A 72089-nucleotide genomic window follows, 5' to 3' on the forward strand; every position below is an offset into this window, starting at 1 on the left:
GTTGGTGGTGTCTCTAGCTGGAGGTGGAAGAGAGAGCATGGCAAACGTCTCTTCCTTTTATCACGTCCTTTCTTCCCTGTTGGCTTTGCCACCCAACCCCTTCAGAGTCAGGTAAGCATTACCTCATCGTAGTCCCTGACTGACCAAGGGAGTCCTACAGATCCTTTGTTGCTGCCTAGGCCAGTGACCTTTGTTCCTGTGAGGCTGGGCTGGGTTTGTCCCATACATGCCCTGATGGTGTGTGAATTGCCTCTTTGCTCCAGAGAGTTTCCTGGGCTTGTTTGAAGCCATGAGGACACATTTTCAGCCTCATAACTATATATATGAAATTACAACCTATAACATTACTATAACCACAACAATGCTCAGTGCATCATGAGCCTTCTGAAGACACCCGACATGACAAACTTTGCATTGGATACCACACAATCCCATGATATGGATGAACATGGGGGTTCTCCTGAAGTACAGAGCATCACAGAAGGCCTATGAGATTGTGGAGCCCTTTATTGTACCCAGAAGAAGAAGAGGTATCAGTTACCCAGTAGGTAAGGGAGTTACCGATAGAACTTAAGAAAATGGAATTTAAACTGACTGATGCCACTGAAAAAGGAAGAGACTGTGGATTCTTGTGTGGCTCAGGACAGTAAGTTATGGAAAATTGGAGATAGAGTAATGTATTTGAAATTAACATTGAGAAAATCATGTCCTGGAGTCTAAATGGGTTGGATCATTTTCCATCATGAATAAAATTTCATCTACTGCAGTGCAGAACAACAAGGGGGAAAAGGGAAAGTATGTCCACACATCGCAATTAGTTATGGCCTAAAGATTAAATGATGTTCCTTTCAGTTTATCTTACAGAGAGAAAGGAATGATCAATTGCACTGGAGATTTTCCTATACGGACCTTGGATTTGGAGTGTGGATGTGGTGCTACAATTTTTGTAATTGGTTTATTTCTTATGCTTGCTTTGCTTTGCATTTTGTGCTTGGTAGAAGAATTGTGTTGTGTGTGTTGTATTTTAGGAAGAAAAAAAAATACCGGAACTTGAGTGAAAATAGAAGAGGTTAGTCTAAGTATTTTGAATAATACGACCGGAAGCATCGGGCATTATTCCTATGGAATAATGGCCATGGCTTCAATATTGAGGATCCTCATAATTCAAAAAGGGTGGAGATGTGTTTTTTGGGTTTTATGTTTTTTGAATATTTGGGGAAATTTAGGGGTACATGGATATACATATGGGAGCACCTCTAGGATGGAGGTATGGATCAAAGGGAATAATACATTCAACTATTTGTGGGACATAATGGGAAAAACAGGACCAAACAAAACAAGATGTAAAAAAAAAAAAAACCTTTTGAGCTAAAATTTGAAATAAGGCGGGAAGATGGCAAAAATGTGACATGGGAATACCTAAAGCCAAAAGATTTGGAAGAGTAATGGAGATATTTGTACATACTAAGGCAGGGGAACCCCCACATAATGTTTAGATTTAGTTACGATGAGAAAAATCTGAATAGGAGTACTCTGAACTGTACTTTTTGGAGTTTGGGATTTGATGTAGTCACCCTAGATGTGACTAAAGAACAAGAATTGGATAATACTCATGGGGGATGGAATGAGTCAATGCCCTTAAATTATGGGAATATGGTGTAATGGCAAATCCTTCCATAATGAGAAGATTGAGTTGCTTTAGGAAAATGAATGGGGAATATATTTTCAGGGATATGGGTTTTTTTTGTGTGTTTATTAATCAGACACCAGTAAACAAGATTGCACCAAGAATTATGGCAGACGACCATCCATATAGGAGGGGAGAAGATGTCAGAGCCCCAACTATTGTGGATCAAACAATCTGGTTGGAAGGAGAGAAAGTAAACATAAGTGCACAACATCCAGAGCGTATTCCATATGCCTTGCCTCTATTACAAGCGTGGCAACAACAATGGGGAGACAGGACTATAGGAAATAAGAGAGGTATAGGAATATATCATAGGTAGTATTGGTTCTGGAGCTTTAAACTCATTTAATATTAAGACGTTACAAGGGAAAACATCAGCTTTGGGTAAGGTTTCAGGGGCTATACAGACACATGTGACACGATTTTGGTGCATTATTGGAACAAAGAATAAGAAGTGTGGAACTCTAACTGAAACAAGCCCAAGCCTTGAAAACTTCTCTAAATGTCAATCTCAGACACACCAGATAGATTTAAAATGAAACTGTACTAGCAATACGATGCATACAGATGCAGACTTATGGGATACAATACATAGAGAGAATGGTTAATCTGTTAAGTAATGGGCAATGGCCTTTTGAATGGTTCAAAGATCCTCCTATATGGAATCAATGAATTGCAGGATGGAAGAAATATATAGAGTTTAATTGGAATCAAGCCACTCTGAGGGAAGAGTGGAAAGGCAGAATGCTGTTACATAACACAGGGAAGCAAAGAAAAGCAGCAATGGCCTGGGTGTTGCCAAAAATTATTAATGGAGAAGGATGGCAAATAGAATTGGCAATTTCTCATTAGAATATTTTTAAAGGATGGTCTCCCAATGTCACAGCTCTTCTAAATTTAAGGCTACATCCTATTGTCATATTATTTGCATTAATGATTTTGTTAACCTTTATTATACTACGTTTATACTGCCGAATAAGAAAGCAACAAGTTTTGGAGTAAGTGATATATAAAATGGAATTGCTTGTAAAATTATAAAGTGATACAATAATTAATGGCATTAATCATATATCAAGAGGGGGAAATGTTGGAAGATATATATTGAGATTCATATATTCACGTAATATGTTGTAGGTCACTGAGGCCTGGTATGAATGACAAGTGCTTGACATGAATACGTGCATTACAAATTGGAACCGAAGCAAGAACTATTTGTGTAAAAACAATCTTAATTTTCTGAATAATATACGGAAAGTCAGCAGAAAAGGACACCACGCCAGCTGGACTCATATACAATTGTATAAGAATTGGAGGAAATGGCATGCCTTGGATCATGGCAGCCCGCCCAGGATTGTCTCTTTGGAATTGTGTGGGTAGAAGGCCTAGTAAAATCAGGCAAAGAATCAATGACACAACAGAATGGACTATAAATGGTTGCCTATGATTTCTGCAAATCTGAGTTGTTTATTGATCCAGAGTCCCATGTGGATATAGATGTGGTTTTCGCCGTCTCCCCGCATCTTATGATTGGAAGGAATCTCGACTGGCCATCCGGACCATTGTGACCTTTGGACTCTGGTATAGTATGTTTGGGGTGTGAATGTGGAGTGAGTAAGGTTTCTTTCTTAAATCACTAAAGAGTATTTAGAGTATTATAGACCAACACAGTGTCCAGTATCTGTCTGCTCCCCATCCTGTAGGGAGACCTCTATTGCAGGTCTAACACTGTCCCCATGGTTTTTTATTCACAGTCACACTGTGACTAGGTCTACATTCTTTAGCAGCAGTCAGTCTGCTTATCTTCAGAATGGAGACTAGCTTAGGGTTGAATTTATATGTACCTACTCGCTACAAAAGTTTTAGTTAAGAGATAACATCCCTCAGTGCAGGAAAGTGTAAAGACTTAACTGAGGAGACTGAACACGTTAAGTTATTGTACTGAGCAGGAGTTCTTATGTCTTCCATAAGTTTCTGAGAGCTACTGGCTGACCTTGAGATCGAATGCCTGGGAACAACAGGAGCCCTCAAGACCATCTCATTCCACAGTTCAGAGTCCTGTGGCCAAAGGAAGACATTAGGGCTACCAGCTGTGCATTTAAGTAGCATTCTATAGGTGTAATATTCTTTTATTTTTAAGTCTGCCTTTCAAATCCTACTGAGAAACTTAGTTTTATCTATTAGAAAGGTAATAGGCACCTTAGTATCTAATTTATTTTCAGTCAAGCAGGAACTGGAGTATGCTTCAGATAGTGAGGCAGAACAAGGACTAGAGGATCTGGGAGACAAAGTCCTGAAGGCAAGAGGCAATACTGCCAAAATTGATTGGTGCTTTTCTTTGACACTCAGATTTGTCCAAAAAGTGTCTTAAACCGATGTATCATAGTGCTATATTTTGCTTTAAATCACAGTCAATCAGCAAACTGAGTAAGTCAGGGCCTTGGTCTTAAATAAAGATGCGTATATGTATACAGACATACTTTAAGATTACAATAGACTTGATTCTCATCACAGCTAAAACAAGCTCATTTTGTTATGCTGCTTGAAAAAAAAGTCATTCATGTCCTTGGATATTCTAAGATATTCAGTAATATGATTTTAAGATGAGACTTATTTCCTGCAAAGTTTTAAAGGGAAAATTTTTGATGAACTAATTATTAAGACATAAGAATTGTTAAGAATTGGGCTTCAAGGATCCAATCAACTCCAATTTACTACAATTTTTAGTATATATCATACTGTCTATCAACTTTTTCCTGACAATTTCCCACCAAATGTTTCCAACAACTGTAAAAATCCCAGATAAAAATGAAGTCATTTCCAAATTTCACATAACCATGCAGTAAACGGATACAAACCACAATCTGAGTTGAAAACCCTAATTGTACTAGCAGCACCATATAAACATAACAATAGCAAGAATCTACTATATTAATGCTTACTTGTACATATAACAGATGCACAAGATGAGTAAGTATATTAGTTGATGCAAAATTTTATGGTTAAGTATTTGAGTTTGTTTAGTGATTCCCTTCCAGTTTTATCTATCCCTGAAAAAAGAGTGTGTTTAGCTAGAAAATTAGATTTTTTTCCTCCCACCTCATCATTTGACATGAAACATCTTTTATTTTGCTGGTCTACCTTGTACCAATATGTTTCTCAACAGCTAGTCATGGTCACTGTGATATATGGATCCAGCTTTAAGAGGTTGGATATTGCTGAAGTGCTTTGTGATTATTATTCTGCACCAAAAGACAGAAATATCTGAAGAACTTTACACAATCTTTTAACCAACTTGAAAGTTATTGTGTAAGCAAAAAATACAAAAACAATTTTCTTACTGTAACAGAACAAGCAGGTTATTTTACCATAAACTAAGAAACTTCTTTCCTTATGAAAGAATATTTGAAGTCTCAAAAGCAAAGGTAAAAAGTTTGTCTCAAGTGATCCATATTCATCAGTTTTAGCATTTAGTCTTTTGCAAAGCTGAAACATCTGTCATAGGAGAAAATAGTTACGGTATACCAACTGTATTGAGAGCGATCTGTCCCAGAAGACAGACAGTACAATTTCTTTTAGATTTGTCATTAAATACTTGCACATGATTGGACATGTCAATTATGCCACATGCACTACCAATAAGTGTCAACAGGAAAAAATAAAGCATTGCCAGCAAGATGTTTCTGTACTCAAAGTACAACGATAAATTTTATATAATACACTGCACGCACCCCTTTTCCCCATCAAATAAAAAAACCTTTATAATCTCATCACTTTCAAAAGTAGAATCACACATGCATTTAATTGTACTGATGTCTAAAATATCACCAGTTCTAGTAACACATTTGAACAGCAATTAAGGTACTAAACAGTTCAGAAAAGTCTTCAAACATATTTGGCTGCACTGATAATGTAAAAAGAATGGTTACTGTATAAACATGCACTACATGTTCCCTTAGCTTCCACTACTTTACTAAAATTCAGTATTAAGAATATTCAACACATGATTAAACAGCTTAAAGATGAGGTATTATTTCAGTGAAATATTGCTTGTACAGTATTTAGGCTTGGAAGGATTAGATTTTTATCAGTAAATGTAGGTAAACATTGACTTCACTGTACACACACAAACCAACAAGAAAATTTCCATCCATAATTGAAAACTTACAGATAGGCAAAGAAAGAAAAATGCTACCTAAGAACTTAGAGTTTGATTAAGGGTATTCAGTGAACATTTTGATATCTGATTCTGACAATTTGTGTTTTAACAGTTAAAGATTTAACTTTTTGAATCTTAAAATCTACTGTCAGTAAATAATGGTCTGACCCACCAATAATTTCTCACAACTGTGAACATTTCACTAGATAAAAATTTTTAAAAAATGCTTAAATATTTATATTATCCATCACAATAATCCTATCCTGCCAAGCCTACTTGAATTGAAATAAGCTCAATTTTTGCTACATCCTTATTCCAATGTACTTTGGAATCTATTTGCATATCAGTACAAGAGGATTTAGCAGTTTAACTGCCATTAGTAATAATAATTACACATTTAAAGTCTCCAAAACATGATTGCAGGACAGAAGAACTCTCTAAATGCATCTGCACACACATATCGGTTTTGGTCAAAATACAGGGATTGTATAAAGTTAACATCGGTAATCAACATGTGGTTCACTGAAAATTTACAAATCTAGGACCTAATCTTGAAATTTTTATTCCTGTGAAGCCAAAGGGATATTTGACTGGACACTAATTCCATGAGTAAGACAAGCTAGATTTGGTCCCTAAATATTTACTATTTATATTTTAATATGCAACAATGTGAGTAACTGGAAAAACCTAAAATGTCTATTAAACACTTGTTCTTTGTAACACTAGCTTTTGTTTTCTAAGGATGGCAGCTGTCAGTTAGCTAAAAAAAATTATTTATTTTGGAGGAAGTGAAAGTGCTCTTTCAATGTATTAAATAATTAATGAGCGAGTGTTGCATCGTTTGGACAAAGCATCTTAATCATGACCTCTATCACCCTTGCTAATCCAGTCCTACATTTCTTCTAGACAATCATGCAAAACTGTGTCAAATTATGTGGTAGTTTGGACTCAGTCTGGATAAGTATGCTTTAGGCTGAGATCACCAATCTCATTTCACTTGTGATCTGACTAAATCTGAAACCAGAGATCTAAAGGTGAAAGGTTAGGAGTATTTTATTGCTCAATCTTCCATAACCTTCTATAACCTTTTCAGATAATATTTTTGTTCATTGAGGGCTCACAGGGGGAAGGAGGAAGTAAGCCAGAACAAAAACAACAACTTGCCATGTAAATTTATCAGTCTTTCTGGGCTGGTGGAGTCAATGGTTGTGAACAAAATGGCTGGCACGACGCTAGCTGTGCCATTCACAGCAGCAGCACCTTTCAAGGAGGTTGCTAGGATCTTTTCCTGCTGAAAATAAGATACAATTGAAACTCTATAAACCAGAGGAAATGGATTAAAAACCTTCACAAAAATAAACACAAGTTGAAAGATTTTGTTTAATAAAGCTTTCAAGGCACATATTTCAAATGGATCGCAATTTCTACAGTAAAACAGATGTGATTTTTCAGTATGTTCTCCCACCCTCACAACCATGAGTTTTTATTCATTTAGTAGGCTTGTAATGCTAGTGACCTAAGCTGGAAAGCAAGTTAGGGCATAACTGCAGCTTACTTGTAGGAAAAGCCCTATTTAATCCTTCCCGGGAACACCATAGAACCTGTGTTCTACACAAAAAGTGGGAAATAGAATAGACCTTTAGTAGATGACACTTTTTTTGGCTACTTCATAAGCAGGTCAGCAACTGGATTGGATGTTCAAACCAAAGTTTTGATTTTTAGGTTAATTATTTAAATATTTTTGCCTTTTAACAGGGATTACAATGGCTACATTTTCCCATAGTTACAAGAGATTCTTTTTCTGTTTTCTTTAGCCTGATAACCCAATGCTGCTGTGATACAATTTTTTCTAATATAATATATATATATATATATATATATAAAAAATAATGAACACATTAAAAATCCTCCTAATTTTGATTCTCCTAAAGCAGAATCAACGGAAGTAGCATCACTACTTAAAAAGAATGACAACACTTAACAATATTATATCACGGTTCAAACAAGAGCTAACATGTCTATTCAAATGTATAAAGGCCAATGTGCTACAGCTGGGATTTATTTTCAGATGTGTAGAATGGCCGTTAGCTGTATTTTTCTATACATATGTATTCTATGTGTATGTATTCACACTATGTACTACTAAGTACTATACACACACAGCACTGCAGTAAAACACAATAGGCAGTCCATTGCAGGGTAATTAAAATATTGCACACTGAATGCTGTTATAAGGCATGAGGCCATTGGCTAAGTGGCTTCAGCCAACAAGGAGTGCAACAGTCACCCTGAAATTCACTACCTGGAATGCCTTATTGCTATTATGAAATGGAATTCATTACTGTTTAGGCTCATGCGTTTACTAGGAATGAGACATAAGTATGACATCCCTGACAGTCGGTCAATCATAATGAACTCCAACTGCACCTGGAGTTCTACAATTATTTCAAAATATTAAATACATCTACATTCATTCTATCACATACAGAAAAGACCACTAAAAGGTTCCCCCAGCTTGCAGTAGCTGAAGATAATACATTAGTTTACTGTAGTGACTGAAAAGTCTGAAAAATGTTCAGTGCAGTATACACAAGTGCATATGTGTATAAAAACACACAGAGTGCACATTGTGAGTAGACTTTATATATAATACACACAAACACCCACACCCATTCTTAATATAATGGATGTGTCAAGGCTACATTTGATATAAGGCTACTTACTGTACCCTGTCACTCAATTATACTAAAAACCATTTTTCCTTCAGATCACTGAGCCCATTATTATTTTGTTTAATGGATTTATCTGAGCCATGGTTTCAAATAAAGTGGATAATTTAAAACATTGTCAAGGTTTTCAGGTCTCAAAAATTAGCACATCTAGAAATGAAAACTGGACTACAGATATGACGACATTTGCAACAATAAAGAATTTTGAAAAAAAGATCACTCCAGAGTTGTTTGATAATGCAGCACTGTTAGTATAACAATAAATAAACCTATGTGCAGAGGAAATGGTAAGCATACCCCTGCACCATATTCTTGCTGTATATGCTCACTTCATAGAAGTTGAATTCTTTGGATTTACATTTTTCCAGCAGACACAGCGGGAATGGTTTTGCAGTCCTCAGGCAAGATGTCCCTTACTTTTGCGATGTTTTGTTTCAGGACTCCAAGATCAGGCCAAAAGTAGGAGGCAAACAAACATCTATTATAGCAGAAGCACAACAAGTTGCAACAAAATAAACTGCATAAATGGAGAATTCATTAAGAAAACTGACTAGAGTGATGTGGGAAAGGACTAAAGTTAGGGGGCAAAATATTTTCTAAAATTTTGAAAAAATACCATGACAGTATACTCTTACTTCATTATATGCAGATATTTAAAAAATAGTTATCAACTGTTTTAACATGACTTCATTGTGTGTGGGGATTTTAAATAAAATTGTGGCCATATTTTACCAAGACTAACTACATAATATCTATTAAAATGATAAGTATATATTATCTAATGTGGACAAATCCCAAAGACCTGCTCAGTCCAAACTAAAATCCTGATCCTGCCAACTTGTCCATGTAGGTGGACACCTTTGTCCGTGCATTGAAGTCAAATTTATGGGTGTTTTGCCTAAATAAAATCTTCAGGATTTGGCTCATACAAAAATGTTACACCTACACCCAGAAAATGTTTGAATATGTGTGTGTGTGTAATAGTAATGCACATAGTTAAAGACAGTCCTATTAACAGAAAATCAAACTATTTGCAGGGACTCTTACTTGGGACACTTTGATGGTTTCAAATGCTAGAAAATGAAAGCTGTATAACAACTTGAATTTAAATCATCCCCAAATGTCTGAATGTAATTTTTCTGTATTTTCCAAAATAGGTCCATCTAAAAGTTATTTAATTATTTGTTGTAATATTTAAGTTAGACATTTTATTTCCATGAAAATTAGGATGATTCAAAATAGGAAAAACTGGAAAGACAAATGTAAGAATTATGGAAGATGGTCACGCTTTGTAGACTGTAAAATTGACTAGTGCTCACATTTCCTTAGAGGGTGGTACTCTTGCTTGTTGAGCTGTAGTCCAGAGCTCCAGTTTGGTAAACTAACAGAATAAGCATTCTGCATGCTCCCACTTCGATCTGTAAAAAAGCCACTTTTAAAATAGGAACTCCTATTAATTCCATACATGGTCAATCTTCAAAAAGAAGTCTCCATGATTTTTCAAGATTGGAAGGATATCACAGTGTTGATTTTATACACAAAGTAGGATCTGTTCCAGTATACCCGAGTAAAATAATTCACATATGGAGAATAGTTCATTTTGATCTCGTGACAAAATCGTCCATATTTAGAGTAGGCATAACTGTCACCTTCGTCACAAACCACCTATCAGAGGAGAAGAAATTTGTTAAGAGAAATCTCATCAGCCAGAACATATAATTAATCTTTCATTTCTATATTATACAATTCCAATAGAGATAACACAAATATACATAAATGGCTGAAAACATTTTCCCCTATACTTTTTTTTTTTAAACTTAATGCTTGTGAATTGATTAATAGCCCTAAAAACAAAAATCCTCTATAAGATAGAAGTAGAAAGCATGAGCAGCGCAATGCAAAGTTATCCACATCACCCTGTCAACCAACTTCAAATCAGACCTGCAGGGAGCAATTCTGGGGATCAGAAAGAAATTCACTTTCCAAGACCAATTAACTCATTGACCCCCTTGCAGAGAATGAAAACATGGGTGTCAATTACCACAGCCATGAAGTTGATTCAAACCAGTCAGCCTAAAGGCAAAAGGCTTCACATCTCATTTTCCATTTCTTAAGCCATCTAGCCTGCCCTTTTCTTCTTCAATACAGCCCTGTTTAACACACACATCTATAGCACTGATTAATACTGAGCAAAGAGTTACAGAGACCCGCTGTCTTTCCTGTTAATTTGGTGATAAGAGAAGTGAACCCCTCACTCTCAAGTTATCGACATAAAGTTAATTAGAAATAACTGTTGACTAAGCCCATGTCTACACTACAACATTATGTCAACTTAAGTCAGCACACAGTCACAGCAGTTATTAAAATTCCTTGTGTGCACACACTAGGCACCTTGTGTTGGAGGTGTGCATCCTCACCAGGAACACCTGCATTGATTATATTGTCAGTATGGAGCATTGTAGGATGGCTCCTGGAAGCCAGAAACAGTCAGTGTAAGCAACGCAGTGTCTACACTGACACTGCGTTGACCTAATTACACTGACTATGACTCTACACTGCTCGGAGAGGTGGTGTTACTGGTGTAGAGGCACTTATGTTGGCGGGAGCCAAATTTAAATGAATACACTTCCACAGCTAGGTCGATGAAAGCAGCTTACGTTGACCTAACTGTGTAGGCCGGAGACTGAAACTATCACTAGTTTTTAAATATTAAACAGAAAACTTTGAGCCATACTTGTATACTCATTAGCTATGAGAATAGGCTATCACAACTTTTTAAATACATGGTTCTAGCATGATTTATTCCTATTACGTTGGCCAGTCAAGCCATTTCAAATAGTTTTCTGCTGCATAAAATGTTTAAACTGAGTCTCCAGCATAATATAGACCTGTAAATATACAGCAGGTCAGAGAATTTAAGGGGGGTAAGGTAAAGGAAAATAAAAAGTACAACTCTGCAGAGAAGTTCCCCTTTCTCTTCTTGCTTGCAATAGACAGACCTGGATTAGGTAAATCAAACCTGAATCTACAACCTCAGACAATTTAAAAACAATCTAAAAAGTCTAACAGGGCCACTGATAAATGTTGGATTCTTCATTTTGCACAATTCTATGATTTTTTTGCATTCTCGCTCACAAACGCACCATAAATCAAACAACCCTGCTTGTTCTTTGGCCACCTGGTCAAGAAATCATTGAGTCGTTTTATTACTTCATGTATTTGCATTCCTGACAATGAAGAGTTTATAGTCAAAGAATAAAAAAAAGTGAATACAAGACAAGATGTCTGATAACAGTTCAGATAAGGGAAGATGTGGAAATTATTGATAGAGAAGGTCCTGCAAAAGGACTGCTGAAGAAATGGGATTTAGGAAAAGATTTGAAAAAGAAAGGTGCTTGACAGATGAACACAGGAGGGTTGTTAACAAGAGGACGGTGAAGGTGTGCAGCTGAAATCTGGTCTATAGTTAAAAGTCAAGCCAACCTAAACACTGCGGTAGACACAATTAGGTCAACAGAATAATTATTTTGCCAACCTAGCTACCGCTGCTTGGGGAGGTGGATTACCTGCACTGATGGAAAAGCCCCTTCCCCATTGCCGTAGGAAGTACCTACACTATGGTGCTACCACACTGTAGCTGTAGACATGGCCTGAGAGCCAGAAGAGAAGAAAGAACAATTAGGGGAAAGGATTAGGTGGGATGTAGGGAGCCAGACAGGAAGTAAGAGAAAATGGAAACAGAGATGAAGATGGGGGCAAGATCACATAGAAACTTGAAGGTGAGGGTAAGAAGCTTGCATCTGATGAAGTAAGTGAGGAAGCAAATGAAGAGATTCAGAAAGGAACAACATGGTAGCCTGATGCCAGTGCTAAAAGAGGAAACAGATTGCAGCAGTTGTGTTTTTGCAGGAGCAGAGGAGAAAAGCACATTAATCAAGGCAAAAAATGACAAAAGGCATGGATAGTGGTTTTACGGTGAAGGAAAGGAAGGATTTTGGTGTTATTAAAAATGAAGAACAGGACTTCGCAAAAGAGAGGAGAACTGGGAAATGATGAGAGAAAAATCAAAGATGACCCCAGAATATGAAGCCTGGGAGACAGGGAGTACAATGAATTTGTCACTGATAGAGAAGAAAAGGATTAGAACGACAGATAAAACTATAAGTGTTGGGGAGAATGAATTTGAAATGTCTGAGTAGCTCAAAAAATAAGAATGGCCATACTTGGTCCAATCAATGGTTCATCTAGCCCAGTATCCTGTCTTCCAATAGCAACCAGTGCCAGATGCTTCTGAGGGAATGAACAGAACAGGGCAATTATTGAGTAATAGTCGATCCCTCAAGGTCAAGGATGATCTCTTTCACAGGTTTTATTTTTTATGGGTCCTTTGGTATCCAATCCTTGAGCCTCAGGCTCATTAGCAGACATTGCAGATAGTGTTGGAAGTCAGGGTTGGGCCACAATTGCTGCATGACAGTCATCTGTCCTTTCTTTTCTGGCATTTTTCTGCCACCAGGGCAAGGTGACTTTCCTCAAAAATGGATGTTCCTTCATGGACAAATCTTTGCCAGTTATTCCTATCCTGGGCTACTGCCTCACAGTGTGTGGTGTCAATGCCACATCATCTTGAGGATGTCTCTAACGCGTTTCTTTTGGTCTCCCCATTTCCTTTCTCCTTTGGTAAGTTGGGCGTACGGCAATTATTCTGGTAAGTATACATCAGGCATGCGAACACAATGCCCGCTCCACCTCAGCTGGTCCTGGATAATCAGGGCTTCAATGCTGAAGATACTGGACCTCTGTGCGGACACTGACATTAGTGCAGCGATCCTCCCACTTTATGTTGAGGATCTTCTGAAGAAAGGGCTGGTGCTGGCGTTTCAGGTGTTTTCTATAAGTCATGCAAGTTTCACAGCCATAGAAGAGAGTTAGGATTACCACTGCTTTATAAACTAAAGATCTTGTGCATGTTCTGATGTCGTGACTGTTGAACACCCGGTGAGACAGTCTGCCAAAGGCAAGGCTGGCACGGTGGATTCTGTGCTGAATCTTGACGTCTATGTCTGCTCTCTGAGAGAGAGGGCTGCCAACATAAACAAACTGTTCTACATTTTCCAGTTCTTCTCTGTCAATGTAGATCTTCATTGCTGGGTCTGATGATTGACCAGGACCTGGCTGATGAAGAACTTTTGTTTTGCTGATGTTCAGAGTAAGCCCTAGGATTTTGTAAGCTTCAGAGGAGCAATTAAGGGCTGTTTGTAGATCCTCCTTTGAGTGTGAAACTACAGCATAATCCTCTGCATATTGGAGTTTGGTTATTGTTGCTGATATTACTTTAGTTCTGTCATGGAGACAAAAAAGGTTGAAGAGGTTGCCATCGGTCTCATATTGGATGCCAATGCCTTGTGGTAGATGGTACGGGGTTAATGTTTTCATAGTTGCTAAGAAATGGAGAAAAGGGTGGGTGCCAGTACACAACCTTGTTTTATGCCAGTTCCGATAACACAGGGCTCAGAGGTAGAGCCACTGCATACTATGGAGGCAGTCATATGGTCCTGGAGGAGTCTCAGAATGGTGATAAATTTGCTTGGGCAGCCAAACTTTGAAATGATTTTCCACAGAGCATCATGGTTAATAGTGTTGAAGGCTTTGGTCAGATGGATAAAGGCCATATACAGCTCCTTGTGTTGTTCTTGATATTTTTTCTAGATCTGCCTGGCTGCAAAAATCATGTTGATGGTGCCTCATGACGGTCTGAAGCCATATTGGGATTTTAGAAGTACTTCCTCTGCAAGAGGGAGCAGGGATTCAGTACAATTGTAGCAAGAATCTTCCCAGCACTGGAGAGGAGGGCAATGCCTCAATAGTTGCCACAGTTGACCCTATCTCTCTTTTTGAAAATTGTGAGTGATCCATCCCTGGTAGTCTAGTTCCAGCTTCTGGCAGTCAGAGATTTAGGGACATCCAGAGCATGGGGTTGCATCCCTGACCATGTTGGCTAATAGCCATTGATAGACTTATCCTCCATGACCTTATCTAATTCTTTTTCAAACCCAGTTATACCTCTGGCCTTCAAAACATCCCCTCACCATGAGTTCTACAGGTTGACTATGTGTTGTGAGAAGTAATTCTTTATATTTGTTTTCAAACCTGCTGCCTATTAATTTCATTGGGTGACCTCTTGTACCATTTTAAGGGTTAAATAACACTTCTCTATTCACTTTCTCCACACCATTCATTCCTTATACAATCAGCCTTTCTGCAGCCTCTGGCAGTTCATCACACGGTGTTGTTCACATTTTTGTAAGACTTCACTGGAGTGAATGGGGAAGCAATAGGATGGGTTTTAATCATTTCTCTAAATAGACCCAGAGAGCTGTAGTAGGCAGTTGTCCTCATCTCTGACAGTTCTCACATGCAGAATTCAAGAGAGACTAATTTAGTCTCTGCCTCCTCTTCAATCTTTCTAGGAAATCGCTTGGTGAGATGCCATGTGCGCGGCTGGCATCAATGAGTGAATGACACTCAGCTTCCTTCCTTCTTCTCAACAAACAGAATTAACAGTTACAAAGATCTCTTAGTGATTAGTACCGAGATGAAGTGTGTCTGGCTTAAACTGAAACCGGTGAGACTGAAGTAATATACTTCAAAAACGCCAGTGATGCTAACTTCTCTCTTTATTCAAAGTAATATGAAGTCTCAGTCTTACTGGACTAATTGCAAAGCTTGGACACCCGGGCAGCAAGAGTGGCAAGAAATGCTTGCTTTCACTGCCAACCTGTCAGTAAACTATGTCCTTTCCTCTCAAAGATGCATGCACAGTGATCCATGCATTTGTATCTTCTGAGTCAAAGCCTGATCCTTTCCCAAGCAAGTTGTAAGACTCACTTTTTGGAAAGACTTCTCACGGAAACTGAAGACATGAATAGCCACTAACTCCACCCCCATCACAAAATAAACCAAAACCAAGCCCTACCAACAGAGTAAGCAAGATTTACTAAACCTGGAAAAGGCAAAAAGCAGAATCCAGTATGAAGAAATCTAAGCAGATCTTAATTCCCTGTTTGGTGCTCATATTGCACAGCACTATCGAAGGGCTTGTTTACCTAAAATGTAACTACCATATTTTAAAAATCTAGTGTAGATAGAATAAGTTTTTTGTAATACGTTAGCTGGTAGAGGTGACCAAGCTAATGCGTTACAATACAACTTTGCTCTGTCTGCACTAGGGTTTTAAAAATACACCTTATATCATAGTCAAGAGAAGCCTAAGAGGACATACTCTACAGAACCCTTTCGTAAACTTTGCTAGTTATTTTAGATATAAAAATCATTTAATTGTATAGGCTTAGATATTTAATGACTGATGGAGAAGCACACAGTTATCAGAAGGGATTACTCAGCAGGGTTAAGGAACAACCTGGGGGAAAGATCATATGTTTCAAAACATTCAAAAAGAGGGGAGTTCTCAAAACAAAAGCTTAATATTCACTAAGATATTTATCAATTCCAGATAAATTGCACGCCAACTGTAACTGGCAAAACAAGTATTCCTGTGGCAATTTAATTTAATTTTTCTTTAAATTTAACCAATTTCTTAATCCATTCAAACATTTGACTTTTTCCAGGTGCTACTTACATGGCCGTTAGCAATATCCAATAAGTCTTTAACCCTACATCCTTTCACAGGTCCAACCTCATTGCAAACTGAATCCTCTATAATTAGGTAGGTGGCTTTGTAGGATGTGAGTATCTTATAAATATCCTCGGCAGACCTTTTTGAATAGATCTGATAAACCTGTAGATTAGAAAATATTTACTCCGAATTAAAACCATGGAAAATTAAATGCATATTAAATACACTGGGTAATTGGGAATAAGAAGTTACATATACATCAAATTATAAAAAGGCAGTTATTTCAACAATATAATTGTATACATTTGCTACTCAATACATTTCCAGAAATATCTAAGGGTAAAATATGTTTTTGCCGGTGAAATGGATTTCTGGAGACTAGTCATAAGGTTTAAAGTCTCTGATGCGCTAGACATTTGTCAAGAGTATTTAGCAACCATGGATTACAAGCACTGGTATATGATTCTACAGGATTTCATGAATAATGCTTCAGGCTTCTGCGACTGGTTCTCAAGATAAGGAGGAGGAATCTTAAAAGATAAGCCTCAGTGTCAGTCCTTTAGTGGGCGAGTATTTTTAGCTTATGACAACTGTTGAAAGCCAAAGCTCCATAGCTGATAAGACCATGGGGAGCTTAATGGGAAACATTGTAGACTCTGCTATAGTTGAGGTCTTGGGCTGTTAACCTAGTAAAATTGCCATAAGAGGTTGGGAAATCCTGTTTTAACAGCCTTTCCTTCAAGAGCAGAACTTTGAAAATCTATTTCCACTCTGCTCCCAGCTCTGCCCATCCTCCCACCCCAACTCAAATACACTTAATTCCTTCTTCTTCCCAGTTGGGCTGAATATTCTTCTAATGAAGGAGAAGACATATGGTTCACTCTGGAATCCATCACATGCTTCTGAAGTCAGCTGGTGAGTTCCTAGAGAGTGATGAGACACTACTACTCTCCTACTATACTTTTGCACAGAGGTGGGCAAACTATGGCCCGTGGGCCACATCCGGCCCGCAGGACCGTCCTGCCTGGCCCCTGAGCTCCTGACTGGGGATGCTAGCCCTCGGCCCCTCCCCTGCTGTTCCCCCTGCCCCACAGCCACGCCACCGCGCTGCCAGCACTCTGGGCGGCAGGGCTGTGAGCTCCTGCAGGGCAGCGCAGCAGTATGTCTGGCTGCAGCCAGGTGGCGCAGCTGCCAGACATGCTGCTCTGAGTGGCATGGTAAGGGGGTCAGGGGGTTTGATAAGGGTCCTGGGGGATGACGACAGGGAGCAGGGGGGGTTGGATAACCGTGGGGGTCCTGGGGGGGCCTATCGGGGCGGGGTGTGGATAGGGGTTGGGGCAGTCAGGGAACAGGGAGCGGGGGGGTTGGATAGGGGGTGGGGTCCTGGGGGGGCAGTCAGGGGGCAGGGGCGTGGATAGGGGTATGGGCAGTCAGGGGACAGGAGGGGGACGGGGGGAGGTTGGATAGCAGGTGGGATCCCAGGGGGGGCAGGAAGTGGGAGGGGGTTGGATAGGGGGTAGAGGCCAGGCTGTTTGGGGAGGCACAGCCTTCCCTACCCAGCTCTCCATACAATTTTGCAACCTCGATGTGGCCCTCGGGCCAAAAAGTTTGCCCACCCCTGCTTTTGCATCACCCTCAGACAGGGAATGATCTCAATTTCCTTGCAGAGTAGTCCCTGTGGTAATAGCAGGTGATCGGACAAGTCCTTCTAAACAAAAAACTTGGAACACTTTTTTACCTTTCATGGGTTCACTGATATTCTGCACCAGCTACTGACCACTACTACGGAAGTGCTCTGCTAAAGACTTTGGAAACGTCTGCTTAGATTCTGTTTTTTTGATGTCAGGAAAAACAACTCATTGGAGATCAACAGGCAAGAGAGGAATGGAAGGAAAAATAAGCCAAAGGGCATCTAAAGTCATAATGTGAGGCAGTCGATTCCTGTTCAAAAAATACCACTGCTGGAAAATGCAGTTTCTAAAGTTGTGCTGAGACTCAGGCCTGGTCTACATCAAAAAACTTAGGTCGACCTAGCTACATCACTCTCAGGTGTGAAAATTTCACACCCCTCAGAGACATGGTGTAGACACCAGTAGGTCGACAGAAGAATTCTGAACCGTCATCTCACAGGGGGGTGGATTTACTATAGTGACGGAAAAACCCCTGCTGTCGCTGTAGCAAGGGTCTACACTACAGTGGCATAGCTGTAGCTGTGCTGCTTTGCCATTTGCAGTGTAAACATACCCTCAGGATTTACCGATAGTGAGAAGACAGAAGGTAACAGTGTCAAGGCGTTAAACCCAGTAAAATAAGAAATTATCTCTCCTCAATCACTCTTAACTCTACAACAAAAAAATAAATTGGATTCTCAAACAAGACTGTCTGGCAATGAAATGATTTCTAGTGTCATTCAGGCCTACCAATGTCTCACTATTCCGAAGCCAATTGTTTATATAGTATCCTTGGGGTCCTGGATTCCAATTCCAACACGGATTCCTGGTCCAATTCCAACACGGATGGTCAAAGTAGATGTCAGTTCTTCTCCATGGTTCAGTTAAGTAGCAAAACATCCTATAATCTCTTCATTGAAAGATGTTTGTCTCAGACTCCAGTGATCCAGGTCTATACCTGCCCATGAGTTCAACTGGTAGCCCAGAACCATGTCATAACCCAGAAAGTTAGCTCTTCACTTCTGCATTTTTATAATGATCCAAAAAACCTCTCTTACAATCAAGGGAAATTAATTCATGGGACACAGAGATGAATACATAAATGAGGACACACTGTATACTACAATACTAGAAATTGTGCTAAATTCAGTGACTTTACTGGGTCTGAATATTAAATGATTCTACATGGGGAAAAATTATAATCCTACATAAAGAAAAGGAGGACTTGTGGCACCTTAGAGACGAACAAATTTATTTGAGCATAAGCTTTCGTGAGCTACAGCTCAAATGCATCCGATGAAGTGAGCCGTAGCTCACGAAAGCTTATGCTCAAATAAATTTGTTCGTCTCTAAGGAGCCACAAGTACTCTTTTTCTTTTTGCGAATACAGACTAACATGGCTGCTACTCTGAATCCTATATAGGTGCAGAAAAAATTAAATCACTATAATCTAAATTAAATGGGTCCCAAGAATTTGGCCTACCTTGAATTTACCAAATAACCAGAGATACCACATACATATACACACACACACACACACACAATACCAGTATACAAAGAGTGTGATTTTTACCGTTTTGGAAATGAGTTAATATTATTTTGCACTCCTATGTACCCATTCACGGGAGGACTTTTGAGCAATTATACCAGTGGGGTCCAACTTGATGCACAGAGGTTTATTTTGACTCTTCCCTCTTCCTCATCCCACACATCCAGGCATTATGCGAGTCCTGCAACTTCTTTTAAGCATTCCTCTTAATATGCCCAAGATCTGTCCTTTTCTTTCCATCTCCACAGCCAAATCTCTCATTCTGGACCTCATTATATCCTGCCTTGACTACTGCAACATCCTCCTCTTGGTTTCTCAAACATATACATTGCTCTTCAATCCAGACAAAATGCAGTCACTAAATTTATCTTTCTTGCCCACTAATATGATCATGCTTTTTCAATCTCTCTTCTTGTTCTCCAGCCACTCTTATGTCAAACTTAAGGTTTCTGACACCACCTTCACAGCTCCATAAAACTCTGTCCCTCTTTACTTATCTTATTTCGTCATACTTCACATTGGCCACCGATGCCCTTCAATCAGTGTTCCCACCCATTTGCCAGCTTCTCATACAATCACTTTGTGCCTTCTTCCACAAAGTCTTCTATGCATGGCAAAACCTCCCTGAGCTCATCAGCAAGTCCACAACTCTCCCATCATGTCCCTCTTAAAACCCACTTCTGCCATGTTGCTTATGGTGAATCATGCTGCATGTATATAATCTATTATTGTTACCCTTCCCCAACCTCTGGGTACTTGTCTATCCTTAGAATATAAACTCCATTGTTCTTTAGTGTCTATAAAGCACCTACCACATGGTGGGCACTGGCATAAATAAGTAATAAAAATTCCTCACCCCAGGTGGTCCGGGAAACAAGGGACATGGAGACCTGAACTTGGATCCCATGTTGGAACTCCAACTCCACAAGACTATCAGGTGCCCTTCACTTATCTTCTTTGGCATGTATAATTTTCAGTGCTCCTACACATATCAAGCACCTCAACTCATTTTCCACATAACGAATGAAGAATGAATCACTGATACCACAATACATTTTTGGAATCAGATACTCACATTCTCATTTCTTTGTAGAAGATCATCATCATCATATAAAGGTAGACTTGTCACCATCCATCCAGTACACAGCTTAATCATACCCATTAGCTGTGGACTTCCAGCAAACACAGCAGCAACAGGAGCCTGTCTTCTACAAAAAAACAATATCACTTCATGCATTTGAGTACAAGGACATATTTTCTAAAACAATATTTTATATCAATTCTAACACCCAAGTGAATCTTATAATCTGCTAAGGTAAAAATTCCAGCTCATGAAGATACCATTATGCATCTAACTACACATTTAACTGAAACTACTCTTCTTAGCAATCAGCTATGAAGTGGCCTAGTAGCATGATCAAAGTCCTTTGCATTGCTAGGTGGAAGCCCAAGCCTATTAGGAGCATGAGCTGATAAAGAAGGCCTCCTGATGAAGAGAGTGGAGAGAAGGGTTGGCTAACTGCCATTCACTTCTGCATTGTTTAATCCATGAAACAGCACTTGGTCCTGAAGGGACTGGGATCCTTGTCTTTTGGGCTGAGAGGAGAATGCCAAGTAGCACACACAGGAATGGGTGGAAGGTGAAGGAGGAAAAGAAAAGTGGCAATAACTATAGAAAAAATGGAAACCACAGAACAAGAAAAGAGATGCTACATATTTATATACACCTAGCAGAGCTTCTATAAAAGAAATAGAAATTTTTAAATAAAGATATTTTCTGAGTATAGCTTCTGAACTATGTCTCAGTTATTTTACCTACCTCTCAACAAAAAGCAATTAAAAGCTCCTGCAAGTCCCACCACATAACAAATATTTTTAAATAATCAGATTCATTTTATCATATGTTCTGCCCTGGCAAGGTTTTATTTTATTTGAAGATGTACTGGTAAAAGACATATATGTGTTTAGACATCTTGACTATCAAAAAAGGTGAGACAAATATTTAACAGGCTCTAGTTCAGTGGTGGACAACCTGTGGCCTGCGAGACAGTTTGTTTACATTGACCGTCCGCAGGCACGTGCCTGCAGTTGATCAATATAAACAAACTATCTCATGGCCCGCCAGCGGAAGCCAATAAAGATATTCAGTTATGAACTGAAAAACTTCCATGTTCATTAAAAATACAAACAACAGCTGTAAAAAGTGGTAGTCAGACTGCCCTTTGTTGAGCATATCTCAAAGCAAGTCACCATGATTAATTACGTAATTGATGTGTAATATATGCAGGCTAATGCAAAAGTCATTAAGCACTTGGCATGGTTCCACTTGCTGCCATAAAGATCCACAGGGGTGACAAATATCCTACACTGCTATTAACAAAAAGAAGAAATTGGTTGGAACATCATAATTATCAGCCTAGTCTTTTCTGAAGACGTACAGTTAAAGTCACTAAACTATTTGACCATAGGGGGCCCAATTCTATCCTCAAAGGCACAAGTTCCAGAAGCATCGACAGAACAGATGTTTGACTGTGTGAGGGCCAAATAGGGCCTGTAGTTCTCACTGGGAGAGAGTTTACTTTTACTTGAAGGAAAAATAATTTATCTGTAAGATTCAGTTGTACTCTCAGTATTTGTTATAACTAGGGCTGCGAGTTTGTCACAGAGGTCACGGATTCCGTGACTTTCCGTGACTTCTGCGGTGGCCAGTGCACCTGGCTCAGGGTAGTCTCCGGCCACCATGCCCACAGCAGCAGAGTTTGGGTGTGGGAGGGGGCAGGAGGTTGGCATACGGGATGGGTGAGGCCGGCTCTGGGCGGCGCTTACCTGGGGGGCTCCCCAGAAGCAGCGACATCTGCCTCGCTCAGCTGCTAGGCAGAGGCCTGGCCAGGCAGCTCTGCATGCTGCCTCCGCCCAGAACGCTGGCTTCGCAGCTCACATTGGCCGGGAACTGCGGCCAATGGGAGCTGCTGGGGGGTGGGGGTGGTGCCTGCAGGCGGAGGCAGTGCGCAGAACTGCCTGGTCATGCCTCCACCTAGGACAGAGCGGAGCGAGGGGGATGTCACCACTTCTGGGGAGCCCCCCAGCCAGGTAAGCGTTGCCCAGAGCCCGCCTCACCCCATCCCATGCCCCAACCCCCTGCCCCCCTCCCACACCCAAACTGAGTCTGCTGCTGCTGGGCGGGGGAGGCGCAGAGGCAGGTAGGGAGCGTGCCGGCCTCACCAACTCCCCTTCCCCTCCCCGGCCAGCACCAGCGGGGGGCCCAGGCCACACGCCGCTGCCTGACCACCCCAGCACCAGCAGGGGTCCCAGGCCGCATGCTGCCACCCCCGCACCCCCAACACCCAGGCCGCCCTCCCACAGCACCTGCGGGGGCCCCAGGCAGGCCCCCGCCCAAGTTTTAGTCATAGGTATTTTTAGTAAAAGTCAGGGACAGGTCACGGGCTATGAATTTTTGTTTACTGTTCATGACCTGTCCGTGACCTTTACTAAAAATACCCATGACTAAAACAGCCTTAGTTATGACCAACACAGCTAGCCATGGACAAGAATTGACATAGCCTCTTGGTCAAAGTGGAAGTTTTGAACCAACTACATTACATTACTGCTTTACTTAAATCTCTTATTTCCTTCATCAGTAGGGTTGATTCTGCCAATTGCTGAGCACCCTGGCCCTGATACAGCTAAGAATGAAAGTGGTTATGCACCTTGCAGGATCAAGCCTGATATGTGTCTCCACCAATGTTTTTTGCAAATAGCTATTAGAAAATTAGCATGTAAAGAACTAAGAACATAACATTCACTAACTTAAGTCTTTTATTTGGCGATTAAGGTTGGTAACTAAATTATATGAAAGCAAGTCACACATAATGCAGGCGCTGCTTCTGCTCCCACTGAAATCAATGACAAGTTCCTACTGCTTTCAATGGAAGTAATATCAAGTCCACAATCCCTGTCTTCTTTCCCTTCCCAAACCACATGATCAAGTATGGAGGGAAAACTCAGATTAATAACTGGATTTTGATTAATAACTGTAGTCTGTAACCTATCATTTAAATCAGCTTCTGTATCAAATGACTGGAGGACAGCTAATGTCATGCCAATTTTTAAAAAGGGCTTTAGAGGTGATCCTGACAATTACAAGTCAATAAGCCTGACTTCAGTACTGGCCAAACAGCTTGAAACTATAGTAAAGAACAAAGTTGTCAGACACATAGATGAACATAATTTGTTGGGGAAGACTCAACATGGTTTTTGTAAAGGGAAATCATGCCTCACCAATCTACTAGAATTCTTTGAGGTGGTCAACAAACATGTGGACAAGGGGAATCCAGTGGATATGGTGTACTTAGATTTTTAGAAAGCCTTTGACAAGATCCCTCACCAAAGGCTCTTAGGCAAAGTAAGCTGTCATGGGATAAGAGGAAGGTCCTCTTATGGAAGGTAACTGGTTAAAAGATAGGAAACAAAGTGTAGGAATAAATGGTCAGTTTCAGAATGGAGAGAGGTAAATAGTGGTGTCCCCCAGGGGTCTGTACTGGGACCAGTCCTATTCAATTTACTCATAAATGATCTGGAAAAAGGGGTAAACAGTGAGGTGGTAAAATTTGCAGATGATACAAAATTGCTCAAGATAGTTAAGTCACAGGCAGACTGCGAAGAGCTACAAAAGGATCTCTCCAACCTGGGTGACAGGGCAACAAAATGGCAGATGAAATTCAATGTTTATAAATGAAAAGTAATACACATTGGAAAACATAATCCCAACAATACATATAAAATGATGGGGTCTAAATTGGCTGTTACCACTCAAGAAAGATCTTGGAGTCATTGTGAATAGTTCACTAAAAACATCCACTCAGTGTGCAGTGGCAGTCAAAAAAGCAAACAGAATGTTGGGAATCATTAGGAAAGGGATAGATAATACAACAGAAAAATATATTGCCTCTATATAAATCCATGGTACGCCCACATCTTGAATACTGCATGCAGATGTAGTCGCCCCATCTCAAAAAAAGATATACTGGAATTGGAAAAGGTTCAGAAAAGGGCAACAAAAATAATTAGGAGTATGGAACGGCTGCCATATGAGAAGAGATTAATAAGACTGGACTTTTCATTTTGGAAAAGAGATGACTAAGGGCGGATATGATTGAGGTCTATAAAATCATGACTGGTGTGGAGAAAGTAAATAAGGAAGTGTTATTTACTCTTCATAACACAAGAACTAGGGGTCATCAAATGAAATTAATAGCCAGCAGGTTTAAAACAAACAAAAGTATTTTTTCATACAATGCAGTGTCAACCTGTGGAACTCCTTGCCAGAGGATGTTGTGAAGGCCAAGACTATAACAGCGTTCAAAAAAAGAACTAGATAAGTTCATGGAGGATAGGTCTATCAATGGCTATTAGCTAGGATGCACAGGGATGGTGTCCCTAGCCTCTGTTTGCCAGGGGCTGGGAATGGGTAATAGGGGATGACCACTTGGTGATTACCTGTTCTGTTCATTCCCTCTAGGGCACCTGGCATTGGCCACTGTCGAAAGACAGGATACTGGGCTAGATGGACCTTTGGTCTGAGCCAGAATGGCCGTTCTTATGTCTTATGATAAAATATGCTATTATTACTCAAAACAAAAATGCCCTGAGCAAAAACAAAACATAGAGACGCATCCAGGAACTCACACTTACTTGACCCACATCATGAGTTCTACTGTATCTGAGTCATAAAATTCTTGCAGTTCTGAAAGCTCTGTCATTATCCTAGGAAAATACTGAAGAAAATAAACAGAAGTTTATTAGATACCAGGGTAAGCCCAATGGGATCTCTCATAAACATTGTGACTTTAAATATAGCAATAAGAGTAATCGGTAGTCTTTACAGCCACAAAAGAAATATCGCTACAGATGACCAATTAAAGTCTAATAAAACTGTTCTATATTTTGGTCCAAATTAACTCCAAAGGATTTACACCAGGAGTGAATCTGACCCCTTATATTAAAAAAAAACAAAACAAACAAAAACCACAAACTTTTTCCCTTTGGTTTTTGAGACAGTAACTTGAAGCATACAATAGTAAACTAAATCGCAGTTGTCCCTCTTAAGGAGGGTAACAGTAGGTCTAACAATACCATTTAATTTAATCTAATAATGCATTTTGTTGAAGTATCCTGCTGTTCCTCAAAATGACCTCAATGCAATTCTCCTCAGTATAAAATTATGGAAGTTTGAGAGAAAATTACTATAACATCTGGATCTTTTTAACATTTTGCAATGTTTTTCCCCATTACTTCAGTTCGGTTCTATGGTATGACACAAACTTCTTAAACTGGATTTGTAACATATAGAGCCCTCTAGTGTCCAAACCCTTAAAACAGTTTTGTTAGAACAATTTGAAGTACAGAATTCCCCAGTCAACTGAACAAGTTTTATTTACTGCAAATAGATTTATATCTGACAACCTTTTTTAGCCATTATGGCTTCTCAGAGAGCCAATCTAAATGCACTGGCAGCATATGTGAAGTCAGAAGATGAGTAAAGGAAGTCTTATTCTACTGCTATACATACCATTGTATCAGATCATCAATAATAAACCATTTGAATCAGATGTTTATATCTTAATCACTAAGGGACCATTATGATCATCTAGTCTGACATCCTGCACATTGCAGGCCACAGAACCTCACCCATCCACTTCTGTAATAGACCCCTAACCTCTGGCTGTGATACTGAAGTCCTCAAATCATGGTTTAAAGACTTCAGGGTACAGAGAATTCACCATTTATGCTGATTTAAAACTGCAAGTGATCCCTGGTTTAAAACTGCAAGTGCAGAGGAAGGCAAAAAAACCCTAGATAAGTGGCTCTCAACCATTCCGGACTACTGTACTCCTTTCAGGAGTCTGATTTGTCTTGGATACCCACAAGTTGCACCTCACTTAAAAAAACTACTTGCTTACAAAACCAGACATAAAAATACAAAGTGTCACAGCACACTATTACAGAAAAATTGCTTGCTTACTCATTTTTATCATATAATTATAAAATAAATCAATTGGAATACAAATACTGTACTTGCACATCAGTATATAGAGCACTATAAACAAGTCATTGTCTGTATGAAATTTTAGTAAAACTAGGCAAATATCCAGATTAATTGAAGTACCCCCTGGAAGACCTCTGCATACCCCGGTTAAGAACCACTGCCCTAGGGTCTCTGCCAATCTGACCCAAGGGAAAATTCCTTCCTAACTCCAATATGGTGATCAGTTAGACCCTGAGCATGTGGGCAAGACTCATCAGGCAGATACCTGGGAAAAAAATCTCTGTAGTAACAGAGCCCTCCCTATCTAGTGTCCCATCTCTGGCCATTGGGGACTTTTGCTACTGCCAGTCGCCGATGGGCCACATGCCATTATAGGCAGTCCCATCATACCATTCCCTCCATAAACTTATCAAGCTCAATCTTGAAACCAGTTAGGCTTTTTGCCCCCCCTGCTTCCCTTAGAGGGCTGTTCCAGAACTTAACTCCTCCTTAACTTTTCATTTTGGAAAAGAGATGACTAAGGGCGGATATGATTGAGGTCTATAAAATCATGACTGGTGTGGAGAAAGTAAATAAGGAAGAGTTATTTACTCTTCATAACACAAGAACTAGGTGTCATCAAATGAAATTAATAGCCAGCAGGTTTAAAACAAACAGAAGTATTTTTTCATACAATGCAATGTCAACCTGTGGAACTCCGTTAGAAACCCTCAGCTAATTTTGAGCCTAAACTCGTTGATGACCAGTTTATAACCATTTGTTCTTGTGTCCATGTCATCTCAGTACAGAGAAGAGCTACAATTTTCAGATACTTTTGCCATTTACAAACTTAAACTTTAACAACTATTCACTCTGTAATATGATAACACCCGTTAAAAGTGCAATCTGATTCCTGTACAATGTCTATTTAACAAAAGCTCACTATTGTAATGATTGGGGTTTTTTTTTAATATGTACATGGCAAGGATTTGTAAACCTTTTAACACTTCCTAAATAAATAAATTGTTTAAAACAATTAGGTATTTAGAAATAGCTTTTCTGAACTTTTGTAATATGGAACTGAACTTTTTTTTAAAACCAGGACACATCTATGTAAGTGCCTAAATGGAATCCTTTAATGTAGTATTTGAACATCTAGAATATTTTTATGTGAGGTTCTAAACTAAGAATTCCATTTCTTGTTGACAGGAGCTTTTCAAATAAAGCACTTGCAACTGCCTTCTGTAATTCTATTTCCAACTTGCCTAACTGTCATCCCATGCATGTTTTCACTGAGAGGCATACTCTTAAATACATTCCAGTGTTTTACTTTTGCAATATTTTCTCTGTAGAATCACTTTACTTTATAAATCCAAAATTTAAATGAAGGTGTTTGTCTTTGGCCAAAGACTAATGCATTTTTTAATTGCACCAGCCACAACTGTTATGTATTCTTGTACATACAACTATATGATATTTTATTTGCTGTTTTTAAAGAACTATGTTCAGTAGAGCACACAGTCTGATATTACTGATTATTTCACATAGGTGCTATCTTTTCTCACCAGCAAGACATTACTTATACTGTGCCTACAATGAACAATTAACATACTCTTTTTCTTACCTCTTTCCACAAGCTGAAACCTATTATACTTGGAACTGCCATACTCAGAATGAGAGCCTAGAATATTTTAAAAAAATAAATAAAATGATTACCGATTGCTCCTTTATTCCCCACACATGGAACCTGGGATATTTACTGTTTCTGCCTAAAAGCTGAGACACAAGGTGGGAAAAATAATATCTTTTATTGGATCTCATCTCTCTAATATCTGGGACCAAAACGTATACAACAACACTGCAGATCTAAAAGCTGTCAGTTGTAATAGAACAAGTCTCAGACATGAACATTAAATGACATTTGGACAAATTCTGCAGTTCTTAGTCAAGCAAAACTCAATATGAACAAACAGGATTTTACTTGATGAAACACTACAGAATTTTGCTCATTGTAACTTTAGTAGTATTGGGTCTGAATAGCTTATTCGTCAACAGTGATGAAATGTTGAGCTGGGGAAGGAAGCAAGAGTGAACAGGTGTCTCTCTCACTAAGGTGATCAAGAGACAAAGAAAAAAAGAAAGAATGAGAAGTGCAATTCAATTCCCTTTAACCTTATTTATTCTCTCATTCAGAATCACAGTATTAATTCAAAAGATCAGCTTATTATACAGCACAGCAGCATTCCAGCTAATCAACCTCATCTTGCAAAGAAGGAGTAGTACAACACTGTTTTGGTAATTTCTAGTAATGAATGTATGCAAAGCAATCTACTGACAATTAAAACTGAAGCAGATCAGCTAATTGCATGCATAAAATAAAACATGAAATAGAAAAATAGATGTTCTTACATAACCTGGTATCAATTACATTACACTGGAAGAACTGCCTTGGCAATTCTTACAGAGTATTACTACTTAGTATTTACATAACAAGTGACATGTCCAAAGCATTGTACAAACATTCAGTAAATAATTATTCCTCAACACACCCTTGAATCAGGTAACTGGATATGATCCCCATTTTACGGAGTGGTAAAATGTGGCAGAAAAGAGATGTGATTTACTCAAAGCCACTCATCACATCAGTGGTAGAGCTGGGATTACAACAGAAGTGTTCCTGATTCCCACTGCAGCATTTATCCCTCTTAAACCCTGATGCCTCTTAGAGGCTGTAGCATAAATATGAGCAGACAATTGGTCTCAACAAATCTTATATGAATGATTCCAGCTATTGTTTAGTTTGACAATTTTTCAATCTCTCCTGACAATTCAATATACATTTGTCCAGGTTGCCCTATTTTTCTACCCTTAGATGTTTCTTTAGAATTCTCTATTACTCACCACTTGTAAAAGAGATGTACTCATTAGCTATAACTACCAACAATGGCTAACAATGACTGGTAACAATGACTCACCAGCAATATTGGGTGTACAGCTCTCAGTCGAAGCCACTTGAAAAGTGTCATCCAAAGCTCAGGGGAGCATACACCAAATGCAGCAAGCATACACATATAGGGAGTCCACAAGTACTTCATGCTGGGAAGCAACACAAAAATCCAAAGATGAGACATTGCACAGATTGTATTCAGGCTCCAGACACAAACACACACCTTCTCTAAAATTTATTTTAGAGATGACAGTTGACAGTCTGGAAAATGCCATTGTTCTAGTTTAAACAGCATTACATCTAGTGTCATAAGAATAAATGCTCTGAATATCTTTTTAAACTGCTTTGCTATTGCTTGACATGTCAAAACACACATCTCATGATGTCCTAAACAGACAAGGAGATGGAGTAGAGGTCTTTTCCATCTCTAGTTTCCATGATACACCATTAATAAGGCCCTACTTAATTTGCAATATTTTGGAAAATGCGGTGCCTGCGATATTAGGCTTTCACTGCAATTTTGACAGTGGGATCCCCGGACGGCTGACAGCAGGGGCCTCCGCTCTCAACCCCAGGCTCCTGCTCTCAGCCCCAGGCTGCTGACAGCAAAAAATCATGGAAAAGTAATAATGGACCTTATTACCACAAATAGGTCCATTATTACTTTCCTGCAATTTTCCATGGCTTGTCCGCAACTCAGCAGCAATTATTGGACAATCATCCCACGATTCAAGTACGGCCTTAACCATGAACTACCTAGTGCACCAAAAAGTTACACAAGATTTCAATGGAACATCAGAATTTAAAAAGAATGCTAGCACAGCAGCTGAATTTGAAGACCAACAGGGGGGTGATTAAAAATTTGTTCTAATTAACTTCTCAGATTTATGCTGGGACAAACCTAAGAAAATGTGTTCAAGAAACCAAAGACACTTAAGCATAGTCTTTTTTTTTTTTTTTTTTTTTTAAAAGATATATGGTCAAAGTTCACTAAGCTACTTCCTAGAGTAATTAGTAGTGTTGTATGTCAAACGGGTTTCAGAGAAAAACGTGGGAGGGGGACAATTTGAAAAACTTCTAAAAGGGTGACTAAAGTTAGTAATATTTTGCCACTTTCAAAACAGAAAGATCAGTATAAAACTTACCCTTCCAACATCATTGCAAGAGAACCCATTAATATTGTGTGGATTACATGATAAGCAATCTCTGGCCTTTCTCCAATTCGGCCATCGTCAAGTGTAATTTTTTCTTTGAGTGGTTCACCACTGCAGTTGGAAGAAAATGAAACAGCATTTATCTCACACATGGTATCACGTTGTGATACCTACAAAAAATTTGACAACAGCTAGGCCACTGGTGTGCTGATACCACTATCTATCATGCTGACCAATATTGTCTTATTGTTTCCTTGTACCTCCTGTCCATCTGTCTGTATTTATCTTCCGCCTCTTGTCTTGTACTTAGATTGTAAGCTCTTTGGGGGCAGGGACTGTCTATGTCAGGGGTCGGTAACCTTTCAGAAGTGGAGCGCCGAGTCTTCTTTTATTCATTCTAATTTAAGGTTTTGTGTGCCAGTAATACATTTTGATGTTTTTAGAAGGTCCCTTTCTATAAGTCTGTAATATATAACTAAACTATTGTTGTATATAAAGTAAATAAGGTTTTTTAAATGTTTAAGAAGCTTCATTTACAATTAAATTAAAATGCAGAGCCCCCCAGACCAGTGGCCAGGACCCGGGCAGTGTGAGCGCCACTGACTATCCGCTCGTGTGCTGCCTTTGGCACGCGTGCCATAGGTTGCCTACCCCGGTCTATGTTGTGTGCTTGTCTAGCTCCTAGCACAATGGCTTGGTCCATGACTTGGGCTCCTAGGCACTACGATATTTATTATTTGTGTTAACAACTTTAACGGAGAATCTAATTCAAGAGTAAGAAGCCTTCACACACATGTAACTATTCTGCACTGAAGTATGCTGTACTTAAGGTAAATCATCCTTTGTCATATTATTAGTCCAACTGCAAGCTGTAGAATCACCTGTAACTGCACCTATAATTTAAGGACAGAAAAAGGGATGGAGGACAGTTCAATTTCATCATTACAAATCCTAGTAGTATCAGATTTAGGTTGCTATCTTGCATATATAAAACAAATCCATTCACCAACTAGGAAGGTGAGGGGTGGAATGGGAAGGAATAGATTTTATTCAATCATAAAATTATTTTAAGCTACATCACAATAATAAACTTCATTGTGACAAAATGGAGAACTAAGACTATTAATACTTCACATTCAAAAACTAATTTTTGGACTTTTTTTAGATTTTTTGAAAAAGTTTTGTTGGACAAATTGAAGTCACTGCTTGTCACAAACTTGTCATGATTATTACAAGTGAAAATCAATTTGAAGAATGAGGAAATTAAAACTGACAAAATCATCGTGCATCAAAGCTGATTACTTGTTACAAATCACAGGGGAAACAACTGTCCAATAAATATGGCATAATCTTCATCTCCTAAAAGTCTGACAGATTCTGAAAAATCCACTCTCGTCTTTACCCCTCGCAAGTGGGAAACTTGACCTGGCATAGGAGGGAATCTACACCTTTCATTACATTCAGCACAATGTAAACTCTTCAGAAACAAGTAAGGTCTTTTTCTAGCACTTAAGGTTTCAAAGATAACATTCTATATTAGGACCTATGCAGTGGTGCCATTCTAAGCCTGCAGACAGTTCCATTGCCTCTTATACTTGTCACAGTTTTACCAAGCAAAACCAGATTCAAACTAAGGGTATGTTTACACTGTATTCCAGGGATCTGACTGCAGCATGTGTAAGCACACCTGGGTTAGCTTTGATTGAGCAAGCTCACTAAAAATAGCAGTGTAGCTGCAGCAGCACAAGCGGTGGTATAAGGTAGACACTTGAGTGTGTACCAGGCGACCTTGTAGTCTGGTCGCTAACCTATGCAACTGCCTGAGCTGCCCTGATTTCACTGCTATTTTTAGTGAGTTATCTCAATCAAAGCAAGCTCAGGTATGCCTACATGTGCTGCAATCACACACACACACACACACCATAGGGCAGTGAAGACAAACTCAAAGAGGACACTAGTCAGTTTCATTGGTTCTTCTCAGAATCCTGTGGGCCACAGTGAAACAAAGGAATCAGGACACTTTTATTCTACTGTTTGGCTCTCAGCAGCAGAATACGCAGGCACTCTTAATAAGAGATCAGGGCCAAAAAAGACACAGAAGAGGCCGACTATTGGAGATCCTCTCCATTCCTCCACCTTATTCATGGCAGCCAGGAGGTTGTGGAGGAGACAAATACTAGAGAAACAAAAATCCTCTTGCAGCAGCCAGGAGACTATGCAGCTGGGGGGGGGAAACCCTCTTCTCCCTTCCAGAAACACACTAGTTAGAGGCTGACACAGAAGGAGCTCTTAGAAGGATCCAGGACTCTTCTCTTCTGGCAACAAGAATATGCTATCAGGGAATTATCTATGGAGCTCTCTTCCACTCATATTTGCTGTCAAGTTATGGTTAAATTCATAAATGTTTTATACAGTTTTAAACCCTGGTCTATCAGAAGATTTACAACTAACCATTCATATATAATTTAATAATCCTCAAATTAGCTGTATAAAAAATAAGTGACAAAAAATAAACCACTTACCCAATTCTCCTAAAAATGACTTGAGTTACAGAAGAAAGGCAGATAATTAATACTAAAATATAAAAAGGCAATAGAGATGACTGAGTTAGTCGCAAAAAAAAGTCTTGAGATGGTGTCTGAAGGGATTCTTGACAAAGAAGCCAGTTCACTGTAAAGTTCCTAGTAAGTTAGAAATATCACATATAAAAAGAAATTTGTTAGCTAATCTTCTCAAATGAATCCAAATTAATACATTTCCTCCCCAATAACAATTTTTTTTCAAATATATAATGGTTTTGCAAGCATGCTTTCTAAAAAAAAATCATAAGCTCATCCTTGAAATGTATATTCTGTGATCTGAAAAGAGCAGGTTATAACATTTTATAAGCACTTCTATACAAAGAAAAATCCACTTCTAAAAACTTCATTCTGGGGAATCAAAGTATTTTACATATATCAATGAATTAAACCTAATGACTTATTTTTGAGGCAAGAAAGTGTGTTTATCCCCATTTCACAGAGAAGGAAACTGAAAGTTGAGCTAGTTTGTCGAAGATCACATAGGCAGCTTACAGCAGAGCCAAGAAAAGAACATGGGATTCCCAAGTTCCAGCCCTGTGTCTTAATCACTTGACAATCTTTCCTTCCTCTCTCAAAATAATTTAACGAGAGAACTGAGAAAGTACGGTCTTCAATTTATGTATTGCTAGAAATCAATATCCTCTACTGAAATGTAAAACTGGTGATGTAAATGATGCACTGAATTTGTCCATGTCTTCCTCTCCTGTATCTTTAGCAGGACTTCCTTCTCCTCCCTCTTTTCTTCTTTTTGCATCTACTCTAGAAAATCAAACTATTTTCAATCAACCTATCTGGACAGAACCAGTTTTAGGATGAACAGTGTATTGTGTCCACATTAGAGGACACTAGTGATGAGTCACTTTAACATCTCTTGTGCCGCAATCCCATGTCCACTCTAGTTTTGTTCTAAACAAATTTAGCTGCACTGTCATCTTGGTACCTATCCCACAGTTTCCAGTGCTGTTCCCAGAAGCAATGGATTGTGAGAGTTTAACAGGCCTTCTGAGAGAACCTCAAGAGAGACCAGGAAATTGTGAGAGTACAGATCAAGCTCCCATAATTCTAAAGGGAAGATTCACAATTATCCAGGAGGACTCTCATCCAGTTTGTCTCAATCACTGATTTAAGGGGAGTAACTCCATGTCTTAAAAGTGAAATAATCCAATCACTGTAAAAAGTCGCATATACAGATCTCTAACACACCTGTTAGTTGAGATAAAACCAAAATCCTGACAAAATGTAGCCATTAAAGACCCTTTCTGGAGCTTTCAGGAAAAATAGGGGTGTTAATCGCTGTGTCTTGGCTAAACTTATTACATTCTGCCTTCCTAAAATTCCCCCAGAAATTTCAGTTGAGTGTAATTATATTCTTTACTTCCTGTCCTGAAATGCTGTGAAGTCATTTTGTACAGAGGCAAGTGCACTTTAGTGGAGACGGTAGCACTTCCTGTAGAGTTTTTAAACATTGGCCTCAAGTGCTAAGAGCTCCCACAGTCCAACAAAGTGCATATTTCAATATCATTATCTATGTCTCACCTAAGATATTCTAGAATATCTGCAGTGATGGTGCTTTTGTCACTGGCTCTGGTACTCTAATTTGCTGCCCAATTATTATGGTTGAGAACACATTGTTAATATCCAGCCGTAACATTTTCTTCTCACCTTAAGGGTTACAGCGCCGTGTCTTACAATAATTCCCTCCGTTTACTTACAAAAATACTTTTGAGGTAACAATACTGATTGCTGATGCCCTCTCTCTCTCTCCAGAATCTTCCCTTTTCTAGACTATATGAATTTAGCTTCATGGTTTCCCATCATCATCTTAGCCTCCCACTATTATTAGAAATATTGGTTAGAAGTAGGATGTTTTCAGGGTTCTCGTATGCAGAGTTTAAATATTAAAAAAAACAAACCAGAAACTTTTACCCTTGCTGCAGGAAGTGGCACTGAAGTGGTACAGAATTCCAGAAACCCAAGCACATCCTCTATGTGCCAAATTTCTGTTGTTTTGTTTTTTTAAAAAAGGTAAAAAATTATTTTCTAAGTTCTCCTACAAAACGTTAGGAGCGTCTGCATTTAAATGCTTGTATTTCTCAAAGTAATTTCAAAATTATATGTATTTTAGACAGCTGTAAATAAATAGCTCAAACTTACTTAGTTGTGTTTAATCCAAATTTTACTTCAAGGAACTTCAACACATGCTCATTTTCTTTATGAGGAACAAATGTCTGAAAAACAAGTAAGTGAAGATAACCAAGTAGCACCTGTAACATAGCCTTCTTTTCCTTCAGATTACAAAACAGTGCAGGGAATAACACACCCTCAAAATATAGTTAAAACAAAGCTGTCATCAGTTCAAGAATTTCATAATACAGTAAAATCTCACTTAAATAAATTTTGCTTAGTGTTTCCCAGAAGGTTGTATACTCTTCACTTCATTCAGGTTCTCCAAATGGAGAGAAGAGTGAAGAGTTTCCAGCCAGCTTCCACCAGATCAGCTACCAGCAGGGTGAAAGCTGCAAACTGGGTATAATCCCAGCACAGAGCAAACCAAAGAGGATGGTAATTGACACTCCCCTGGTCAACAGGGCCCTGGTTTTGCCAAAAGCTGTGGGTGTTTCAGAGACCTTCAAATAAAACTACATCCCTTAACATTCACACTCTTTTATTAACTCTCTTTGTTCTGGCTAGATAATTCAGCTCATGCATTTCACAAGATCAGCCATTTTTTCTGTAGCTCCAAGAGCATAAGACCCATGCTTAATGCAGCAAGCAAAGGATGGAGTTTGAGTATTCTCTCACAAATCTTGTGAGTATTGACTTTTTTTTTTTTTTTAAATCTATCTTAAGTAATACAACCAAGAAGAATTTTGGAGGGAACGAGTGCAGGAAGTTTTCTTTAAAAGGCCTTGGCTTAGAAGAGGCACTAAGACAGATTCTCCCGTCCCGAGTTCCAGATGAAACTGAAAATTAACGTCTACCTTAAAATGTCTCACACCTATTCCTGGCTGGGGGCTCTTTTCCCTAGGCTAGAACATCGTTTTAAAATCTGAATGTTTGCCCCATTCACATTGGCCAGCCAACCCATAACAGACATTGTGCTTGAAGCACATTTATTAAACAATTTAAAATATGATTCACAGACTGTTTCTAGTCATGCCACAGTAGACGGGGCTTTAGTTTCAACCCAAAAGGTATTAAAAATACTTGAGTTATGAGGCAACTACATATTTTCACTTTGTTCACAATTATATTATTGCTGTCAAATGATTAAAAAAATAATCGCAATTAATTGAGAGATTAAGAAATAGTCACTATTAATCACAGTTTTAATCACACTATTAAACAATACCAATTTAAATTTATTATAAATATTTTGGGATATCTTTCTACATTCCCAAATATATTGATTTCAATTACAACACAGAATACAAAGTGTACAGTGCTCACTTTATTTTATTATTTTTGATTACAAATACTTACATTGTAAAAACAGATAACAAAAGATACAGTATTTTTCAATTCACTTAATAATGCAATGCGAACACCTGTTCTCACTTCAGATGACATTGAAAATAAAAACCAGGCAGCATTATCTCCTGTAAATGTAAACAAACTTGTTTGTCTTAGCGAGTGGCTGAATAAGAAGTAGGACTGAGTGGATTTGCAGGTTCTAAAGCAGTGATGGGGAACCTGCGGCCCGTCAGGGTAATCCACTGGTGAGCCACGAGACAGTTTGTTTACATTGACCACTACAGGCATAGCCACTTGCAGCTTCCATTGGGCAGAAACGGTGAACCGCGGCCACTGGGAGCTGCGGGCGGCCGTGCCTGCAGTGGTCAATGTAAACAAACTGTCTCGTAGCCCGCCAGTGGATTACCCCAACGGGCCGCATACCGCCCGCGGGCCACAGATTGCCCACCACTGCTCTAAAGTTTTACGTTGTTTTATTTTTGAGTGCTGTTAATTAAGAACTATATACATATACTGTGTGTGTGTGTGTGTGTGCGCGCGCGCACATATGTAAGTTGCACTTTCATGATAAAGAGATTGCACTACAGTGCTTGTATGAGGTGAACTGAAAAATACTATTTATTGTGTTTATCTTTTTTACAGTACAAATATTTGTAATAAAAATAATTTTAAGTGAGCACTGTACACTCGGTATTCTGTGTTGTAATTGTAATCAATATATTTGGAAATGTAGAAAATTATCCACAAATATTTATTATAAATTTAAATTGGTATTCTATTAACAACAATGAGATAAAACTGCAATTAATCAGACTTTTTAATATAGTTAATTTGTTTTGCTTGAGTTAACTGAATAATTGACAGCCCTAAGTTGTCTATTTCCCCTGTAAAACAAAAGTGGCTAAAGATTTAATTCTTCCATTTTCCATTAACCTAGTCCAACAACAGCTTCACAGGATAAGCATCATTTGAAAAGTTTTTTTTGCTCAGATTACTTTTATAAAGACATAACTGCATCCCTCCCTATAGGGCATCAACCAATTAAATGTCTCTTTCTAAAGGTAAACCTTACCTTCAGTAAGAAATTCATTGTCACTGTTATCGTAAATACCAAGTAAAAGTACATTATTTTTAGCATCCTTGAAATAAATGTGCCCTTTTTCATATTCATCTGCAAAAATAAATATTTTAAAATGTGTATTATTTGGAGTTCAGTGTAAACAAAAAAAAAACTACATACCAAATTAGAAAACAATATCCCAATTACCTGAAGGCATTTAGAGAGCATTAAAGCTGCTACGAGGCTTAGTAATGGAGATACTAATAAAGCTGGATTTTCAAACTGTAAGAGATATCCCAGGAAGAGGGAGAACAGATAGATTTTGTACACTTCATGCACCTGTTGGGAAAAACAAAAAACCTATAGTTCATACCTTGTTTACAAAACAGTGGAACAACCACAAGTGAAATAAACTTGTGAACCTTTTTACTGCACAATCCTAAGAATTCAGTATTTTAAAAGTGGTTCCACCTTTGTCCATTGCAAAAATTGCTTGTACAGTGTAAAATGTAAACAGTGTTGCCCTGCTAACCTGATCTTGAAGAAGACAGACCTTAGCTAAACACCCATCCTCCCATCCAGAGATATCAGAAAGTACAGTTCTATTCTGAAAGGTAGCTATGTAAAAGCAGTGTTGGTGGGGTTCCACGATTATCGCTCAGTGACTCCCTAGCACATTTGTAAAAGTGCATGACTAAAAGGCTATGTTTTATGAGATACTTTTCTTCTTCCACTTCACTTGCATATCACCTTACCACGTCACACTACTTAGAATGTTCACATGTAAGTACTGCAACTTGCTTACCATTACTTACCTTTGTGTAAACAGAGTCCAGCAATTCTGATACTTACAATTCTTTATGTATATGCAAATATACAGTGAAAGAATTTACTATGTGCATTTTAAAATATAGTGGTTTCTTCAACAGACCAGCCATATGGCCCATCCGTTTGGGACTAAAGCATGTAAGAGTTGGTGTACATAACTTCCCCACTGTGGGGGAATGGAAAGGAAGCTAATTTGTTAATGTAAGTCACTCAGTATTTGGGGAGGGTGAGGTTGTTTACTTTTGTTTTGTTTTGAAATCTGGAAGGACACAGATAACCATGTTGAGGGGTACAGTACAAGAACCTAAATAAACAATTATTCTTGTTTATAGTCAGTCATTTTTCAGAGTAGCTCCAAACTTTAAATATTACCCCTACTGAACCTCCTGTTTACATACATTATCCAGCCATAAAGGCTGCTTAACCAACTATAGGGGAGAATCATTCAGTGCAAAGTGAGTTTTCAGTAACATAGAGCCAGCAGACAGGCCCCTAGGCACCTCCCCTCCCTGCTGCCAACACACAAAGGAAAAGAGGACACGGACAGAGCAAAGCAGATGTGGCTGTACACTAATTCATGGCTACAGTTCAGGCCCCAACTTTTTAAGGGCGTGGGGGGGGGAAGGGGGGAGAGAAAGAGTTACAGCTACTGAGTCTTAGAGCAGCCCTCAGGTCCTCCTAAGCCACAAAGTGCTCTATGCCAGAAGACCAGGCCCTGCCAACCCCTGATCCCCAGAAGAGGTGAGTGTAAAAGCTTAAAGCCACTTTATTCTTATGACTAGTGTTATGTGCACTTTAGCTGGACTCCAGGTTTAGCTCTAACTCACAAACAGACATAATCTATGCCCTTTGGAGTCTGTGGAAACAAAACATTGCAGTTACTGTAGTTGTTTAATTCAAGTTTCCAACAAACAGTCAATAGTTTGAAGAGTCATAATACCTTATCTGTCTGCACAAGGGCAAAGCTGTCCAGCAGGACAAGAGAGACAGCCTGGACAAACAGCAGATAGTGACTGTACTCCCACATCATCATGAAAGTATATGTTGAAGCACTCACCAAAAGGTAGCAAAACCTCTAGGGAAACATAAAAGAACATTAACTTAATCATCATGTATTTCTGCCATAAGAAAAATTGTGAGATAATTAAAACAAAAATCAATTCACTAGTAAATGGAAATTATTTCTTTGGAGAATTAAAATACTAAACTAAGAGTTCATCATTTTCTCAGAAGGGAGCTTCATTTTCTTTGCACTGGATGGTGGGGGTGGGCATGGTAAGGGGTCTTAATATTATTGATAAGTAGCTAGTTTTTAGGTAGCTGAATTCTTCTTTTGCCCAGTTTAGTCTTTATTCAGTGAGGAGAGAAGAGGTCATATCTGAAGCAGTCAAAATCATATGAGACATGTCAGAAGAAATCACCAACCTAGACAAGGGACTAGTGAATAGTGAGGAAAGAACCAAATTCTCTATAACCTTATGCAGCCAAAAAACTAAAAACAAAAGCAAAACAAAAAAACCCCCCCAAAAAAAAAAAAAACCCCTACGCAACTCTTGACAAATTTCAGAAGTGAAAGAGTTGGTGGCATTAGTGTAAGGTTGATTCCCATACTGTTCCCCTCAACCACCATGGTAACATTAGAGGACAGGGAAACATTCACTTTCCAGTGAAACTAAAGTACCAAGTGTACTCCAGATGGCTGCTTTGAAAAAAAGCAAACTAATTTTTCTCCTCTTTTTCTGCCTAGAAAGACAATAAGGTGACAATGGTGTAACTACGTTGGAGCACATTACTACTAATTGCATTTTGTTAAGAAAGTACTTGTGTTTTACCTCAGCAGAAGAATTTATGTTGTTTTTTAAATAGCCTGTAAGAGCTGCAACTTGACATGCAAAATATGGCAATGCCCAGTTTTCCCTTAAAGGAATGGAGTAGTCAATTCTTGTTGTATCTGTCCTAAAACAAAGCGTAGAAGAACAAAACAGAACTATTAAGTTGTTTATGGAATAAATATATTATGGGAAACCAATTCTGGTTATCAGATATCTTATTAGCAAACCATTGCTGTTACTGGTGCTTTAATACACTGCACTGTTTACTAGAAACAAAAATCTATTTTACTATTGGTAAAAGTCACAAGTTTAACATAGTCAAAATGGAGGATATCAAAATCTTTATTCAGCTATAAATATTCTACCATTTTATGTATACGAGTAGTCAATAGGACTGCTCAGATGACTAAGGTTTGTAGGTCAGGGCCCATAAGAGCTGCCTTTCACATTAAGATGAAGTATGGTTTATAACAGAGAGAATAAATTCTTTACAACTATTACACAGTATACTTTTTAGACAAGTACTTTCTCAACTGTTTAAAACATATCTGCCTGACGTCTCAGGAGTCATGTAACATTACCAAACAGCAATCCAGCACCAGTTGATTGTCAGTAAAAGTCTCAAAAGTAGGCAGACAAAAACGGAGATTACTGATTGATGGAGCACAATGACCAGAAAAACATTAGGATTTTCTTATTAATAGTGACTGAACAGCTTTGACACAACTCGAGTCACAGGGCAACATTTTCAAAAATGCCTAAATAATATGAGTGCCTAAGTCCCACTTAGGAACCTACATCTCACTGACTTTCAGTGAAATGTATGCGTCAAAGTGCCCAAATCACTTTTGAAAATTGGATTTAGGCGCCTAAATCATTTAGGCGCTTTTGAAAAAAATGTTACCCCCTATCTAATTTTTGGTTCTCCAGATACCCTCACAGTGGTCTGTTCAGAGTGCTGTATCTACTTTTGCTTTCAATTTCCAAAGTTGTTTAATTTTGCTTGCTCATGGAAAAAATACGGATTATTCACCTTTACTATTTCCTTTTCTACTTCATGTACTTCAGCCAGCCACCTAATGAACATCATTTTTATTTGCTGATCACAGCCTGAACAGTGATGACTTTATACCTTCCCTCAAAGAAGGTGCTCTTCAACAGTTTCAACTTAAATGCAGCAGGACCCTGTTTACCCAATCTAATTAAGACCGGGTCCAGATTGGATAATCAAAATTCGGATAATCCGGAGAATGGGAAAGTGTGTGGCTAGAGTGCCATCTAGCGGCCACAGAAGAGATTGCCCGCTTCTGGACCTGTGTGTGCTGGTTGGTTGGTACTGAGAGCCAGATAACGGAAGGTCGAATAAACGAGGTTCTACTGTAAATCATTAGTACTTTGCACTTTCATAGCTCTTTCCTTCCAAGAATCTCAAAGTGCTTTACTGCCAATAATAAATCACAGATGCACAGTAAATCAGTGACAAAGCTAGGAGTAAAACTCAGTCGTTTATTCTCAGAACCAGTTCACATCATTAAACTCTTCAACATACTTTTATAGGGGTTCATAATGGGAAGGGAGTTTTCAGGTAAGTGACCCATTAAACAACAACTTTGGATAACAGGGTCTTCTAGACAAGAGAGATTCTACTTTGCTACAGAAAGCAGATTCAGAAAGCCAAGAGGCTTTGAAGACAAATGCACTGGGCATGAAGTTCAAGGCAAGAGAACCACAGCCAAAACAGTTAGAGATGGCCGGAGCATGAGATTTCCATTTCATGGCAATTTTCAAGGTTTTGAAATTTGTTTTCCTTCCGCACTGGAACAAAAACAAAACCTTTCAAATGTCTTTGCTAAATGGAATTTTGTTGAAACATCTGCTCTCTCTTACTCTTTGACCAGGGAATCCATCTTGGACCTCAAAAAACCTTCCCATGAAAAACTTTGAAATCGATATATCTCCATAAAATGTTTCAGCTTCAATGAAACAACATTTAAAAAAAATATTTCAACCAAAATGTTCTGACCAGCTCTATGAATATTTTAAAAATGTCTTACTGACAAACTAGATTACATAAAAGGCGTTTTTCTTACCTGTTAATAATGAACCATGCTACGGTCAGCATTCCTGCCAACCAAGTCCCACTCATAACCCAACTGGTTACAAACAATGCAGCCATATAAATTCCCTGCAGTCCAAAAACAATACCAATGTAGAAATACACTGGCTCGATAACCTCCTGAAATTACAAATAAAAGTGAAGAGACATAGCAGCAACTGCGAGCTGAAACTGTAAATTATGACTATATACTGCTAACAGGGTGCTAGATACTTTACAGATAGATAAGATATGCTCCCTATCATAAGAGCTTATGTTTTAAGTATACAACATAAAATGCTCCGGGATAGAGCAGGGGGAGAGGAGGTGTATAAAACAGAGTGAATTAACAGTAGAGTTTAGCACACATCTTGTTGGTGCTATGATTTTGGGTTTGTATTAATAGTGAGGATTTCACATTGAACAGGTTTGATAACATCTTACTGCAGTAAGATGTTAAGTATATAGGCCTCTTGAAAAGAGGGAGTTTAAAGGAGGAACTTTGATAAAGTGGAGGCATGGCAGATGAGGTTACAGATGAGATTCCAAGATCAAGGGAGCATATAGAAAAAAAGAGACAAGAGAGTGGAAGACAGTATACAGTCATGCAGCTTGGGCAGAACAAAGTAGGGAGGAGCAGGGGAGTGGAAAGAGAAAAAGGACTTGTCCAAGTGTAAATATTTTGCCATTTTACCTATACTGATTAACCTCTCCCCATGCCCGCCCCCAAAAAAGCATAGAGGGAGGCCAAGTCTACACTACAAAGTTTTGTCAACATAGCTATTTTGGTCAGGGGTGTGAAAAAACCCACAGCCCCTAGCCAACATAGCTATGCCAGCAAAACCCCAGTGCAGATGCAGCAATGTCGACGGAAGAGTGCTCCTGTCCACAAAACGTTCAGGGAGGTGTGATGTTACTGTGCAAACAGAAAAACACCTTCTGCTGGCATAAGCGGTGTCTACACTAGGGGGCTTGTCTGGTATAGCTATACTGGCAAAACATTTGTACTGTAGGCCAGGCTGCAGTTATATCAGTATAAAAATGCTTATACCAGTATACTTTGTTCCAGTTTGGGAACCAAAATAAGCTATGTTAGTATAAGGCACTTTTAAACCAGTACAGCTGCATCAAATTAGATGTTTTACTGAATGGAAAAAAACCCACCCCCCAACCAACAGTTATGATGATAAAACTTTCAAGTGTAGACCTGCTCAAAATAGAAGCTGGCTAGGCTGTGCAGGGCCTTCTAGCTTTCACTGCAGAAACAATTTAAATCAGTAGGGTAGATTTAGATTTCAAAGTCCTTTCCAAAACATTATTTAATCCTCCCTTTGTGAAGTAAGCCTGACTTACTAAATTGTGATTTGCCCAAGGTCACATGGGATATGTCTACAATAAACTTCTGTAGACATACAAATTGACTGTGAATTAACTCAAGGGGTTAACAAATGTAAAGGCCCACACTTTTGAAACAGGCAACAAAAGTAAAGAACAAACAGCACTAAGGGCATGGCTACACTTGCAGATGTAGAGCACTTTGAGTTAAACCAGCCTTCGTAGAGCGCAGTAGGGAAAGTGCTGCAATCTGTCCACACTGACCGCTTCAAGCGCACTGACATGGCCACGTTTGCGGCACTTGCAGTGGCATTGGGAGCAGTGCATTATGGGCAGCTATCCCAGCATGCAATTGACTGCAACGCTTTTCAAATGGGGGTGGGGTGGAGTGTGACAGGAAGCATGTTGTCTGTATGTGGGGGGAGAGAGTGGGTTTTTGGGGGGCTGAAAGCATGTCAGCATGCTGTCTTGTAAGTTCAGACAGCAGCAGACCTCCCCCTCCTCCCCGCCTCTCTCTCTCTCTCTCTCTCTCTCTCTCTCTCACACACACACACACACACAGCATTCCACAATAACGGCTTGCTTTGTCTCAGAGCCAGCTGTCAGAAATGGAGCTTTCAAAGGGCATATCCGCATTCCTAGGCAAGTTCAAAACAATGACAAGAGTGGCCACTTGACTTAAGGGGATTATGGGACGTTTCCGGAGGCTGATTAGAGCGCAGTAATGTAACACCTCGTTCACACTGACGCCTGGGCGTTTCAGCCACTACGCAACAAGCATTAATCTTCTTGCTGAGGTGGAGTACCGGGAGTGCTCTAGCCGTGCAGTCAGAGTGCTCTACGTGCCTTGCCAGTGTGGACGGGGAGTGAGCTAGGGCACCCGGGGGTGCTTTAATGCACTCTAACTTGCAAGTGTAGCCAAGCCCTAAGTAAAGAAGTCTAGCATAGACAAGCCCAGAGAGTGTGTCAGAGGCTGGATTAGAGCTCAAGAGACCCTGGATCCCAGTGTTATGCTCAGACCACATCCTTTCAACACACATAGCAAACAAAACTTCATACACATATTATATTGTAAATATAAAAGCAAAGCAGAAGAGATACACATACTTCGCTACCAGATGCTTGATATAAAACACTGGCAATCAACTCTGGATACAATGTCATTTGCTGCACTGCATTTATAGTCCTCAGCGATACAGTTTTATTGTTGTGTGTCAGCTCATAAACACCTGAGGGCAGAAAAGATTTTTTCTAAAATCCCTTATACTGCTTGTAGGAATGACAGTAATAGTGGTGTAAAAGCAGGATAGCAGTAGATCAGACTATTAAGACTACTGACTGATACATCCACACCTAATTTAAAAGGAAGAAGAAAGGATGGTGCTAGATGCAACCTCACCCTGATTATTTTGAGGAAGTCAGCATTAAGTCATTTCCCTTTATAAACATCCGTTGAGCTACCCTTTAAATTTAGAGTCCAAGTTCATTGCCTAAAGCTTAAATAGTCTATTCAGTTCCTAGTATACAGCATGATTTTTTAAACTGTTCACTTGATGCAATTTATCCTTCCCAAACAATGGAATTTGGTGTATACTTTCTTAATCACATTTTGAGGTTAACATGAAAATCAGAAAGGGAAAAACCACTGAGAAATTAAAGATCATCCACATCTTTAACAAAAAAACGGCATGTATATTTATTAACAACCATGCATGCATAAATTCCAGAAGACAGGGCAGCTACTTCACAAATGGGAATCAGAATTTATATACATACAGTTCAGTGTCAGATGAAGATTCATTTCAGTTAACACCATTAACGAACTAAGGTGGCTCAAAGGAATCCATAGGGTAGATAAGAGTTTATTTTGTGGCAAAGATCTCAAAGTGTTCAGTCAGCATGAGATTCTTAATGATTCTGACCCTTATACCTATATAGGAGTCTATAACCAAATTTCTTAGTCTACTAGAGTGCTTGAGTGTCTCAAAGGGGAAAAAGGACTTTTCAAGGTTAATAAATAAATGTAACCTAATCTAAAAGATTGTTTAAAGTTACAGAACAAAGAACATGGTCAACAACTACGCTCCTCCGACAACAACACTCCTAAAGCAAGATTCTCCACTGCACATGCATCTCCCTTTTGGAAGAGGATGAGAAAACAAACAACACATGACACATGTATTGTTATGTTACTTAATGTACTACTGGAAGGAACTCAGATATTCTGGTGATGAGCACGGTATAAAAACCTATGTAGAAGGGACTCGAATCAACGTTTGTCATACCTCTTTCAAAGGAAGGAGCCTTTAGCAGTTCTTTATAAAATGAGTAATAAATGGCACTGTCACCCTGAAATGTAATTTCTCGTTCAAGTTCCTAGAAGAAAATAAAATAATTAAATATATATTTATCTCCTATAATTTCTTCTTCTAAAAGACCACATATTTTCAGACAGGCTAGTTTTGTAATACAGCATATGGATATGAATCCACATCTTCAAAACATTAATCTTCACTGCACCCCAGTCATATATGTATTGTTACCTATAATGTACAGATCCTGAAACTGACACTGAGAACCAAAGCAACGTGCCTAAAACCACATGGTAAATCAGTCAGACTAAGCTCGGCCAGGCTCTGTCCTCCCACCACTACAGCTACCCTAGCAGCTCTCAGGAATTCCCAGTGCAGTGCCCACTGTTGCTACTTTGGTGACATGGGCCTAGTTTTAGAATGTTCATATTCAGATATTATTTTGAAATGCTGCCAAAAATTTTCTGAGCAATGCAAGTGACACAAGAGAAATGGTGATTTTCAGTTTGGATCTCAGCAAAACCTGAACAGAATTTCACAGGATAAAGAAAGGACACTTCTCTAACCCAGGGGCTTTCCTCAAGCAAAATTTTAGAGACTTGCTCCAAACAACATAGGTGTTAAAGTATCTCAAAAAAGAGGTCACAAGAATCTTATAATAGAAAGCCTTAAGCAACCTAAATATAGAGGTTGCAACCGGCTGTCAGTACAATGCTTTGTAGGGACAGCTTAAAAATCAACATGATGGTTTCCAAATATTTGTAGGTCTATTACATCTTATATAGTATAGCACCTTTTGCCAACATCACGCAGGTAAAAGGCATCATATGGGTATAACTCACCTCTTAAAACTTCTAGGTTGTTTTGGCCATAAAGAGTGTTTTCTCAACAAGACAAGAAGTATAAAACCTAGTTAGTGTATTGATGTTGTCAAAACAAGAACACAAGATGGAAACCAGCAAAGCTTGTTTAGATGATTACATACTAAAATATATACACAAGGCATAACAGCTCTTCTCATTAGTATAGTGCTTTGTAAATATTAACTACTGATGAATCCAAAATGCCTGTAAAAAAAGCATTATCTCCATTTTACATATGGGAAAACAGGAACACATGAATAATATGCTCAAGACACGGTGAGCTGGGGGACAGCTCTGGAATTAGAACCCAAGAAGTTTCTAATGTCTAGCAGCAGATAAGACAGGTCTCTTCTCAGAGAGTTTGCAATCTAAATGAGTGAGAATACAGCATCCACTAGAATGGGATGAGGGAAGGACAGACATACACCATTATGTGGTTACTCAGTTTAGGCATATGTACATGTGGGTGGCTCCATTTTAGGATTTTTTTTTTTTTTTTTAAATAGTGCATACTGTAGGCACTGCTGCAGAAGTCAGTTTTCAGGAGTGATATGAATGAGCTGAGGGTGTTCGAACCATAAAGAGCAGGTCAGAAAATGGCATGAAGACATATGTTAGAGGAGACGAGGGAAATTAAGACTGGCATTATTGGCAGAAAGGATACAAAGGAGACCTTGTCACAGATGTAAGCAAAGGCTACATGATTTAGGGATTTGAAAGCAGGAACAAGAAGTTTGAACCTGACATCCTGATTAATGGGGAGAATTAAAAATACAACACAACATTATTTCAGAACTATTCTACTTTTTTACCTGCCTGCTGGAAAACCAGAATTTCCGTTCATGGTATGTTGAGAGGTACACAGCATACATCATCCCACTAGTGATAGCTGCGACACAGCCAAAGAAAAGCTTTGCAAAACGTTGAAATAAGACATCTGTAAAAGAATATTAAAAAGCGAAAATACTCCAGAGAAATATAGTACTTTTGTTAATGTGCCAACTTTTCTTTCTTTTTTTTTTTTTTTTTAAGTTCACATGACTAGTTTACTTACAACTCAGCAAGTTAAGGCCCTTAAAATTAACCTAATATTTCATCGCAGACACATGAAGAAACCATATAGCAGAGCTGCATTCCTTGAAAGGGAGTTTTATCCCTCAGTCTTCACTAATGTTGAATGGGGATTTCATAGATAAATACCTACACATCATGCTGAAAATTTACCCCCATATTAACGATCATGATTTCTGAAACAATCTAGTGAAGGAAATACATCCTAGAGAAAACCAGACTGAACTTTGGATTTTATTACACACACAGTAATAGATGTATACAGGCAACAGAAGGTAACATTCATTAGCTCTCAAGAAAATTGCCACCAATACTTTAACATAACTGTTTCCTTTTTCTTCATCATGAGTGATAGGGCAGAGCTACCATGGAATTTACAGATTTCTTTAATTCAATCAGCACCCATTTCAACTCTAGCTCCCTCTATTTTGTATTCAAAATGTTTGAGGGTCTGTAACAAACTTATTGAACTGCCCATACATAAAACAACAAAAGCTTGTAGTTGTTCCATTTCTTAAAAATCTAGAACTATTTTAGTTCTTCTATTCCTGCTGCAGAATTATCAATTCAACCATCCTAATTTATAAGCTACTAGAACAGTGGTGGGCAAACTTTTTGGCCAGAGGGCTACACTGGGGGTGCGAAACAGTATGGAGGGCCGGGTAGGGAAGGCTAGGCTGTGCTTCCCCAAACAGCCTGGCCCCTGCCCCCTATCCACCCCCTCCCACTCCCCGCCCCCTTCAGAACCCCCGACCCATCCAACCCCCCCTACTCCTTGTCCCCTGACCGCCCCCTTTGGGGACCCCCCCCACCCCTAACTGCCCCCCGGGACCCCACCCCCTATCCAACCCCCTCTACTCCCTGTCCCCTAACTGCCCCCTGACAGGCCCCCCTGACCCATCCAACCCCCACCCCCACCACACTCCTTGTCCCCTGAGAGCCCCCTCCCAGGACCCCTGTCCCTAACTGCCCTCCCAGGACCCCACCCCCTATCCAACTCCCCCATTCCCTGTCCCCCCCTCCCGGGACCCCCCAGGACCCCACCCCCTATCCAACCCCCTTTCTTCTGACTGCCGCCCCCCCCGAACCTCTGCCCCATCCAACCACCCCCTGTCCCCTGACCTCTCGCCCCTTATCCAACCTCCCCTTCCCCCTGCCCCCTTACCATGCCACTCAAAGCGGCAGGACAGGCTTATTGGAAAGCCTGGGAGGTGGGCAGGCGCAAGCTGCGCAGCAGAGTAGCTGCAAGGGAGGGAGGACAGCGGTGGAGGGGCCGGGGGTATCGCCTCCGCAGCTGGGAGCTCAGGGGCCGGGCAGGACAGTCCTGTGGGCCAGATGTGGCCCGCAGACCATAGTTTGCCTACCTCTGTACTAGAAAATTCCAGACTCCATTAAAGGATGTGTGTACAAATACACACACACACACACGTAAATTTAATGAAGTGTTTTGTTTTTAAACAGGCAAAAAAGTGCAACTTTAAGCAGAGATTTTCTATAATAAGAAATGCAATTTGCACATTGCAAAAAATTGAAACGATCAAGCACTATCATTTTACTTCATGATATACAAAGTTTCACCACAAGTAGATTGTAGGGCATGTGTGTATTTTTTTAATCATCCAAAGAATCTCATTCAAAATAATTATTCTATAATTATTGTACTAGGAACATAATTCCATACAATTTACATAGTTTAATAAGAACAATAAAAAATGAGAAGTTAACAGAAAATGCTGCAGCTTACATTTTGGCGATCTTCCCAGGTTTGGGTTTTCTTTGTTCCTCTCATCTGGAGCCATTTTGTCAGTTTCTGTGCAATTTTGCTTCTTTCTTTGTCGCAGGTCTTCTGCCCCTTAAGATAGTCCCAGAAGTTATTGCAATATATAGTATCATTTCTAAGAAATCTACGCAGCAGTTATTGTTACTGACGCAACCTCATATATAGTATATTCAATAAAAGTCCCATTGAACAAAAATGTGTTAAATCAACTTTCTACCTTTATATTGAATATATAACTAACATACAAGAGATCCATCATGAGATCCTTTCGAGAATTCATTAAAGTTTGCTTTGGGGATTGTGATATCCCGCACTGAAAGTTTGTTATTTTATTTCAGAGTTACTTTGGCATATAATGAAGAAAACGGGTTGTCTAAATTAATGGATATAGACATGATTCTGTTCTCACACTGCTTTTACACTGGTGTAACTTCATTGACTTGTGATTTACATTAGTGTAAGTTAGATCAGCATCAGGCCCACATTGCTTTTTTAAAAGAACTGCCTGTTACTGCTACTTTTATTTAGTTAAGATTTTAAAAGATAAAGATGAATAGTGATGACCTTTTTAACTTCCAAATCTACTCAGATTAAACCCATACATGCTAATTTAACCAAGAATTCATATAGTCAGAAAAGCCAGTCATTTAATGAAGGCACATAGTAAGATTATAGGCCTGTTTCTGCTCTCATTATTATTATTTTCTGTAGAATCCATAATGTTTTCCAAAAATAAAGTCTTAGCCCCCACCCTGATTTTACAATATAAAGGGCAAAGAGGCTAATTCATAGATATTAAGACCACAAGGGAACATTTTTATGAATCCAGTCTGACCTACTACATAAGATAGGCCACAGAATTTCATCCAGTAACTGGGGGCTCAATTAGAGCATCTCTTCTAAAAAGCCATCCAATCTTAATTTAAAGACAACAATCTTTACATCCTATGGTAAACCTTTACAACTGTTAATTATTTTCACTGCTAAAAAATTGCACTTATTTACAGTTTAAGTTTGTCTAGCTTCAGTTTCCAGTCATTAGACCTAAAAGTACAGGAAAAGGATATAACATACAAATAGATGGTTCAAACTGGTGTCTGGCCTATTAGGAAATATGGTTTAAAAACACAATGTTTTAAAATATATTTTCAGTAAAATATATAGATTATCCCTAACCACACACAATCTATCTATAATCTGACAAGACTTTTTTGTACTCAATGCAAATTTTCCATCTACTTCAATGGGAGCAGGTTTGGGAATATGATTGACAAAAGAAATCTCTAGCGCGCTTAAATTTGATGATGGTAGCATGGTATAAAAATCCAAATAAATGTAGATGGAGTTAGTTCCCACCTTGCTCTAAAGAGATTAAAAAAAGTTAGACAGTAATGTTAAAAACTCAGTGCATTAGAACAGACACATAATTTATGTTTATACAATATGAAAAAGTAAAATCTACATGTAAGTGTTTAATGATATTTTGTGTGCATTTTAGCAGGAAAGCTTAGATGCCTTACTCTGTCATACTAGCTATTACCAAATCAATATCAGTAGGCTACCACTGTAGTTAGTGCCTACATATATATTTTTGGCAAACAAACAAACAAAATTTTAATTATAACAGATGCTTGCAGTAAACTCTGAATTTATCAATAATCACAGAAAAATCCCCAAAGAAATAACTTAAAACTTCCATTTCTGATATAAATACAGATCAGTCCACAAAATGATCTGGACATTGGTTCTTTGGATTGCTCAACAGCTACCAAAATCAATAAACAAAATATACAAGTATGCTATTTCTGTTTGATTTGCAGTTCCCTTAAACAAGAAAGAAATGTTGTTTCCACTTCTGTAAATCCTTTTAATTAAGTGAAATGAAAGTCAAGCAAGGTGACAACTAAAAATAAGTCTAGGATTTTGATTTTATGACACAGCCTCTAGTTTAGAGATTCTCAAACTTTTGTACTGGTGACCCCTTTCACATAGCAAGCCTCTAAGTGCGAGCCCCCTTATAAATTAAAAATACTTTTTTATATATTTTACACCATTATAAATGCTGTAGGCAAAGCAGGGTTTGGGGTGGAGACTGACAGCTCACTACCCCCCACATAACCTCATGACCCCCGAGAGGTCCCGACCCCCAGTTTGAGAACCCCTGCTCTAGTTCCTTCATCTCCAGCAACTTCTCATCTTAAATGACCACTTCATAGTGTTCCAAGGTTCCCAGTACAATTGTCTTCAACTTTTACTGAAAGACCTCCTCTGTTCAACTTATTTTCTGCACAGGAATATCAGGAAGGCTTCACTTTAATTGTTTATAAAATGATGTTGGGTTAAATTCATTTATAGTTCAGAATTATTTGATCCTTTTACATGTGCAATGCTGAGATTACAGATTTGACAACTGTATAAAAAGTTCTGGATATTCAGCACCACGTACCAGAACAATGCATTTTTGGATACTTTCATGCAACAGCAACGACCAGCAGACAGTAATCATCAAGGTTTTCTGGTTTATCCTAAAAACTATGAAATTATATGCAATTAGATCTCTGTGTTGGACGCTCGTGTTCACTTGGAGGGCCATAGATTTTACGGGTTCACCCATCCAGGTCCAGTTGCAGGATTGGGACGATGAAGTGTTTCTGTAGAAGCTAAAATAACTTACAAGAGGACAATGTCAACTTAACTCATGTTATGAAACTGACTAGATTTCAACAGTAGTTTCAGGAGCCAGCACAACGCTTAAAACTCCCTACCAACTTCTGTGATTTTACAAGATTTTTCCGGTTCTTTTATTTTTGGGGGTGAGAAGAAGGGTTATACCTACATAAGCAACAAGGGAAAACGGACCATACACAGAGTGATTTCAAAACACAAAATAAATTGAAAAAAATATTTCTCTCTCTAGTCTTTCAAGTACAGTAATCCTTCAACTACAGTAGTAAATTTATTTTGTTTTTAAAATGGCAGCATCCTGACAAGAATAGTCCCATGTTTCTAACATAAAACTCATCCCAATTTAGGAACATCTGGATATGGTATCATTGTTCTCTGGCTCCAAAAGTGCCACAGGTTTTTTTTCCCATAAAATCAGTATTTGCAATTATAGAAATTTCCCATTTACAGAACTTGTAGAAATCCAATAATTGTAAGCATTACCATTGTTTCATCTAGTGTGGTTTAGAGTAAAAGGAAAATAGCATGGAGTAGGTAGATTTGTGATCGGGAAGCCACTGCAGAGTACACAGGAGTGAAAACAGCTGCCCAGATTAGCAATTAGTAAAGCAACAAGTGGTCTGCAGGCAACAAACTTTGACGAACGCGAAGTTTAGCTTTGTCTTCACACAACACAGGGTGACGAGGAGAGCCTCCAATCGGTGCAAAACGAAACAAGGGTGCAGGCTCATGGAGCCACTTAAAAGCCTTGTGATATTTAGTTAAACGTGTATGTTTGAAGACACACGAAGACGAGCCCGGAGTAGCAACCCGGGGCGCCCGTTCACACCCTGCTCCTGCCATCGAACGCGACACGACCGGCTCCGCTGCCGTTTCCACAATCACCTGTGACCGACATCACCGGGGCAACCCCACCCGCCCCTCCAACGGCTCGCGGAACCCCTCACCCCAGCGAGCGCAGGCCGCCCCCGCCCCGGAACGGACTCGCTCCGGGAACTTCACGGCCGCGTCAAGCAGGGGCGGCGCACGAGCAACCCCCGTTATCACTGGCACCAATTCCCCCCGCCCCAGCCCAGGCCCGGCGCGCCTCCCCCCGGCCCCACAGCCGTGGCCGGCCTAGCGCCCCGGGGGAGGATGATACGGGGGCACACGCCATGAAGCCTCTCACCTTCCTCCATCGCCAGCCTCCGGCCGAGCCGCAGGGACTCCCGCCTGCTCCTCCCGCCGCCCTCTCCAGGGCGAGGGCGTCTGGTCCGCGGTCCCCGCGGCCTCTCCTCCCTGTGGTCCCGGGAGCGAATCGGCTCAAACACACATGCAGCGGCGGCCGCTCCTCCCTTCCTGCTGCTCCCGGTGTCGCCCCCGCCTCACGGGGAACCCTAGTCTGAGGGAGCGGGGAGGTGACCGGAGCACACAAGCGCAAGTACCGAGGCAATTTGGGTCTCAAATCACTTCCGGTATGATGGGGGCGGGGCAGGAACATAGTGATGCTCACACAGGTTTCAGAGTAGCAGCCTTGTTCGTCTGTATTTGCAAAAAGAAAAGGAGTACTTGTGGCACCTTAGAGACTAACCAATTTATTTGAGCATAAGCTTTCGTGAGCTACAGCTCACTTCATGGGATGCATTCAGTGGAAATTACAGTGGGGAGATTTATATACATAGAGAACATGAAAACAGTGGGTGTTACCATACACACTGTAACAAGAGAGAGATCACTTAAGGTGAGATATTACCAGCAGGGGGGGAGGGGGAGACCTTTCACAGTGATAATCAAGGTGGGCCATTTCCAGCAGTTGCCAAGAACGTCTGAGGAACCATGGGGGGGTGGAATAAACATGGGGAAATAGTTTTACTTTGTGTAATGACACATCCACTCCCAGTCTCTATTCAAGCCTAAGTTAATTGTATCCAGTTTGCAAATTAATTCCAATTCAGCAGTCTCTCGTTGGAGTCTGTTCTTGAAGTTTTTTTTGTTGAAGAATTGCAACTTTTAGGTCTGTAATCGAGTGACCAAAGAGATTGAAGTGTTCTCCGACTGGTTTTTGAATGTTATAATTCTTGACGTCTGATTTGTGTCCATTTATTCTTTTACGTAGAGACTGTCCAGTTTGACCAATGTACATGGCAGAGGGGCATTGCTGCCACATGATGGCTTATATCACATTGGTGGATGTGCAGGTGAACAAGCCTCTGATAGTGTGGCTGATGTGATTAGACCCGATGATGGTGTCCCCTGAATAGATATGTGGACACAATTGGCAACGGGCTTTGTTGCAAGGATAGGTTCCTGGGTTAGTGGTTCTGTTGTGTGGTTGCTGGTGAGTATTTGCTTCAGGTTGAGGGGCTGTCTGTAAGCAAGGACTGGCCTGTCTCCCAAGATCTGTGAGAGTGATGGGTCGTCCTTCAGGATAGGTTGTAGATCCTTGATGATGCGTTGGAGAGGTTTTAGTTGGGGGCTGAAGGTGATGGCTAGTGGCGTTCTGTTATTTTCTTTGTTGGGCCTGTCCTGTAGTAGGTGACTTCTGGTACTCTTCTGGCTCTGTCAAACTAGCTCACACAGTTTCCACTCCCATGGGTGCAACTTCATTTTCCACTAGTCTGTCCTGCCTAAAGCTCTGAGACTCACCCACACGCCCAGAGGGGCAAAGCCAATGGGGTGCTGAGTGAACAAGCCACAAGCTCTCAGATATCACCATGGCTTAAAATCATATGTGGTTTTTTCCAGATATATACACTGGGTTTCTTTTTATTTGCATCCTAGGTTCTGCATCTTTAGGATGTACTTGGGTTGTGTTTTCAAGCTATTCTCGGCAACACCAGGACTAGAAATGTACTTTAAAAACAAAGCAGAAGGAGAGATTCTCATACATTCACATAACTTCAGGAGCTGGGGCTTCAAGAAAACACCAAATATCATGTGACTTGTAATAAAAATCACAAGCCTTGACAACATTGTAACTAGAAAGCAGTTTCAATATCCCCTTCCCTGAGATGGCAATTCCACAATAAACAAGGCTAAAAACCAGGGCTGCATTGTCACAACTGTCAGTGTTGCCTCCTCTGCACTTAGCGCAGCCCTGACTTCGTATGTCCCATAGGCATACAGAAAGCACAGGCTCTTCTAAGTTGGGTGAAGGGCATCATTCTTCAAATCCTGTTCTATCATGAAGATACGGATCAAGGCAATCCAGGCTGTTTCCACATCCAAGACAAGGGCCTTAGGGCCCTGCCTCTGCTATGGCTACTCTTTGCTACAACCAGCAACTGGGTAATGATTATCAAAGCTCAGCTTAGATGGCCAGGTCATGTTATCAGAACGGGTGAGGAAAGACTCCTGGCAAAGGTCCTCTATGGTGAACTGAGACTCAGAAAATCCAGGAAGGGTGGTCAACATAAATGCTTCAAAGACATCCTTAAGCAGAATCTCAATTCATGTGGCATAAACATTCATAACCTCCAAGGACAGACCTGAATGGAGAGCAGCTATCAATAAAGGTTGCAACACGGTGAGAAAGGCAGATGTGCAAAACTGATTGAAAAAAGGGCCTTGTATCATTGCAAGTCTTCAGTGGGAGCCTATGCATTCCTATGCAACATCTGCTCATGACATTGCTCCTCACAGGGTAGACTATACCACCAAAAGAAAACACACAGATGCTGTGATGGCATTGTTGGATATGACGGACAGCCATACATTTTGCTTTGGGTGGTTGTGGCATAGGCACCCTTATGGGGAGTTGCCTCCTGTCAAAACGGCAGAGGGTCCTCTATGGGTACTGTAGATGCTAGTAACTGGCCATCCCTGAGGGCTCTGCTAAAGTGGCATAAGAGCCTTCAACACAGAGCTTTCTGTCCCAGGGAGTGTGGGAGTGGTATTCTCCTTAGTGGTCTCTATTCCATGGGACTGAGATCATAGCTTTCTTTGTAGGCCTTTTTGCTCCACGGGAGTATACAGCCTTATGCTACAGGCTGTATATGATGATGTCACTGTAATGTCTTCACATGACTTCAGAGCTGTATCACAGAGACCCCATGACAAAAGGTCCCCGATATTTTGGGAACAGCTCTTACTTCAGACTGACAAACTCATTACACCAAACACTTTTCTTGAAGGGTAATTATTCATAAGGGATATCATGTGATGTCTTCAGAAAGCTTGTAATTTCTCCAGACTTATAACCATTGTGAGATGTATGTATGGGTAATATTAAAGAGCAATGTATTTATAGTGAAAGTGTACTTGATGGACCTGGGGTAGAAATTAATCGCCAAGGGGTAATGTGCCTTGAGAATGACTCATCTAAGCAAGAAGGAGTTGTCACCCTTCCCTAATTAGCTGGCAAGGTAAGGCAAGGCTTAGTTGATCAGCCTTGCTCCCTCCCAAAACTATCAATGGCAAACCATCAGAGGCACTATCAAACAATCAAAACCTCTTAAAGGTGAAAAAGAAACATTACGACAGAGAGAGCTGTTCCAGGGTCATGAATAGAAACAAAAGACTTATAGCAGAGTGTATTCCTTCTCTGATGAAATACCTTGGGAAGCAAGGGTACTTTCATTAACATTTTGTATCCTGGTTATTGAGAAACCAGCCAGCTCTGCAATAGAGACTGAACTTGTGTGGAAAATCTACTTTATTAGATAGGGAAGGTAACTATTGATAAGTGTAGACCCAGGATCACATTTTATGATTTTGCTTTGTATTATTACCACTTGTTTCCACCACTCTCTTATTTCTAGTTATATCTTTAGTCTTATTTAAATAAACCTTATTTTGTTTTATCATAAGTGCTCATAAGTGCCATGTGGTTTATAGGAGCAGTGGTTTAAAGTAAAACTGTAAACAGGGGTGCACTGCACTGGAATTTCTGTGAGTAGCCAGTGTCAAGGACTGGCTATCACAGGGGAGTGATTTAAGGTAGCTTGGATATTGGGGTGCATCTATTGTTAACCTGCAAGGCAAAATTAGGGCCCAGAGGAGAGTGCTTGAAAGACTGATGGTGCCAGGAAGCTGATGTAACGCTGACAGATCCCAGTCGTCGGCAGGCGGGATTGAACCTGGAACTTCTAGAGTTTAGCGAATGAGCCTCTACCGCAGGAGCTAAAAACCAACTGCCTGTTAGTTAAGGCTGTAGAACAGACTCATTTTATCTCTCATTCTGAGTGGTCTCGATGCCACCAGATGGGACAGAACATCACACCCAGGTGGTGTGTGGGTTACACTGACACCTAGCTAGCACAAAAAAAGACTCTTTTGCTCGAGGTGGGATAACAAGTTGACTCACAGGCTTGGGTACCCCAAGAACCATCACAGGAGTCATATGCATGGGCCTACTATGGCTAGTGGTTAATCCAGCCCTGATCCCCACCAATGGTGTTTCTATGTCTTCGTGCATTTGCACCATTATCTCCTGTATTGTGTATTAATTCAGTTATAAGGTCTTCCATTCAAGAGCTTGTCATTCTACAAGTACTGTAGAAGAGCATAGTGGTCATTTTCACCATTCCATGGATAATATTAAGATGAGAAAAAGTAAGGGTTACTTTCGTTGATGAAGGTCCTAAGTTCTATTCCTGATGATGAGCTGGGGTAGGCAGCCATGGATTCATTACAATATGGTAGTTCCTATCCAGGTTCTGTTTTGTCATGCAGCTGTGGCCACATACATACAGACACCCTAGATCTGTTATATGTTTTTACTTCAGAGGGGACTTGAACTCCTGTGGCCCATCAGATGCTGAGCATGAGTTTGTCTAACAGAGGGAGTATGTAATATGCTGCTGTGTCTGTCTGCTATGCATATAGTAACTAACTCCAGAGACTACAGAAGCCTGCTACTTATAGTTAACAGAGTTAGTTATTCTTTTATCTCATCGGAACATAGGGCATAGGTTTGGAGGAGGCCTTCTAGGTCATTGAGTCCAGTCCCCTGTTTTGTCAGGCAACCCCATCAGATAATCTCAAATTGAAAGGCTTGGGGATTTGGGGGCGAGATCCAGTGTCCTGTGAAATCAGTTGGAGGCTTTCCATTGTCTTTGATGGGCGTTGGATCAGGCCCCATGGTGTGTGCGGTTAGGCAGCCATGGATACACTACGGAATTGCAGACAACATTCCCTTTGCATATGGTCTAGGCAGAATTCTGCCATCCCATTGAGTGAGTCTTGCCTGAATGAGGACTGAGGGTGCACTGCAAGATTTGATCCACCATCTTTTGAAACAAGTGTATATTCTGAGTTTCTAAATACTTATTAAGACATTGTAATTTGCAAAACAATAGGTTAGAAGAAAACTGGAACAAAATAACTGACACTTGGGTAATACCTATTATGATTTGGTTTCATGATGTTTGAGTATGTTGGGGGTTGTCTGAGATCAGGGCAGGGTGGGGCACGGCAGAGCGACAGAGCAGAGCTCTGCTATGTCCAGTTCCCAATGATGTAAGGTTGGGCTGCCCACATTCAGCCTTGACTTTGTGTTGGGGCTAGATGGGTCTGAATCAGGGAACCCCAAGCAGCTGCCTGCAGCTAGCCCTCTCCCTACATCTGAGTACAGCACAGACATAGTGGAGCAGCAGGACGTACACATTTATTTATAAAACTCGGAAGAAAGGTGTCTGACAAGTCATATGAAGAGGTTTGCGGGAATTGTGTTGAGGGAACTGATTTTTCTCCTGCAAGCCAATGTCTGATCAACTACTGGAAAACCAATTTGATTACTTGTCTAGCAGCAGCCAAAAGGAAAAAGGAAATTAATCTGTGTATTCTAGTGGAGCATAAACTGAGATTTAGAGGTTTCCTGGACATTTTTAATAAAGTTTGAAGTACTTTTTCAGCTCTTTATTTATTGAATAGTTAAAAACTTGCTTTGCTTATGTCTTTAATGGTCCATAAATTATCCACTGCATATTTTACTGTAATTGTTTTTTGATATATTTTATTTCACTTTTAACTTTGTTCTATTGTATGTTTAAACAAGCACTTTCTGGGATAAATGACAGTCAATAACAATAATTATTAGTTGTTAAAATACTTTTGACTCATAAAAGTTTGCATGTAACTAACCCAAGTAACTGCATGATCTTATGCTGCAATCTTGTCCTTCCTGAACCTGCCCCATACCTGCTTTTTTGTTACTTTGCCTTGTCACATCACTTCTAAAGTTAGGCTCCAATTTTCTGAGAACACTTAAGCATGTGAGTAAATTTATGCAGTATATAGTCTCACTGAACACAATAGGACTACTCATAATACACAAGACACACATACACACACGTGGTTTTTTATATTATATATTATTGGTGTGTGTGTATATATACATACATGTATATACACACACTCACATAGATACGCACCCAGCAATAACATACATTCTTGATTTCTTGGTGTGTTAATAGGGTCAATTTCACAAAGCTGAAAACAATTGTGAGCCAAATCAGCTGGGAGGAAGAATTTAATCAGAAAAATGTGAATGTAATTGAGAATCATTTAAGAACACTTTACTAGATGACTAAAAAGCCACAATCCCACAACTCTGGAAGGTGGCCATGTTGGTTAAAAACCAACCTGGTTTAGAGGGGAAATGAAGGCAGCTGTAAAAAAAATAAAAATATAATATACAAAAGGAAGAAAGGAAAAGTAGATAGTAATGAATATAAATCAGACGTTAGGAACTGTATAAGATTGATAAGGGAAACTAAAGGCCACAACAAGACATCTATGGCTGGCAGAGTTAAGGACAATAAAAAGGAGTTTTAAAAAATATATTAGGAACAAAAAGAATCCTGACAATGGTATTGATCCATTACCAGATGGAAATAGTAAAATGATCAGTAATAATGCAGAAAAGGGAAAGGTATTCAGTAAATATTATTGTTCTGTATTTGGAAAAAAACCAGATGAATCAATCTCATCATATGGTGATGATGACAGTCTTTCCATTCCACTAGTATCTCTGGAGGATGTTAAACAGAAGACTGTAAAGTTAGACATTTTAAAATCAGCAGGTCCAGATAACTTGCATTCAAGAGTTTTAAAAGAGCTGGCTAAGGAGCTCACTGGACCATTAACACTGATTTTCAATAAGCCTTGGAGCACTGGGGAATTTCCAGAAGACTGGAAGAAAGGTAATATTGTGCCAATTTTTAAAAGGGGTAAACAGGATATCCTGGGTAATTATCGGCTGTCATCCTGACATCGATCCTGAGCAAGATACGGGAGCGGCTGAAATGGGACTTGATTAATAAAGAACTAAAGGAGGACACTGTAATTAATGCAAATCATCATGAGTTTATGGAAAATAAGTCCTGTCAAACTAACTTGATTTGTTTTTTGTTTTTGGTGAGATTACAAGTTTCAGATAAAGGTAACAGTGTTGATGCAATATACTTAGACTTCTCTAAGTCATTTGACTTAGTACCGCATGACATTTTGATTTTAAAACTAGACTATAAAATTAATATGGCACACATTAAATGGATTAAAAACTGGCTAACAGATAGGTCTCAGAATGTAACTGTAAATGGAGAATAATCTTTGAGCAGTCTGTTTCCAGTGAGTGTGTCCCAGAGGCACTGGTTCCTGCCCCTGCAATATTTAATATTTTTATCAAGGACCTGGAAGAAAACATAAAATCATCACTGATAAAGTTTGAAGATGACACAAAAATTGGCAGAGTGGTAAATAATGAAGGGGACAGGCCACTGATTCAGAATGATCTAGATCACTTGTAAACTGGGAACAAGCAAACAATATGCATTTTAATATGGCTAAATGTATACATCTGGGAACAAAGAACAAAATGTAGGTCATCATTACAGAATGGGGGACTCTATCCTGGAAAGCAGTGACTCTGAAACAGATTTGGCGGGCTAATCAGCTGAACATGAGATCCCAGAGTGACACTCTGGCCAAAAGAGCTAATGTGCTAATCATGTGAGATGCATAAGTGAGTAGCTTAACAAAAGAAGGTAAAGGGGTGACTTGATTACTGTCTATAAGTAACTACTGGGGAACTATATTTAATAATGGGCTCTTCAATCTAGAAAGGTATAACATGATCCAATGGCTACAAGTTTAAGACAGACACATTCAGATTGGAAATAAGGTGTAAATTTTTAACGGTCAGAGTAATTAACCATTGGAATTTACCAAAGGTCATGGTGGATTCTCCATTGCTGGCTATTTTAAAATCAAGATTGGATGTTTTTCTAAAAGAGATGCTCTGGGAATTATTTTGGGGAAGTTCTATGGTCTGTGCTATACAGGAAGTCAGACTAGATCATCATAACCGTCCCTTCTGGCCTTAGAATCTATGAATCATAGGTATAAAATTACTCACATGCATAAGTGTTTGTGGGATGAAGACCTTAGACTGTAATATCATCTCCTGGTGGCAGGGACCATGTATTTCTATTTGTTCTGTACATTGCCTAACATTTTTAATAAGAAACTAGAAAGAACAAAGGAGAACACAGCAAGTCTGTGACAAGACGTGAGTATATGTGGGGGTGAGAAGGGGCAGGAGGAAGGGTCTGAAATAATTTAAAAAAGCAAAAATTTGGGAGAACAACAATCTAAAAACAAAAGTGAAGATACCAAACACAACTGTAAGAATACAGAGAATTAAAAATGGATGAAAGAGCCACAAATTGTACCAAATTCTTGTGCTTCCAGGGTGTGCTGTGTTATTCTTCTATCTTATCACCAGCATAGTAACAACAGGAAAAAATTGGCAGGTCTGACAATTCAGAATGAATATATTAGGCTGTGTCTTCCATAGCACATATATGTTTTTATTTAGTTACAGAAGGTCTTTTGCTAACTACATGAGGAGATGTTTAAGGAACATGTTTCTTTCGCAATGTAATAATATTAGTTTGCATAAATTATACATTGAATAGAAAAGCACCCTTTTCTTTGGAAAAGAGTGCAATGGACTTTTCTTCTTGAAGAATCCTCTGCAGCCCAGATACAACCTTCAGGATTCTCCCACCCTATTTTTCTCATCTCCTACTTGATTCCAGTGCAGCTTCTAATGCTTTTGATTACTCCAGTCTTTTTGACTTCCTTGAACAAGAAGCCCATGAGTCAGATTATGTCAAGTTCTTCAATGTAAATCCAGTTTAGCATTAGTGGCATGAATGGATCTGATCTAGATTTACACCAGTGAAACTAAGATCAGAACTTGGGACTGTGTTTCTAGCATTTTCCTCTGTAGGCTTGAATCCTTCAGGCTAGGGTACCTCTCCAGCATCTCCTCTCCAAAGCGAGGGCTCACCCGCTGCCCATGAGCCTATCGCTGCTAGTGGTCCACTTTGTACCACCTTAAATACACCCGCTCCGTTCTTTGTGTTTTCACCCATCAAATATTTGTACACCATTATCATGAGCCCTTTTGACTTAATTGACTAATGTGCTTCTTTATTCCATGCAAAACACACAGCATTCACTTCCAATCTTAGGTGGTTTCTTGCTGCAGCCTGAGCTTCTTCTCTTGTCATGTTGATAGCTTTCAGTTGTGCATTTCTGTGTTGTCATTGGTCTACCCTGTTGCCTCTTATTCCAGGGGACTTCAATTCAGCAGCTGTCTTGTTCGGTTGTTCAATACTTTCTTCCATCTGTGTCCTAGCTATCTCAATTTTCATTCCAGATGTAAGCAGGGTCTGAATGCTCTCCCCTGACATCTAGTGATGAGCTAGGGGAAAAAGACTTCAGGAACAGACCATATCTGTATAAACACAACTACTCTACCTAGGTATTCAGCAAAGGGAGTGCTTTGCCAAAGGGATCAAATTTGGGTGGTGTAGGGTTACAAATCATTTTAGTAGTGAGTGCAGAAGTAATGAAATATAATTATCCTCATTGTATAAGTAAAGCGCAGCAGAACTGTACTTAGCCTGACCTGATTGAGGGGATCATCCTAAACTGAACCTCACTCGCTAAGCAGGTGGTAGGGATGCCAAATTCCAGTGAACAGAGCGGGGTGGGAACAGCTGTTTCTACTTGGTCTGTCTAAGCAGTCCCAAACACCATTTGACCCTTTCCTCTTCAGAGTTTAAAGACAGAGCTGGTTAGACTCAATTCAAAGTCTCTGTTTTGTTCAGAGATCAGTAGAGCTGATATTTCTGATAACCAGGTGTATGTGTTAAGTCTTAGGCCATGTCTACACTACAAATTTAAGTCAACTTCATGTAAGTCGATATTGAGCCTCCGATTTAAGCAAGTTGATCTTGCGTGTCCACACTATGCTCAACGTGTTGACAGAGTGCATCCTCACTAGCAGGGCTTGCATCGATGCCCAGATCACTACACTGTGGGTAGCTATCCCACAGTGCATGTAGCTGAGTGGAATTTTGGGTTAGGCTTGCAATGCCTTATGGGACCAAAACATTGGCGCGGTTGATTATGGGAACATGGTGTTAGCCTCCCATGATTCATGGGATACCTCCCTTCCTCCTGCCCTGAAATCAATGGCAAACAAACCAAGCCTTTTTCATGCCTTTTTTCGTAAACCAGCAGAGTTAATACTGGAGTGGTGCAGGAAAGTGTGCTACCGTGGTGGACAAAATAAGGCAGCCTTTCCCAGAAACCTTCTGCAAAGGATCACAGAGTATCTCCATGAAAGCTTCCTAGAGATCCTAGGAGGATTCCTGGGCCATCCCCGTGACATACAGTCTTTTTCAGAGAGCACGTAGCTGCATAGATGGAGTGGCCACTGATACCCACTACACCTACTTTTTTGTTCAGATTAACCATAAAAAATAATAGCATGTAATCCAGGGGTGGGCAAACTTTTTGGCCCCAGGGCCACAACAGGGTGCGAAACGGTATGGAGGGCCGGGTAGGGAAGGCTGTGCCTCCCCAAACAGCCTAGCACCTGCCCCTTGACTGCCCCCCTCAGAAACCCCAACCCATCCAACCCTTCCTGCTCCTTGTCCCCTGACCACCCCCTCTCGGGGCCCCCCTGAGTCTCGGTGTAGCAGAGAATCTTTAATAACATGAGGTAAATGACATCAGCATTACATTGGGAAACCACCACAACTAGGGTTCATCAACCAAACCATGAGCAAAGACCCACCCCAGCAAATTGGGCCATGTCCTTTCCCTCACGTTCTTGAGTCCCACAACCCAAACGTCTCTTGAGTCCAGCAATCCAAAAATCACCCAAAGTCCAACAACCCAAAAGTCCAGCCCCCGAGTTCAAAAGTTCATCTACAGAGTGTTACTCCCCAGTCTGGGTGAAAGTGTATGTGTGTGGGGGGCGGGGGGGGGGTAAGAGGTAGGGGCACCTTATATGATCTGAAGCTGACTGCCCCGCAGCTCCATAGGGCTTCACTCCGATCCGCTCCACGAGCCGCTCCGCTCCACCAGCTGTCCCACAAACTGCTCCGCTCCGCATCCCACAAGCAGCTCCCACTGTCCCATGAACTGCTCCACCAGCCGGTCCAGCCATCCCGCGAACTGCTCCGCTCCACAATAGATCTTCAGGCTCCCCACTACTTAACACAGTGCTCAGTGATTTCAGCTCTTTGTTTCATGTTCTTTATGTATATAAATCTCCCCACTGTATTTTCCACTGAATGCATCCGATGAAGTGAGCTGTAGCTCACAAAAGCTTATGCTCAAATAAATTTGTTAGTCTCTAAGGTGCTACAAGTACTCCTTTTCTTTTTGCGAATACAGCCTAACACAGCTGCTACTCTGAAACCTTTAGCTCTTTAGCGATTTCAGCTTGTAGTAGTGGGAGCCTCAGTGCTGGTGCACCATAAGGCCAAAGTGAATTCAGCTCAGCACCTGTAGCTAGACTCCTAATAGACCCAAAATTAGCTCTGATGTTCTACAGTGGAGAGAGACAGAGGTGCAATTGATGTTTCAGGCCCACACCACCAGATACTAATACCTATCTCCAACCTCTCTCAATTACAGAGAATTGGAACCCATGTCTCTTGCCTAGCGAGTGCTATTTAGTTGATGGCGAGTCCCTCCATCATAACAAAAGGCCAAGTACAGTTCCACTGTCCTTGATTCCCATAATCAGGGTAATAACAATTTATTCTTCCTGCCCCAATAATAGAGACACTGGGGATCCCACAGCAGCCAAAGTGACCATTTGGGCAGCTATGGCCTCATTCTAGGCGGGGTAGGTGTGCCTATGCAAATGAGATCAGCCCCTGATGTTCTTTTCCACAACTTGCCACACCTCACCACCAGATGTCAGGGTGGAGCTCATCCTGACTCTGCTTACATCAGCAGGCCCCAGGATGGCAGCGGGGGCTAGGGGAGATGGGGGGATGGATGCAGGGCTGGGGAAAGCAGTGGGGGCCTGGGGTGATGGGAGATGGTGGTGGTGAGCCTGCATGGCTGGAGCTGGGGGTCAGCATCTGCTGCTGCATGGTCAGAGCTGAGGGCTGCGCAGCTGAAGCCAGGAGTCGGACCCACTGCTGCACAGGGGGGGCAGCATCCAGGACTGGCTCCTGCTGCCAGGCAGTTGGAGCCCAGAACCGGAGCCACGGGCCAGTGGCTGGAACCAGGGGCTGGAGCCATGGACAGGAGCCACCTGGCTGGAGCCGGGGGTTGGTGCCGAAGCCCCATGGCCAGGCTCCCGAAGTCCCACTGCTGGAACCTGCTTTGGCGCTGCCCAACCACACCAAGGCTGAAGACCAAGCACCCCCCCCCACAAAGGTGGGTCAAGAACTCACCTTGCTCCTGCAGCCTCCTGCAGCGTTGTGCCCAACTTGTCTCCAGTGCCTGTGCAGGGCAGCACCTCCAGGAGCAATAGGGAGGGAGAGGAAGAGGCCAATACTTTGCCCACCACCCCCATCACCTCCCAGGAGGCTGTCATGGTTGCACGAAAAACCCTGGTGGCTGCATTTGAGAAATGCTGCTCTAGGTGCAGTCTCATGAGAGCAGTATAGAGAGGGCCTATCTTCTCTCTTCTCCAGGATGTGATGCTTCCATATGCAGCACAAAAGTACACGGATCTTTTTGGCTGACACACTGCATTCAAGCTTATATCTAATTTGATGACTATAAGAAACCAACCAACTAATAATATCATGGTAAAGGGGCAATGGGCAATAGTTTATATGTCTAATTTTTTAAAGTGGTACTGTAAAAAACATAATATTAAGATGACTTGCCCAGTCACTACTTTGGTGCCTTTATTTCCTATACTACCATTTGCCTATAGTACCATTTCCCCCTTTCATTTGTCTGTTTTTGTGTTTGTTTTCTAGACTGTAAGATCTTCCATACAGGAACCTTGCCCTTATGTTTGTACAGCACATAGCACATTGTATGTGCTACCAGAAATAACTATAAATTATAGTAATAAATGGTTTTCCACTCTCTCCCCCCACTCTGTTTCAGCATTATGAAGAGGCTGAAGACTCTGTCATTGACCCAAAAAGAAAAGGAGTACTTGTGGCACCTCAGAGACTAACCAATTTATTAGTTAGTTATTTGTTAGTCTCTAAGTTGCCACAAGTACTCCTTTTCTTTTTGAGAATACAGACTAACATGGCTGCTACTCTGAAACCTGTCATTGACCCGCATCTTTTTCTCCTCTTAGATGTTTCTTTGATTGCTGTCCAAGGTTGAACCACTTTTATGTGGATGACGCACAGCTCTGCACCTCCTATTACCTCTGTCAACTCTTGGCTAAACCACAACTTCCTATTACTAAAGACTAAAATCTTTGCTGTCCATGACTCTGACTCCACTATCATTTTCTTAAACTCAGACCTTAACTTTCTTCCTTTCCTTTCTTTCTACTGAATTTTGAGGGGCATTCACTTGCTGTCCATCCCAAGTAAAATACTTACGTGTTACCCTAGAAAGACCTTAACTTTCTTCCCGCAGTTGGTCAAAAAACATTTTTTTTAAGTTCATGTCCCTGCGTTTTGTCAAACATTTTTGAATTTTGATTTTTGTTTTACCAGCTCTGTTGGTTTCCAAGGCCAGCAATGTTGAAGTCATCTTTTACTCCAAAGCCCCCTTTTCTTCCAGCATTTCCAAGTTACTTCCTTGATTCTATCTCTGCTGAAATTTATGTCCATGCCTTCACCTGTCCATTTCATATTCTAACTATTGCAATTCACTCTTTTGTGAGGCTGTTCTAAACCCTTAGAAGATTTGTCCATGGTCTCTGATTTCAAATCCACCTATTCACTCAACTTCTCCTATACTTTCCCCCTCCTTTGTCTCACTTTTTGTGGGGGGTTGCACTTTTGCTCATGCTGTCTCATCTGTCTGGAACTCTCTCCCCCATTCTGAACCCTTCATGTTACTTTCCATTCTTAAATTGCACCTTCAAATCTTCTGTTTCTTTGCAGGTTATGATGAACTTTTTCTGTAAACTGAATTGTGATACACCGATTACTCATAATGTCTTGCATGTTTGTGCTGTTCAGACTTAAGTGTGTTTCTATTCTGAAAAGTAACTCTTTACAATGACATTGTGGGAGTTCATATTTATTGTCTCTCAAAGACTCTGGATTAAATGTGCTCAGTTTTTAAGTAACAAGGTATTTTTATCCAGTCAGTCCTGCAAACTTAGCCTAGGCTCTGAGAATCAGGCTGGGTTCTTCCTTGTTGAGTATTGTCAGTCACCATTAATCAAAGTCATTTAGATAGCTGTGCAAGCTTAGTCTTCAAATTATGTCCTCAGTGACACCTGTGCAGTGACAAGTGCATTCAGTGGGTTTGCACAGGTATATCTGATTAGAGTTTAATAAAGAATTCTGTTGATGATGCAAAAGTAGTAATGGAATCCAATTCACTCCCATTTAACCGTGTTGTCTCTGCAGGTTTAACAGGAGTAGAAATCAGTGAAAAAAACTTATTTTTGCCACAACTCTCAGCAGATATGACGGACTACGCACAGAAAGCAGATCTACTGAATAAGAAGGGGTCTTTTTTACATAAGCTCTTTTGAGAGTAGAACTTCAATTTAACTATAATTTATTCCCATTTCAGTGTTTCATTAAATAATACTAACCAAGTACACTTCCTCCACGGAAGTCAAAGGATCAGGCACTTTGTTCTATAGTCTCAGTTTGACAGGCCGTATTCACTGCTGGCATAAGGAGTTCCCAGGTTGAAACAGGGATGAGTTTGGCCTGACATGTGAAGATTATCAATCATTAATGCAGCTAACGCCCCTGACGTCAAATTGATAATATTACCCTTTGTAAGGATTGTCTCTGACATTACTAAAACATGCTCAGACTTTGGCAGCTCTCAGCAACTTGTTCTGTGTTTCCAAGGAACTATAGTAACAGACTTCAGTGTGAGCAATATACAATACAAATGGGTAGTTCAGCTGGGATATTGAACTGTATATTGTATACTGGAATATTGAACTTGCTATACAATAGCAAGAGATTGCATGGATTGTGTATGGCTCAGAACACAGAGTGCAATTTTTAAAGTAGTTTAAGGGATTTGGACACCCCATTTCCAGGCAGCTTTGAAAACCTCAGCTGTGCATTTCCGAGCAGCAGAGGTGGGTCAAGCAGGTATGAAGGAATATGAGTTCTCAGTGTTGGTGTGACAAAGGCCCATTGGTGCCAGCTGGCAATGGGTTCACTGTTTTGTAAAGCAACACCTAATAGGACTGACAAACTCACTACACCTAGGACAATGCTTTCCAGGTATTTATCCATAAATTATGTCATGTGATCTTAAATGAAAAGTAGGATCACACTGATTAATAATATCATTGCTCAATGTACGTACAGATACCCATGCAACAAGTTATGTATGTACAGTGAAAATATGTTCCTAAAGTCTGAGTCGAGGTAGGGTTGACAAACAGGTTTCTGCCAGACAAAGGATGTATATTCACCTATCTTGGTTCACATGTAAATTAAGCATTGTAAGCCAACACATTAGAAGCCCCATTTACCTATGAAATCAACAGGAAAGGAGCACACAGAAAGCACAAACCAAGGGGGTTAGCCTGGCCTTGTGCAAAGATAATGAACTTCAGGGAGTATAAATAGAATGCAAGGAGACACCCCTGCATCCTGCACTTAAGAATCAGGCAATCCAATTATATTCATGAAAACAGATCTCCATCAGGCTTGGTTGAAATGCTGTATAAAACATTTGGGGTGGGATAAACTTATTTAGACAGGTTTCAGAGTAGCAGCCATGTTAGTCTGTATTCGCAAAAAGAACAGGAGTACTTGTGGCTCCTTAGAAACTAACCAATTTATTTGAGCATAAGCTTTCATGGGCTACAGCTCACTTCATCGGATGCATTTAGACAGGTTAGCCGATTAAGTTTAGTCTCTAATAACTGAGTTATGTTTTTTTATGTAACAGTTTGTTTTCAAGATTCTTACTCAATATCACGTGAATCTCATCTTTGATAAAAACTTTTCCTTGTTTTATCTATCAATATATCTAAGTGCTGTAGTGTTATACAAGAAGTTGATCCTAACATAGGTGCTGGAAATAGGGGTGCTGCCACATCCCTGGGCTTGAAGTGATTTCCATAATATACAGGGTTTACAGTTTGGTTCAATGGCTCTCAACATCCCCACTATACAAATTGTTCCAGTACCCCTGGATCCTAAATTAAATCATCCAAGCTGGTGTGTACACAGTCCCTTTAGGGAGAGCTGACATGGTAATTCTGTGAGTATTCAGTGGATTAGGAGCTTAAAACTACAGGAAAACACTTATTGTTAACCTGCAAGGCAAAGTAAGGGCTGACATTGCCCTGAGGAGATTGATTGGGTCACTAACAGACTAAAGTTGTCAGGGAGCTGATAGCCAGATAAGCACAAGCAATTCTGCCTCTTATGGAAGGCAGAAGGCTAACAAGGTGCTTCAACCCCAGAACCTTCACAGTAGGGCAGCTTTGTTCTTTTTTTTTTTTTGGCATTGCCTGAATCATGGTTGGCATCATCATGGTTTTGATGTCATTGCCAGTATTCACTCTCCCCAGGCTTGTAGTTGTGTGAATTAAATTGCAACATTTGAAAGTATTTTTATTGCCGCCTCTGTCATCTTGGATAACTCCATTTATGAAACAGCGAATTATGAAAAACAAATGGTACGAATAGATGTAACAAGGATGCAGGACATGAATCACCTTATAATTATGCAAAACTAAACTGTTGCATAAAAGTTTTTCCCTGGGAATCACCAGTGATCGAAGCCTGTTTTGCCTATTGTGTTTAGACTAGTTAGAGCAGTGAATCATAATATTTTGTTTCCTGCTTGTACAACAAATGGGTTGCTACCTATAACTGGTACCAGCTTTAGGAATTATTCCAATAATAATTGATGAAGTCAGGCAATTCAGTTAATTATGCAAAACTTTTGATCTGTTGGGGAAAAAGGAGGCATGACTGGCGAGAATGGTTTGTTCCATATATCAAAGTTCTCAACTTTACTGGGGCAACACTAAAATACTACCTACCCATTTGCAAAATGACCCTTCCTTGTCTACAATTGATGGTAGCATTTCCCCCTACTAGGGTAGTAATCAAGCAATCTCGTGACTTGGCTGTTTTGTTTCAATAAATATCACTTAGATCCTCCCTCATCTGAAATCTCCACATCTTTCCATCTGTGACACACTGCTTTCACAGCTCTTCACAATCCAGCCTGTTTTCTTCAACAACCCAGTAAACCTTTCCCATGCTTGCCATCACATGACAATCCTCGCAGCCCTCATTGCTCCCAGTTGCTGCCAGTTCCCCACTGGCCCCATTTGCTTCTTGGTTTTACAGTATGGTCACCATCAACTGTATATTTTTAAATAAACTTTTGCTCAAATTCCCTTGCTTATGATCCTCAGTGTCCCTTACATTATTCTTACTCTGAATGTTGGAAACAGAAAATAGCATAAAAACATTGCTACTATTCTCAGCAAATATGACTCTTCTTTTTAAACTTTATTACTATTATTATCATAGAATCATAGAATCATAGAATATCAGGGTTGGAAGGGACCCCAGAAGGTCATCTAGTCCAACCCCCTGCTCAAAGCAGGACCAATTCCCAGTTAAATCATCCCAGCCAGGGCTTTGTCAAGCCTGACCTTAAAAACCTCTAAGGAAGGAGATTCTACCACCTCCCTAGGTAACGCATTCCAGTGTTTCACCACCCTCTTAGTGAAAAAGTTTTTCCTAATATCCAATCTAAACCTCCCCCATTGCAACCTGAGACCATTACTCCTCGTTCTGTCATCTGCTACCATTGAGAACAGTCTAGAGCCATCCTCTTTGGAACCCCCTTTCAGGTAGTTGAAAGCAGCTATCAAATCCCCCCTCATTCTTCTCTTCTGCAGACTAAACAATCCCAGCTCCCTCAGCCTCTCGTCATAAGTCATGTGCTCTAGACCCCTAATCATTTTTGTTGCCCTTCGCTGGACTCTCTCCAATTTATCCACATCCTTCTTGTAGTGTGGGGCCCAAAACTGGACACAGTACTCCAGATGAGGCCTCACCAGTGTCGAATAGAGGGGAACGATCACGTCCCTCGATCTGCTCGCTATGCCCCTACTTATACATCCCAAAATGCCATTGGCCTTCTTGGCAACAAGGGCACACTGCTGACTCATATCCAGCTTCTCGTCCACTGTCACCCCTAGGTCCTTTTCTG

The 72089-nt window shown here is 40.1% G+C and overlaps 1 protein-coding gene across 1 annotated transcript; it reads right to left on the bottom strand.

The window, feature by feature from the left end:
* Window positions 1-5145: 5145 nt before the first annotated feature.
* DPY19L4 (dpy-19 like 4) lies at window positions 5146-53882 on the bottom strand. Its single transcript, XM_074944085.1, has 19 exons — window positions 53638-53882; window positions 49749-49856; window positions 47746-47870; window positions 46044-46134; window positions 44866-44987; window positions 42419-42564; window positions 40329-40452; window positions 39437-39571; window positions 37876-38007; window positions 37681-37779; window positions 35289-35362; window positions 33075-33233; window positions 30544-30663; window positions 29427-29547; window positions 28076-28132; window positions 25119-25201; window positions 20503-20635; window positions 16212-16370; window positions 5146-10237 (listed from the first exon to the last, which is right to left on the bottom strand). The coding sequence occupies exons 1-19, from the start codon at window positions 53645-53647 to the stop codon at window positions 10073-10075; spliced, it is 2163 nt and encodes a 720-aa protein (XP_074800186.1). The 5' UTR covers window positions 53648-53882; the 3' UTR covers window positions 5146-10072.
* Window positions 53883-72089: the final 18207 nt, after the last annotated feature.

Source organism: Natator depressus, chromosome 2 (genome assembly GCF_965152275.1).
Source record: "Natator depressus isolate rNatDep1 chromosome 2, rNatDep2.hap1, whole genome shotgun sequence".
NCBI lineage: Eukaryota > Metazoa > Chordata > Testudines > Cheloniidae > Natator > Natator depressus.

What these genes read in the sequence shown, in the direction of transcription:
- DPY19L4 (XM_074944085.1), bottom strand. An exon ending in GGCTCCTTCCTTTGAAAGAG is followed by an intron (nt 44,988 to 46,043) that starts GTATGACAAACG and finishes TTCTGCCCTCAG; the next exon opens with GTGTTTATGAGCTGACACAC. An exon ending in TTCTACAAAGAAATGAGAAT is followed by an intron (nt 16,371 to 20,502) that starts GTGAGTATCTGA and finishes TCTAATCTACAG; the next exon opens with GTTTATCAGATCTATTCAAA.